The 72,089-nt window shown below is 35.9% G+C and overlaps 3 protein-coding genes across 8 annotated transcripts; 2 read left to right on the top strand and 1 right to left on the bottom strand.

The window, feature by feature from the left end:
• Positions 1 to 11,120: 11,120 nt before the first annotated feature.
• Positions 11,121 to 22,817, top strand: ACR3 (ACT domain repeat 3). 3 transcript variants are annotated; one of them, XM_010272057.3, is made up of 9 exons: positions 11,121 to 11,435; positions 13,205 to 13,319; positions 15,268 to 15,384; positions 15,567 to 15,612; positions 18,239 to 18,353; positions 18,456 to 18,523; positions 19,180 to 19,803; positions 20,153 to 20,257; positions 22,374 to 22,817. In XM_010272057.3, exons 3-9 carry the CDS (start codon positions 15,314 to 15,316, stop codon positions 22,695 to 22,697), a joined length of 1,353 nt encoding a protein of 450 aa, XP_010270359.1. In that variant the 5' UTR covers positions 11,121 to 11,435; positions 13,205 to 13,319; positions 15,268 to 15,313; the 3' UTR covers positions 22,698 to 22,817. The 3 variants fall into 3 exon arrangements, with proteins under 3 accessions (XP_010270359.1, XP_010270360.1, XP_088743069.1); XM_010272058.3 differs by having other exon boundaries at positions 15,263 to 15,384; XM_088886943.1 differs by lacking the exon at positions 13,205 to 13,319.
• Positions 22,818 to 44,291: 21,474 nt separating this feature from the next.
• On the top strand, positions 44,292 to 55,453 carry LOC104606717 (F-box protein SKP2A-like). Of its 4 annotated transcripts, none has more exons than XM_010272059.2 (5): positions 44,292 to 44,428; positions 45,358 to 45,626; positions 53,668 to 54,016; positions 54,104 to 54,245; positions 54,784 to 55,453. In XM_010272059.2, exons 2-5 carry the CDS (start codon positions 45,382 to 45,384, stop codon positions 55,152 to 55,154), a joined length of 1,107 nt encoding a protein of 368 aa, XP_010270361.1. In that variant the 5' UTR covers positions 44,292 to 44,428; positions 45,358 to 45,381; the 3' UTR covers positions 55,155 to 55,453. The 4 variants fall into 4 exon arrangements, with proteins under 4 accessions (XP_010270361.1, XP_088743668.1, XP_010270362.1 ...); XM_088887542.1 differs by having other exon boundaries at positions 44,319 to 44,428; positions 45,361 to 45,626; XM_010272060.3 differs by having other exon boundaries at positions 44,423 to 44,569.
• A 3,317-nt stretch (positions 55,454 to 58,770) lies between these two features.
• On the bottom strand, positions 58,771 to 71,563 carry LOC104606718 (DNAJ heat shock N-terminal domain-containing protein). Its single transcript, XM_010272063.3, has 10 exons — positions 71,236 to 71,563; positions 70,622 to 70,681; positions 70,234 to 70,316; positions 68,850 to 69,003; positions 64,020 to 64,149; positions 63,157 to 63,315; positions 62,887 to 63,065; positions 62,201 to 62,281; positions 61,675 to 61,815; positions 58,771 to 59,190 (listed from the first exon to the last, which is right to left on the bottom strand). Exons 1-10 carry the CDS (start codon positions 71,320 to 71,322, stop codon positions 59,110 to 59,112), a joined length of 1,155 nt encoding a protein of 384 aa, XP_010270365.1. The 5' UTR covers positions 71,323 to 71,563; the 3' UTR covers positions 58,771 to 59,109.
• Between the last annotated feature and the right edge of the window lie 526 nt (positions 71,564 to 72,089).

The following is a 72,089-nucleotide window of genomic DNA, read 5'->3' as shown; positions in this document are numbered from 1 at the left end:
ACATAACCTTGCATTAGAAGTTACCATGTTCTAATATTCTGTATATCATAATAATATCTAATAATATTGCAGTTGAATACCTATCAAAAACTATAATGAAGCAACCATAAATAAAAGATGTTATAATTCTTTCGATTATATTCTCCCTCCTTTCTTATTTCATAAGTAAAAAAATAAAATAAAAAAAAAATAAAAACTTCAACGCATTTGAAATACCCATTAACTTCTCATCTGAGATCATTATTGTGAATTCTATTTTCTTTAGATCAAATTAATTCTTCTTGAAAGTTTTGGACTGCAATCCACCTCAGAAATCTGAATTGCAGCCCCCTCCTATTAGCCCCCTATAAACCGCGTAAAGTTGGCATCAATTCATTAACAGTATTCAGTCAACCCTAGAAATCCTAGCTCCACCCTAGGGGTGGACTGAACTATAAAAAACCCCTAAATTAAATTATACCCTAGTACTACTCCTTTTGTATTAACAAAACAGCACCGCCCGCCCAGCATCCTCCACACCCCACCACAAGGATAATAGTTCTTTTTGAGGTATAAAATCAATGAAAAACAAAACTTTATTTCTTTTTCAGGTTTGTAGTTCAACCATCTGGTCTAAATGGAAAGGGGTGGCAAATAGGTTGGTTGGGTTGGGTTGGGTAAGGATTGAATACCAATCTACTTATATTGATCAATCAACCCACCATGACCCATTGTCAATTATTTTTAAAGAGTCATAAAACCACCTTAACCCTGACCCACTTGACCATTCCATATTGACCCTTAATCACCCTCACCCATAGTGACCCACCTATTCTCACATATAAAGACAAAAGTAGGTTGGGATGGCCCGTATACCCGAAATAATAATTTTTAAGAGGAACATCTCTCTCAATGTTGTCACGTGGCATAAATAGGTCGGATCAACCCATATACCCAAAAATAAGAAAATTTTGAGAGGAACATTTCTCACGACTACCACGTGGCAGAAATGGGTTGGGGGCAACCCGTATACCCGAAAATAACAATTTTTTAGAGAATAATCTCTCTCAAGAATGCCACATGAAAAAACCGAGCCAGGTCAACCCGTATACCCAAAAGTTTTTTCAAAAAATCATCTCTCTTAAGACTGCCATGTGACAGAAACGGGTTGGGTTAACCCGTATATCCGAAAAAACATTTTTGAGAGAATCATCTCTCTCAGGACTGCCGTTTAACAAAAATGGGTCAGGTCAACCCGTATACCAAAAAATGCAAAAATTGTAGATAAATGCAGAAAACTTAGAAAAAACAAAAAAAATTACGAAAATGCAGACAAATACCACAAAATTACAAAAAAATGTAGAACTTTTGCAGAAAATCATAAAAAATGCAAAAAATATCAACAAATTGTAGGAAATGCATGAAAACATCAGAAAATGCAGAAATTATGCAAAAAAACACCAAAAAATTGTAGAAATATAAAAAATACTAGAAAATTTCAAAAAATATAGAAGAATACCAAAAAAAATGTAAAAATTGTGGATGTGCTAGGAGGCCTAAGTTCGAGTCACGTTAACTGCTGTTTTGTTTTTTTTTTTAAATTTGGCGAATATAGATAGAGCTTAACTTTGACCCAATCCATCCTAACTCCCATGACCCAACCCATCCTGACCCTTGACCCAAACCAACCTAATGGGTACCCTCGACCCAATCCACTTGACCCTTTTCCACTGACCCTAATGGGTTACTCAACCTATATTGACCTGCCAATACCAATAAAATGGGTGGGTATAGGTGGGTTGGATGGGCCAAATGGATTGGGGTCAAGATTGCCAATCTTATAAATAAATGATTTATTATAATTTAAAAATAAAAAAAAATTAAAAATAAAATGATAAAAAACTATTATCCAGGTCAAACAGGTCAATGAATCGACCACTTGTGTCAGCAATTTACCGACTAAATCAACAATTTTTGACAAAGGAACGATTAAGAGGTGAAACAGAACCAGCTGAATGGTTTTTGGGCTAAATCGTCCAAATGTCCGGGTCAACAACGCTTTGAAAATTATGCTAATCAATGACTATTTTTAACGATGAATTGGTTTGAGATAAAACGCGTGTCAATATAAGGTGGGGGTGTATATGGGTGCTTTGTAGAATCCAATCTGAGGTTCAAAAAATGTATATCTTTCATCTTAGCACCCAAATTTGATAGGCTTTGCTAATCCCACTTTCCTACAAACACGTGCTTTTGAGGTTCTAGGAGAAAGAGTTCAAATTTGCTACAACTTTTAGCATGAATTGACACATGATCATGGCATCTCGTCATTGTCTGATAAGAAATGCTTGAGCAGTTGAGCCACTGAATCACAAAACAACAACGGAAAAGTACAGATTTTTGAATTGCACTGTAGACTTATAAACATTTAAAATGTTAAATACCCCAACTCTATGCATTAATGTCCACTCGTGAAGCATCAATTCTGGGTTGGCACCTATTCCCTATTCCAACTAAAAATTTTCACCCTCAGCTAAACCATTATTCTCCCAAAGAACAGTGCTTAATATTCACACCGATTCCCATGTATCTTTACAAATCTCTCCTTTCATGCTTTTCCCTGAATTTTGTAATACAATTACACAAGGTCTAATCACCGTTGCATTTCACTTCACTAACATTCCTCTAGTCCTCTTGTTTGCATTGTATCACTTAATCAACAACTTTCTATTTTATGGAGTTCAAATCCTCAAGTACGATTGTAAAATCCAAACCAAATACCATGAAAGAGATTGGAATTGCTCCTCACACAGAGCACCTCACACCTACTTTACACGTACATTTTGGCATTCATCACGAACATCTTCCATATTTATAAGTTATTATTCATAGGAGATATTCCTAATGCATGATAAATGTACCTCTAAGGCGCCCAAGTACGAGGAGGAGATAACGTCTCCATGGAACACAGGTCTTGACCCCACATCGCGGCAAATGGAGACACAAATTAGGCCATGCCACGCTGACGATGGCCTGACGTGGATAAGAACATTTCCACGAGCTTGGTAGGGTCCCCATTATCAAACTTCTCCATACAAGACTAACGTGGGTGCTACTACATCAAAAAGGCTCTCAATTTTCAATGGTCTCTCTCTAAAGCACAGTGAATAGTGCGCCTTTCTGAGTGTTGGTCCTTTCTACACCACACTTCAAAGTGGTCCAAATAGAATAGCCAGTTTCTCTTTTCTAGTAAGAACGAAGGCTACACACTATTCAAGGCAGGCAACGGCATCATACCCTTACTGAGTGGGATTTCTGTTGGCACTTTTCCATACGTCTCTGGCTGCATTTATCAGTTATCTTGTTGGGGTACATTGTCTTTTATTTCTGTCTACATTGAATGTTACCGCTAAATCCACTCAGAATGGGTAATGTGGGCTATATACTAGGACTACGCTACGCCTGCTGTTTCTTCTGTTTAAGCTAAGTTGTAATGGCAATTTTCCCCACAAAACTATGGGGTGGGTTTTCTTTGATCTGGGGATGTAAATGGATGGGGTCGGACTCCAATCAAGATATATTGGAATCCGATTTGAGATTATTCATGTCGGATCCAATTCAATCTGAAGATTCGATTGGATCTGATAAGATTTGATTTGAATTAGAATCCTATCGATAATTCAGATCTTTGGATCTTATCCGATCTGACTTTTTTTTTAAATGATAAATTATTAAAAAAATAAAATATATTAATTTTTATAAAGTAAAAACAAAAAATATAAATATTTTTAATTATTTTCATCATATATATACATGCTTTTTATAAAAAAATAAATAACATGACAAATTTATAAAAATATAATATAACAAATATATTTATAAATAAAAAATAACATATATATATATGTATTGTATATATATATTTTATATTTATAAATATATAATATATTATTGGATCAGATCTTCTCGAATCCTATTATCCGATCCGATCTGAACAGGGATAATCTAAATTCGACTCGATCAGGATCCGATCCATTTGCACCCGTACTCTGATCTCTTTCCTAAACTCTCCATAAAACTGGTGATAAATTATTGAAAGATTCATAAGTTTAATATTAATATTTAAAATACCTCTGAATTTCTGCAAAACTTTTAAAACTTTTAAGTCTAATAATCTCATTTTTAAATTATTCCCTTAAATCTAAATTTTCATAATCACATTTTTAAATTATCCCTAAAGTTGATATATTTTTTAACTAATTTGTCATGAAATGGAAAATTTAATGGACATTTTATTTTCAATGGAAGAAGGTGCTTTACCTTGAACCCGCCCTCCGCCCAGTTGCCATTCCTAATCACTTCAGTCAAGGGCCTCTTATACGAGTCATGACAAGGCACTGTCAGGTTTTGATGGGGTTAGAGCAGTTTAATTCAGAGTAGGAAGAGACATTCCTGTGCTCTATTATTCAAACCAAATTCCAATGCCATCTGCTCATTCGGTCCCCAAGCCATAAATAGCGAGAGTAGACCATTGGAGCAAATACGTGAATAGAGTTGTACAGGGCTGTCTTGGATCATATCCGGTTCCCGGTTAGATAGGAGAACCAATCCAATCTTAATGGGGTCTGACCCGATAAGACTATATTTTACTTTGACAAGCATTTTTTTTGAAAGATAAAATAATTATATTATACAGAAAGAATATTTACAAAGTCTTTAACCCTAGGGACCAGTAGGATAATCATTTAAGACAAAAAATTTCTATTTACATAACAAAAAATCTAACATTATCAGAGTTCAAAATTAAAGTCCGGGTTATAGACAAGAGCCATTGGCAGGACCAAGGGAGACCAACATTCTTATTTAAGGCCTTCACTATTTGTTGAGTATCCAAACATATACATATTTCTTCATAATTTCAATTTTGAAGCTCCATTGAAGCTTGCATGATCGCAAACAGTTCAACTTGATCAACAGAGGTAGTTTCAGTAGTTCGGCCTCCAATAATCTTTAGGCAGGACAAATTTCTAGATAAGATAATAATACCAAAACTAAATAAGGAGTCAGAAATTTTCCCTGCGTAGCATTAGATATGGAGAACTGCATTCTATGATTCTAAGGGAAAATATTAGATACTATAGGTTCATTCAAGAAATCCATGGTTTGTTGAACTGTTTGGTTAACAATATTGATGATTGTTTGCAGAAAAAAATTGTCTATTTCTGAAACATTTCTCATTTCAAGCATACCAAATATAATAGCAGGCAATAACTATCCACCCTGATATTCTTAGAAAGAATTGATAGTCAGAAACTAGATTATATAAATTATTTATACACGAGATCTAGGATCCTTGAAATATGTTATGTAAACGTAAGTTCCAAGGATTTTCAAAGAGAATAGCCTGAGATAATTGACAATTAATAAATAGGTGAGTTGAAATCTTGAAGATTCCACATCATCATTTCAAAGAACACAGAGTTTGTCTGGAATTTTCACAAAGAGTAGATCCTTTACCGGAATAAAAGCATTAACCACTCTCTAGAAAAATAATTGATAACGTGGAGGAATAGAAAGTTTCCAGATTTTAGATAAGCAGAACTTGAGATCAGAAGAAAATATTTGGAAGAAAATTTAGTTATTTCTTCTTGTATTCCTCTTTTACTGTGTATTTTCTAGATTTATGACTTGTCCAAACCCAAGAAATTTCATTGCTTGAAGGAAAGATAAGTGTTCTCAAAATTTTTAAGCTTCTTCTGTTGAGAATAGAGAACGGATTAGATTGATATTCCAATGATGTAAGGTAAAAAGATGTTAAATATTCATGTTCCTCAACCGAGAAACTAAGGGAAAGGAAATCCAAAAGAATTCGTTATTGGATTGGATCCAGGAACCTGATGCACAACGAAAGAAGAATTCTCATTTATTAGATATCCACATTCTGATGCCAGTTCAATGAACTTCAGGCAAATAGCTTTCCAATAGATAGAACCTGAGGAAGCCATTGAATAGGGTATAAGGCTCTAATGTTTGAGGTATTTTAATTTTCAAATCTGAGCCCATAACTTATGTTGTTCATCTAGATACTTCCAAGCAATTTTCTTGAGGGTATGATTTGCTAAATTTAAATTGCAATGTCTTACTTTCTCTTCTTCAATCATTATTAATGATAATTTTCAGCATACTATATAAAGTTTACAAGTATATTATGAAAAACATGTTATAAAGTGTTATAAACATTTTTTATATTGATGATGGGAATTCAACCCCCTATCGGGCCAGGTTGTTCTATATCCTATACCTAATCAATGGGTCAATGCCCCAATGGGTTACTAAAATGATGCACATGGGGTCCATTGAGACAATGTGCAGAAGGTGAGATTGGATTTGTTTCTCGTAGAACGCATCTCATACCAACCTTACAGTGCTTTGTAGGCATGTACTGAGAATATTTCTCGTGTTTGATGTTATCCATAGGAAAATGTTCCTTATACACAGCTAGAATGCACTGTGAGGTTGGTGTGAGGAGCAAATCTGAATTTGTAGAGGGCCAACCGTTTTAATCTGAACTAGCGCCTTTATAACCACCTCATTACAATCAGAAGTTAATATGCAGACTATAACTAATCCTACTAATAATTCTAACTCAACTTGCAGACCCAAACCCTATAAATAAGGTCAGGTCGGCTTGGCCAGTTGGCCTGGATCATTAACAGCCCCAGATCAACTGGCTCAAGTTGTGGCTTGGCCCCTAGATTATGAATTTGGTTTGGCTGAGCGCTATTGCTGTTCAACAAGCTGTAGAGCCAATAACAACGTTTCATGTCAATAATAAATTTATGAGTTACGTTGTAAAAGATTTAGTTCAATGTATTTTATTAAATACACTGGTTCCACGGCTGTTGAACAGCCATCATGTTTAGCTAATCCTTACTCCTATAATATTACTTGGGTTTAGGCAATTGATGAGAGGAATAAAAATACAGGTGAAGGAATTATGGGCTAAGTTTATGATACAAATCAAATTTAGGTGATGTTTGATAACACATTTTAATGTCTAACATTCTAAAAAGTAAACACTTGCTTTTTTCAAATGTTGTAGGCATTTTACGTGGTCTCACATCTAACCTTTGAACACAGGCATGGACTCACGTTTAACCGATTTCAGAAACATTTTAAAGGCGATGAAACCATTAACGTCATTTATTTAATAATAATAATAATAATAATAATAATAATTAAATGTTTAATAATATATTTTTATTTTAATAAACAATTTTTAAATAATGTTGTTATTTAATATTATTTTTGTTGTTTTCAATATTATATATCAATCAATTTCCAGAGATAAAATAATAAATTAAAAAATTTCAGATGTCGGAGAATTTCATCCAACTCAAACCGTCTTATATTTTTGGATCCTCTAAAACGTAAGAATTCATTTATATTTATTTTCAAATTTTAGAGCTAAATAATAACTTTTTTTTAACTTTTCATATATCAGATCAAATGCCTCTTATTTGACACATGCAATTAGGCTTATCTTTTCATCCTTATCTTGCATTTTTTTTTTCATGGTTTACAGATCGGTCGCTATCATTTAAGTGAAATCATTAGACATTCAATCTCTACCATTTTTATCAGTTTGGAGACGCAATCTCTTGAATAAGACTCACTTAGAGAGATCTAGATCTCTGTGACGGTTTTGTAATACTTTGGGACTTGGGAATATTTTTTTATGAATTTAACATAACTTTATAAAAGATATTCTTAATGTACGGCTCATATAAGCAGAGATTTTATTTATCCCTATCTAAGCTCTTGTGGTGGGGACATCTGTCACCCCATTCAACGCTTAGAGATCTCTTTAGTCTGTTTGTGTTATTTTACCCAATTTTCATGGATAAGTAGATAACAAAGAGAATGGGCGAGTCAGAAGATCACTGCTCACTGGTTTGGTTTTAGTGGTCTCAGCAATTTTTCCATCTTACGGTTCCCATTCACGCCCACCCTCCCCACGAAACCAAGTGCTTGTAGATAAAATAGTTGGTTTTTCTGATACAATCATGGTTAATAGGAACTTTCATTTCTGTACTAATCTACGTTCAGGTTCTATACACGTGTACAAGGGAAACTGTACAAATCGCCGTTAGCTTGATCGGTAGAACTGTCCTCATACGATGGCATACTAAATTCAATGTTTTCAAATCGCCGTTAGCTTGATCGGTAGAACTGTCCAAACCGTCATTCAGTCCGGATTTCGAATCCGATTCAGTCAACACCCCCAGATGGTAAAAAACGTTTGACTTAATCAATTATTATTTGACTCGGTCAGTTTGATCTTTGATCTATTTAACCGAGTGATAGAGTTGCGGGTTATACGTGGATACAAATTTTCGGACTATATAACTTTTGCACTATGATATTTGATATTTGATTGGAGTGATTTTTTCTTTTTTTTTAGATAATTTTTCGAGATCTATGTGTCTCAAGGTGTTATATGCGCCTTGCCCCACTATTTTCGTAAAAAAACCTCTTTTTAGGATCGAGTTGATTCAGATCGGATCAATCACAATCAGACCCCGGTTAGATTCAATTATTGAAACTTTTGACTCTGAATCGGATTTGGATTTAATTCGAATATAGTCAATCTTACCTTATTGAGGTTTAACATTCGAAAATCTTGATCCCAATCAGGCATAAGGGTTTGTGTAATTTCGGTTTGGATATTCTGTGTTTTCTTTATTACAACTTCACATATAATCAACTCGAATACATTAACTGAGCAGACATGAATCCACACTATGAGCTAAGCTTAAAAACAAAAGAATGTACACTAATACACTATAATGGTGTTGGTGTTTGGTATCAGCATAATTTTTTTCAAGAAAAATTGTCATGTCAATGCCATGTGTATATTTCAAGTAATTTCTTGTTTGGTTGGGTAAAGTAATTTCTTCACCTTGATTTATGTGAAAATTATTTTTCTAAAAGTAGTCTTTTTTTTTTTTCACATTTCAACTTTTCTACCAATTTTTTTAGAGATGCCTCTCACAACAGTTTTCATACCAAATACCGCCTATAAGATCCAACTACCATCGAAACCTGATTTGTATATCGATATAAAAGAATTTAGACCTTGTTCGGTTCGTGGGAATAGGGGTTTGAATTCGAAATTAGAATAGATTATTCTGATTTCATCTGTTTAGTTGGACAGAATCGGAATTCCATTCTCTCATTTGAGAGAATAATCATTCACTCTTCCTCCCTTGGAAATAAAATCCCATTCCTGTTTAAACCAAATGGGTTATGAGAATAGACCATTCCATTTTCGATTTCAAAAAATTTTGATTCTGATTATAAACCAAACAAACCCTTAATTAGATGTGCTCCAAATCCGACCCACTTCATACCTGATTCATAAATGCAGACCAGATTGTCGTGGAACTCATTCATAATCCATGTGTACTGCCATTATTCATGGGAATATGGGTTTGAATTCGGAATTAGAATAGATTATTCTGATTTCATCTGTTTGGTTGGACAGAATCGGAATTCCATTCTCTCATTTGAGAGAATAATCATTCACTCTTCCTCCCTTGGAAATGAAATCACATTCCTGTTTAAACCAAATGGGTTATGAGAATAGACCATTCCATTTTCAATTTCAAAAAATTTTGATTCTGATTATAAACCAAACAAACCCTTAATTAGATGTGCTCCAAATCCGACTCACTTCATACCTGATTCATAAATGCAGACCGGATTGTCGTCGAACTCATTCATAATCCATGTGTACTGCCATTATTCGTGGGAATAGGGGTTTGAATTCGGAATTAGAATAGATTATTCTGATTTCATCTGTTTGGTTGGACAGAATCGGAATTCCATTCTCTCATTTGAGAAAATAATCATTCACTCTTCCTCCCTTGGAAATGAAATCCCATTCCTGTTTAAACCAAATGGGTTATAAGAATAGACCATTCCATTTTCGATTTCAAAAAATTTTGATTCTGATTATAAACCAAACAAACCCTTAATTAGATGTGCTCCAAATCCGACCCACTTCATACCTGATTCATAAATGCAGACCGGATTGTCGTCGAACTCATTCATAATCCATGTGTACTGCCATTATGCTATAATGATAAAAACCCGGATTCCTATTCACTTTCTCTACTCGCACCTTACTCACAATACACTGCAGCCTGCACATCTCACAAAATGGGGATGTGTGGCTGCAATTCAAGATGGATAGAGAGAGTGGGTAGGAAATAGTGAATAGAAAATCCGATTTGTAATGATAAGACCTTAATTTATGTTTATTTTTTAACTCTCATTCAGTCCTCCCAAAATAGTGATCCTATTCAGTCATTTGCAACCGTGTATTATTTCAATATTTCTAACGCACAACTGTCAGTGACTGTGAATAAATTGTGAGCACCGTTTTGTGGGGACTGAATCCCATCTCCGTTTTTTTTCTAAATTAGGAAATTGCTTAAAAGGGTAAACACTCAAAATAGTATTTGTGTTCCATGCAGACCTTAATCGTCATCCAGTCCATCTTGAGGAAGACATCAAAGGATTGCACACTCACTTTGACACAACCACTGATCTGAGCCGTTGATTTGGTTGATCATGTCCGCAAGAGAAAACAGATAAGTCCACCCACCTAGCGGCAATGATTGATCAAGAATAAAAAATGGACGAGTCAGAGGCACTACTGCAAAGCATCACCTAAAGAAGTTAAGAACATGGAGACCAAGTCAACGATTCCAAGAGTGGAGACAAGTGGGATAATTAGTTGGTAGGAGGGTATTTTGGCCATTAGGATAGTCGGAATGGCACTTTATGTAAATTAAAAGGAAAATACGAGACGACAACCAGTAAGGCAGTAACCACATGCGGAGGGAATCTGATCTATGTCGCTAATGGTACTTGTTAGGTCGCGGCTTCATTGCCTAATTTTGTTTTCTATTTTCTTAAAATTTATTAACGCCCAAAAACATGTTAAATACAAGAAAGAACCAGAGGCGGGCGGGACCCACTCAACAGAAACGCATGATTTTTTTTTTTAATTTGGGTTTATTTCCCATTTTCGGTGCGAATTATTTAAAGAGCTCAGAGAGTTTAGATATCCCAGATTCCCACCTTCGTGCTTAGTCATCACTTGCTGCTCGTCTCAGTATTTTATAGCTGTTATTTCCAAAGTTTCGCTAACGAACGAGAGAGAGGGAGAGAGAGAGAGAGAGAGAGAGCATAAGCGCACGTTATCTGCAGGTGGTGTTTCTTCAGACAACAAAGATACGATTGGGCGTGAAAAGGGTTCCAGCTTCCAGGATTTATTTGAATCTCTTGTTTGTTGGACGATCCTAGTATTGTGTTTGAGGATTCACAGAGCTGATCTATCTGTTGTAAATTTGTGATCGGAGGTTCAACCAATCGATCAAACTAAGGTAAGTGTTTTCTTACTCCATTAGTTGCCTTCTGTTCTTCTCGATTTGATGTCAAAAGTATGTAACTTTGCTTCAGTGACTGCCATTTTTTGGACATTTTCAAGAGGAATTTAACCGCCGTCCATTTACAAGCATAATCTGAAGCTTACAGACTGTTATTTCCTGTCAGAAATATAAGTTTTCTTGTTATAATTTGAAATTCTTATTATTTCATGGTTTCCGGACTCCAGAGCATCTCTCGCTGCTTCGTCGGGGCGACCTTAATTGATTATAATTCTTTGCTTTTCCTATCCTTCCTTTGCTTCCCTTAGCTCAATGTTTGTTGCCTAAAAAATCGGTCAATGACTTGCCGATTGCTTTGTATTTGTGTTCTTTTTAAGCATCTTGTGTGAGATTGTCCAGACACGAACCTATTTGTATATAACTTCCAAAATTAGGGTTCCATACTTCAATTTCTGTTGGCAGACACGAGAAAATTCCTGGGAATTATGCTTTAATTTTGGTTTCACTCCTCTTCATGAAACACTAGTCATTAGATTTCTCTGTATTTTTTAATATCGTTTTTGCTGTTTTTACAAAACGGAGACTTCCGATCCTCTCAGAAAATCTTGTACCTCTTGTTGTTGTTGCTTCAGATTCTAAACACTTTCTTTAACTCGACTTTCTGAAATCACATTCTTCTTTGAAACTTGCAATATCTGGTGGAAATGCTAAAATACGCAGACTGTGTTATGTCTTGCGATTCTGACAACTTTATCACAACAGACTAAAAGCTTAGAACCCTATATGCCTTCTTGGTTCTAGAGACATCGCTGCTCGTCTTCATTGAGAACAGCGCGTCGTCCGGACCATTCAATTCAACTCACCTTTCCATTAGAATCAGACTAGCTCTTCGAAGGACGGAAAGCCTGTTATTTCTTACCGACTGTCAAGAAGAAAACGGGTTAGTTGGGACTTAGGAGTTAGGACAAAGTCCTGATCATGGGCTACACATTTGTGCAAGGGGCGTCCCGGCCCAGCCCATGAATCAGCCAGTCAAGTGGATTTGTGTTAGCGAGGTGGGCCAATAATGGATATGAATGAATAAACCCAACTTTTAGTAAATTTCATAGAAGAAAAGAACCATCCCTGGATTGCTATGCTGAGAATCAAATCGCCTCGTCGTATCTGAGAGGTTCTATTCCATCTTCATGGAGTGTTCTGCCCATCTCTTTATTAGTCACTGCTACATCTTCTCCTTTTATTCACTGTAGAGAGATGCGAAACAGGAGGTAACCTCGTTCCGCCTCGTGCCTCATCGACCTCTCTTGAGTTTAGACTGTTTTTTCCCCATATTTATCTCTGAATTCTACAGGCTTTTTAAGCATATACCGTTCAACCGGGGCAAAGAAAGCTATTCTGGTCCTCATGTTTTGCTTTCTTTCCATCTTTCTGCTCACAAAAAAGATATTCTTTTACTAGGCCACATGTAAGGTTGGTGCAATTCGTTTTCATTTTCGTGGGCTTTATGGGGAATAAGATTAAAATATATATTAATAAATATAAAATTAAGGCTCCGGACCTAGACTAGCAGCTGTACAGCCCAGGGAGATCCAGGACATTTTTACAGAGAAAGAGAGAGAGAGAGAGGAACATATTAGAAAGGATAGAGCATCTGTTTGTTGTTTTGTCTTGTTTTCTTTGTTGAAATACTAGCATGGGTTGGTTGTATTGACTTATCTAGCTAAAGCTTCTCCACTGTTTGCTGGCTTTATCTTTTTTGTGAGCAGGAGATATCATCGATCATGTAAACCGTTGCATGAATTTGGGAGCTTGGGATCAGGTGGAGTCGCGGTCTAACCCCTAATTCCTTCCTCCCAATCCCATTCCACCGCCTCTGACACGGTACTTTCTCACATTTTCTCTATGGAATATGGATCGCTGAGTTTGTTTCAACTTAAAATGGGCGAAAATAATGTTTAGGCTGAAATCTTTGAATCATAATTTGGGCCTTTTTACGGTGACAACTTTATTAATTATTATCTTGTCATTACATCAAAACAAATTTATTTTCTGTTGAAAAAGGGCGGAAATAATAGCTGAAGTATTACAGCTAGCCTGAAAAATTGTATAGCAAATGTAGTCTATGATCTATATATGTTGAGAATTTGACAATCCTGGCCATATGATCTGATCAAGTGCAGTAATTTGGATGCTCCCTAATCTTTATTAAAAAGACAATTTACCCCTATTAGGTCTCGAAGAAGAAGAGGACAAATTAGGTCAATCCACTAGGGGTATTCTGAGTCCTGAGTCAACATGTGCTGGGCCGTGGGTTTTTGCTTCTCGGTGACAGATGAGTGCTCGGATCTGTTACCCATGTGATGTTTGTAGGAATGGCAATTTTTTCCGTTTCTCTGATATATATATATATATATATATGAACACATATATCTATATATTAACATTTTTTAAAATATAGTTGAATATGTTTGAATTTTTTCATTGTAAATTTTAATTATTTGATTTTTATTTTTTAAAATAAAATAAAAAATAAAACAAAATGGTTAATATTATAAAAAATCACGGGGAATGGGGATCCCCGCGGGGATGGGGATAACCTTGTCCCCGTTAGTGAGGACGGGGATGGAGACGGGAATGGGAAGAGGCTCCCCGTCCCCGCCCCGCCCTGTTGCCATTCCTAGATGTTCTCACATCTCTACCCACGAGACATGACAACTGCACATTGGGAATATCTCCTTTGTCATTCAACGTGAGGTGTTCCCAATACATGGTATTGGTGCTCCGTGGGTATGGAACATGGGAATAACTTGTGGGTAGCAGATCCCGAATCGACAGATGGAGTCCATAGACTGCAATCCAGATTTTTCCTCACATAATGGTCCTCAGACCTCTCACATAATGTTTTGAGATGGGTATGAGGAGGAAATCCATAGAGATTAGGGTTGTGGTTGGTATCATTGTTGTTTCTACTAACAACGTTTGGGATGTATCAATAAAAATTTTTGAAAAATTATCTTGTCACATCACATAATATAGTCATTTTTACTAAAAAAGAAATAATGTGTACACTGGATTGGTGTTGACATTTATAATAGATGCATCAAATTCGTTGTTTCGTGAAGAAGTGACAATAATACCAGGCTTATCAATATATATTACTAAAAGTGGAATATAAATAATGGTCTATTTTAACCAAAATTTTTATTGATAAATCCCAAACATTTTTAGTAGAAGTAGTAATGATACCATAGACAACCTAGACTAATTGGATCATATTAAGGAGGTGTTCTTTTTTCGGATTTTGAGAGGGGGGAAAGTTGGTCAATGGGATTTTAGTTCCCATTGACCAAGAATCCCATATTCTTTTTTTCAGATTTATGTGAGGATCAGAGAAAGTTTATTTTCTTGGGTATCACTTACCCAGGTAAATAATCTTCCCACCTAGGGGTAAAGTGCCAACACTTGAATGGGACAAAAATGCCCCTTTTAATAATCGGTTTTTATGGCTAAAATGGTCATTGCCTTAATTATATGAAAAATAAAAGAACATGGGTAAATGAACTTACCCGGATAAGGTAAGTGTTTCCTAAGAAAAACTTACACAGGTAAATTATATTTACCTGGATAAGTAATTTACTGAAAAACGAACGGGGCCTAAGTGTTGGCATCATGTGACTAGGCCCTACAAATAGTTTTTCTGTTTTTTTATTTTAACGAAAGACTGGATTCTCATTGATAGAATCAAGAAATAGGAAGGGGCTACTTGTCTAAATGAATGATCTTGCTAATTTTTTATACGGTTCCTCATTCTCCACTTTACGTAGCGCAGGGAGAGACTGCCGATTTGGTGGTGTAGAGGAAAAGTTGGGGTTTGAATGGATAGAGTCTGCTGGCCATACTTCGATCCCGAGTACGAGAACCTCAGTCTCCGAATCAATCCTCCAAGGTTGTCTTTCTCTCTCCTCCTCTCTTTTTCTAAGTACGTAGGTCTCTAGAATTGCCACTACCGTCCACGATTCCCACAATTTGTCGTAGAGCTCGTACCAATCGGATAATTGGATTGATGGTGATGGAACAACAATTCTTGCTTTTGTTTGTTCTAAAACATCTCATCTCTTTCTAATGCAGGGTGTCTGTCGATAACTCCACTTGCAAGGACTCTACCCTGGTTAAGGTATACTCTCACTTCTTTATTTGCTAGACCCAGTTTGCACTCTTTTAATATTTGTATAAGGCTACCGTACCTCAAGATGCTATATGCGTTGCGTGGAACCCATAATTTTTGCACTCAACCCATCTGATCTACGTCCAAAAGAATGAAGTGTTTTTTTTTTTTTTTTTTTGGTAAACCCAAAAGAATGAAGTAGAAAAGCACGCAGTTGCACTCCTCATTAATTGGGCCCGGTTAATTTCTATGGATTTACCTATTCAATTGCGGATTTCGGTTCTTTGTATACGGGAGCTGGGCAACGCACTGGGCCTAGGCATTTTTTGGACCCAGGTCCAGACCATAAGTCGCCAGTTGCCACTTGATGCTACTGCTCTCAACAAAGAAGGTTGTAGACACAGACTCGTAGATTGGCTACGGGGCCTCCTACAAGCAAAAATTCTACAGACTGCAAGTATGGGCATCCAGCCGCTCATAAGAATATCACTCCATGAATTATTCATACATCGGAGATATTCCAGATGTGCGGTTGGATGACGTGTGTGCACAGAGGTTTTGCTTGCCAGCAAGAGAAATGGGTTTCCATAGATTGTCATGCTGAAACTGTGAATTTATTGGATGGGAACTGTGTTGACTACGACACTGTTGGCCACATTCATCCAGCGGCACATTGGAACATCTCTTGTGTTTTATATCCTAATATTCTCGATATACAGCTGGATGAACGTGGCCAGCAATGTGTTATGAGATCAGCAGAGTCATACTCCAAATGGCATGCATGCATCCTCACTAAAAAGATTGGCTAGCCATAGCCTATTGACATGATGGGATGCTTCAGAGTACACAGTTCTGTTTAATTTTTAGGCTGGCTTTGTTTCCTGTATAAGATGAACCTAGAATTTTTCACACTGAAATGTTTCAGCTATTATTTATCTTTGAGCCTTTTGCAGTGAAAGCTCTGTTTTCCAGTCCTGCTATTTTGCTAATTTGTTTTGACGCAAATAGTAAAGAAACCAAAGTTTTTTATTGTAAAAAAGCAAAAATATAATTCAAATATTTCAGCCTGAAAAATATGTGTTGAAATGTTTGGAGCCTAAAGAGAACTCTTTCCCACGGTAAAATAGTAAATACATTAGAATCATTTGGTTATAAATCAGAAATCAGAATCATCTTATGGTTTTACCAAAAAAGAAAGAAGAGCATAACATGTTTTAGGGGCCTCGGCCCTGGCCCCTGAGACGGACTTTGCGTACCGTGTCCTTGTATCAAAACATATGATAAATTCATGAGGTGCTTGGTTGAAGCCCTTCGGGTACCATGTCTTTCCAGTATTATAGATTTCCCCAATACATAATAAATCACAGCTTCTTTTGTTTTTAATTTTCTCCGTGGAGAGGAAAGGAGTAGTGTCGCTTAATATCATAAACTTTTACTTGACACGCCATTCAATTTTCATATATTTAGAAATGGTTTTCATCTAAACCCAACAAATAAATGAAGTATGGAACGGTTAAAGATTTTGGGCAGGTGATAAGCAAAGAATGACCAAACTTTGGTTTTATAAATTTTCCTTTTTACTAATTAGTGGACAATTTATGTATATATTCAGAAACCAAATATCAGGTATTTTTTAGCCTGTACTTTTGAAAATTTGAATTATATGGATATCCTACATTTTTCATGGTTAACTAAACATATATTTTTGTACTTTTGATAATTATTTTTGGCATGATTTTGAAGAAATCGGATGCGCAATTTTACAAACTACTAGGGTGGTTTTTGGCATCGAAATCATTTCTTTAAGACATCCACCATGTCAGTGCTATGTAGGCATTTTGCTCTCTCATTTTTTTTTTTATTTGGTTGAGTGCTTTCAAGATGTTTCAAGCAACATTGGATGCCTCAAGTTCTGTAATAGCTATTTTTGAAAAAACATCATTTTGATATGCTGCATCTATTTGGCACCAAAAAAGAATATGAAATATACGCAGAACCCAAAGTTATTTAACCGAATTCTAATCCGTGGCTGTTTTCTGAGAAAATGGCAATGATACCAAACGCCATGTAAGAATGGCCCAGGCGGGATCATTTTGGGCTTTAGCAGTAGAATCTATTCAAGGCTCAATTTGTAAAAGGCAAAAAGGGATTAAAAGGAAAGAGAAAACAAAGAGAGGTTGCCCACTTAAAGAGTCTCACTGGTGGTGTACCCTCGTCTCAAGTTGGGACTTCGAGTGCATTGTTTATACCAGCTCTCTACCCACAGGCTCCTCTTCTCCTCAACTCAGGTAGGGTTCGACATACTGGTCGAGATATAACAAAGCTCGTAGGCATGAAATGGAACGGGTCAGTCTGATCCCGGACGATTAACATTACTGAACAGAAATCCAGAAGAAAAGTCGAGACATGCAATGGGCTATGACTTCTGGGCATGTATGGGAAACGTAGTTCACGACTTCACTTATGCACTTACTCTAGGACAACAAACCCCCTATGGGAGACGTAGTTCACGACTTCACTTATGCACTTGTGTTAGGACACAACATACGCCCCCAAAATAAAATAAAACTTATGTAGGACAAAATGTCCCTTTAATTTCTTATTTTATGGTATAGATAATTGGGTTGGGGTGCAGGTGGACAGCGTGAACAAGCCAGGCATATTACTGGAAGTGGTGCAAGTCCTCACCGACCTTGACCTCGTCATCACCAAAGCTTACATCTCCTCTGATGGCGGGTGGTTCATGGACGGTATGTATCTTTGTGATTGTTCTTTGAAAGTTCCTTAATTTCTCCATCTCAGACACATAAATAGTAGTCAAGCAACTAATTATACTTTATCAAAACCAACAGTGTTTCACGTCACTGACCAACAAGGGAATAAGGTTACAGACACAAAGACCATTGAATATATAGAGAAGGTACGTCTCTCTCTCTCTCTCTCGGGAACGCGTGCTTCTTATGCAAGGGTTTGCGATAAACCATTTTATTATTTCCACCAATATCTTCTACAGCAAACGTCTATAAAAACTTCCAAATTATTTTCTAACCTTAAGAATAGAAAACGAACAGTCAACAGATGCATCAAGAGTGCATTCAAGTCCTTAAGTCCCCCAACATATTGTAGAAGCAGAGAAGCCAATTTCTTTGGTCATTCTACCCGAGTTTTGTTTCTGAACGAAACACTTCAATAGAAAACTGAAAATTTACAAAAAGCAGTTATATTCTCTAGTAAAGAGGACATACACGATATACTGCATCCCCTATGTGTGGAATATAGTTCATTAGGCAATCACCTACTGTTCAATTGGTAGCAACAATTGGAATGGAGAAAACTGTCCATTTCTAATTAATTTAGGTTATATATGAAGCACCCTCCCGGCCGGCTACTGTATGGGAGATGTAGTTCACTTATTGTTAGACGAATGGGTTTCAATAGGTGGCTAACTGTTGAAATTAACTCTTAATGCGCGCTCTTTGTTTTCCTTCAATTAATCTTATTCTTTTCTTTTTTGTTACTACTCCCATATTTCATTCGTTCTATTCTGATTTATGTGTCATTTATCTTCTTTTATAGGTTTTAGGACCGAAAGGCCATACTGTGGCCACAAATGGAGTGAAGACTTGGCCGGGGAAGAGGGTGGGGGTACACTCCATTGGTGATCACACAGCTATTGAACTCATTGGCAAGGATCGCCCAGGTCTTCTGTCAGAGATCTCAGCCGTTCTTGCCAATCTCCATTGTAATGTTGTTGCAGCAGAGGCCTGGACCCATAACATGCGTGTAGCTTGTGTATTTTATGTCAATGATGACACTACATGTCAGGCTGTGGATGACCCAATCCGGTTATCAGCAATGGAGGAACAACTCAAGAACATCCTACGTGGACATGAGGATGATGGGAAAGCAGCTCAAACCAGTTTCTCCATGGGGCTTACTCATATGGATCGTCGTCTCCACCAAATGATGTTCGCAGATAGGGACTATGAAGCTGGTGGAGTGACTGGAGACATAGATTATGCTCCATCTTTCCGGCCAATTATCACAGTTGATCGTTGCGAGGACAAGGGGTATTCAGTGGTGACTGTCCGGTGCAAAGACCGGTCAAAATTGATGTTCGATATTGTGTGTACACTAACAGACATGCAATATGTTGTCTTTCATGCTGCCATCTCATCTGATGGTCCCTCTGCTCTACAGGTATAAATTTGATTATTCCCTGAAAAACAATCTGACATGGGCATTATTGTTACCATTTTTTCATAAGAATTGGGTAAAGTCAGAATTTATACCTGCGGATTTAGCATGGGCATTAAGAATTTAGTAAAATACAATACTGCATGATGTTAAATCCGCAGGTATAAATTTGTCGATACTATTACTATCTGACATGAAATTTAACTAAATAATGGCTATACAAATAATTCACATTGATTCAACCCTCTACCAAACTGACAAAATACCCTTATTGCCCAAAAATACTTCATCAATACTTGTCAACAAACTCTGATACGATTTACTAATTAGGCTTTTTTTTTGGAAATTATAGGAATATTATATACGTCATATGGATGGTTGCTTACTTGACACTGAGGGAGAGAAAGAAAGGGTTGTCAAGTGTCTTGAAGCTGCAGTTCGGCGAAGAGTATGTGAGGTGAGTGAAAATCTTCATATTAAATTAAAAAATCCTTATTATTTCTCTTTGTATTCTTCTCTGTTAATAATAAAATAAATAGAGATTATTTTTAACTTGAGCTTGAATATCTGAAAAGTGAAAATAGCTTAAGGTGGTATTCTTCAATATAAAGGGAAGAAGGGCAAACATGACCTTTAGGCTCCGTCAGAGTGCAAATGCAAATATGTAGAGTGCCTTCTGGTCATGCAAATGCAAAGTTGGTTTTGTCTTACATTGACAAATCTGTTTTTCTGCATGTTAGTTGTAAAGGGTTCAAACATGAATTCTTAGATTGGAATCTATCTTTTTTTACATTAACCAACTTTAAGTATAAAGTTTGCGTCCATTTTTTTATGCAAAGTCTGCTTTCATTTTGGATGCAAACAATCTATACTATTATTAATACTATTATTAAGTGTGAATGATAGTGTGGAACTTTTGTTTGACCAAAATATCCCAATTTCTGAATTTGATAAAATGTAATTTGAACAACCACTTTTCTCTTCTTTCAAATCCCTTTTATTAAATCTTATATTTAAGATATTAATGCTATTTAACATTTATTGGTTCATATTCAAATTTCTTTCATTAAGTCTTATGTTTAAGGTATTAACTCTCATTCTTTCTTTGAATCGTATATTAATTAACCATATTAATAAAGCATGTGTTATAAAGAATATTTTTTTACTGATGATAGAAATAAAATACAAATTTAAAATCAACCCAGAAATAGAGTTGTTTTCTTATTTGGTGGAAGTCAACAATTCAACCTTTTGGATCAAATGTGTCAATCCTAAATGTTATAATTAAATAATAATAAAAATTAAAAAAGATAAAACACACAAAAATATAATAAATACAAACAAAGTGTAAAAAACATTTGGGCACATATCTAATATCATATATTCATTATATTAAACAAAAATAAGTATGAAAAACAAAAATATTTTTTATAGACATATAAATATAAAAAAATAAAAAAATGAAAACATATTATTTATTATCATCATCATCAAAAAATGCCTCATGCACGTGGCCTTGAAATTTGTGAAACCTATCTCTTTCAATACATACATGCATTTTTACACTAAATAAACCTGAACCAGAGTGCATATATGCACTGAACCACATTTGCGCTCTTCGCAAAGGGAGCCTTAATGTCATCATGACGTGCAGCACCTGCTGGGTGATCCTGTGCCCCCCTATTGTAACTATGCTAGATGTTTCAGACCTTCTACAGCAACTTCTGTGTGGCCCTACAATGATAATGTTCAGTTTATGTTATTAAGCTGTAGATTTGGCTTCTCATAATGTCAAGATTAGCATTGGGATACTTCCATATTATGACAAATTTAATTAGTATGCAAGTTTAATTACTCTTCTCTGCAAAACATCCGAGTACCTGCATATTACTTGGAATTTTGACTGACTCAACCCTGGAAGATTGCCCATTTAACAACCAACTTGGTATGGTATGGAAATCTAATGAGTGGGCTGACCTTCTGGAAGATGAGGTTGAAGCTATTTATCAAGAAAAAATCCAACTTAAACAACCTTTCTTCTTGCCTTAGATATTTCTTTCAAGCATCTTTCCATTCTAGTAATAAAAAAATTAAAGGAAAAGAAAACTAATAATGCAATTTTTAATTTTCATCATTGATCATTCTGCATGTTTTCCCCAACTCTTTGGGTGGGGCACCTAGATGAGAGGTTAGACTATTAAATTCATGAATGCCAGAGAAGCAAGTATTGGCCATTAAATGGTTGGTGGAGCCCAAGCCAATCAGACTATTTTTGACTGGCTGCTATATACTCCCAAAAGTCTTTGTATCCTATTTCAAACCAAAATTCTGGTTAAAACCTGCCTTTGGTCAAACTAAGCCAATTTGCTTCGTTAATTGTATTCTTTTTTCCAATGCATTGTCAAGGATCTCCGTTTCCTTCATGCCTTGCCATCTCACTTAACTTTAATCTTTCTTTTCCATTTTAGCACCTAGGGTAGGATAATAAGTTCAAGGTGGCTGCATATAGTTCAACCTAGGCCTTGCCATTTATGCCATTTAATACAACTCTTTTTTCCTTAAATGTAATGTAGGGTCTAAGCTTAGAGCTTTGTGCAAGGGACAGAGTAGGATTACTATCCGAAGTAACTAGGGTTCTCCGCGAGAATGGATTGTCTGTTACAAGAGCAGGGGTGACAACAGTTGGTGGGCAAGCAATGAACATATTCTATGTGAAAGATGCTTCTGGGAATCCCGTAGATATGAAGACTATTGAAGCACTTCGTAAAGAAATTGGACACACTATGATGTTCAATGTGAAGAAAGTCCCAGATGCAAGTGACAAAGAACCCGAGTCTAGAGGATGGGCCAAGTCAAGCTTCTTTTTTGGGGGCTTGTTTGAGAGGTTCATGGCTTGAAATATGTACCTTAACTCACATTAACTCATTTAATGTATAGTACTTTGAAGATGTTCAGTGCAAGATGTGGAAAGGATGATATATATTTGAATATAATATTGTAGCATAATTCTCTCTTAATTTACAATTCTCTGTGGTCAACTAAAGTAAATCTAATATGTATTGTAAGCATTATTCTTTTGTCTATAGGAGCTGATTCCTTGTATGGATCATTAAATCACAGAAAACTAGCCCGCCTTGCCACCTAAGTTTACTTCAGGTGGAGGGACGGCCATCTAAATCCAACAACAAAAAATTAAATCACAGGGGAGGACGTTAGACGTAGCCTGCCTTGCCTCAAAATCCAACAACAGAACACACAACCTTACCCTCTCAAAATCCAACAACAATACAAGGCTCAAGAAACAAAAAAATTAAAAGCCAATCAAAAATAAACAAGACCATTAACTTATACAAAGTGACGGAATCCCAAAATAGTCAGAAATAATCTTGCCTCTCTTGAAACCTCATTGATGGAATTGTAAGCATAATAGTCTCCTTCATTAATACCCTCATTAGCAAAGAAGTCGGCACATTTGTTCCCTTCTTTTAATGTATAAGAGAAAGAAAGGTGCATAACAATACATGTTTTCTCAATTTTCCGAAGGATATAAGTTAGATGCCAAGGGTGGGGAATTTTTACAAGGAGAATATCAATTAAGCATTGATTATCACTTTCATTCTCTACCTCCAAAATGTTGTGAGATAAGAAAATCTAAATGCCATCATAGAGAGCATTAAATTCAGCTCTAATCGCCATAAAAGTTGTGGAAGGAAAACACCATCCGCATTTTTATAAGACTAAGAAAGTTTACGGCAGTTTCCAGGTGACCCACCTAATACTTTCCTTCCAGTAACATCAATTATAAATCTGCTTGTTCGTTAATAAGCATAGACCTTGATTATGGTCTTAATTGGAAGAACACTTGGAGGATGCCTTGCACTCAAAGAGTTGTGACATTTGTTGTTTGTAATGTTTTCAAAACCGGGAATCGGTCACCTGATCAGTTCCGTTTTATCCCAAAACTGTTATTTGGCCAAAAATTATTGATTTAGTCAGTAAATCGCTAACCCAGGTGATCAAACTGTTGAATCGTTTGACTAGGGAATGGTTTTTGGTCGCTTTTTTTTTGGATTTTTTTAAATTTTTTATATGTTTGTCAAAGCAGGTCATCCATTTGGACCGGATGATTGGACCATTCGACTCAGGAACCAGACCCATAATAGTTTCCTGTCCGGTCCGATTTTAAAAACCTTGGTTGTTTGTCCCCCATAACCATTTGGCAGAAGTGAGAGTTGTTTCAAGGCAACGAGTTACTAATCCTGGTTCTATTTATGAGCCTTGAAGGCATGCTTGTTTTGTTTATGCTCTTCTTCAGAGGTGTGGAATATTAGAGTTCTATGTAGTATGTAATCAACCCTATTGCCCTTTTCCTGCGATGAGTAACCTTCAAAACCTCTTCCTTGATGGTTACTACTCTGCAGATCACCCTTGTGGCCTCGTGGGCTAGTATGTTCTCAGAAGTGATATCCACCCCTTCTCGTTCTACATTGAACCAAGGTTTAAAATTTCTTCATGTATCGGCCGATACGTATTATTCCAGCAAGTTTTCGGCATGGTACATGGTACCAAATTGAATGTGTCGTATCTATTCGTCGTATCGAGGTCGTATCGTGCCCATATCATACCCGTATTGTTGAGTATTAGTGCGTTTCGGAAGCCTTCTTTACTATGGTGGAAACACAAATAAAAATCCTTTCGAAAGAGGGTTTCTAAACCCATTTCAAAAGCCCTCTTTCTTTTTCCAAACCCTTCAAAAAGTTTTTTAACCTTTTTGAAGACTCAAATATTGTGAAAATTTGTCAAAACATCTATAAATTTGCAAGATTCAACAAGTTTTTCAAGGTTGTGAAAAAAGGAGTGAAACTAAATATTTTTTCAAATTTCTTTTACATTTTCAGCCAATGTTAGAAAAGATAAGGGGAAAGAAAGTGGTTTTCCCCCCTACTCCTTCGCTTCGACAAGACCCCCCTTTTAACAACTATTATGCATTTTTATTTTTCTTAATATAAAAGTTTTTTATTAAAGATAAAGAAAAAATATGAAATCCCTCCTTCCTCCTTCCTCCTCTTAAGGAAGTTTATACCTCTTGCATTATGAACTATGCTTCACGCCTCTAGGTAGTGGAATGCCTCTGTGTTTTAAAACATTGATATTTGTTTTTTTTATTTTTAGAATAAAACATGCAAAATAATTATTTGAATAAAAATAAATAATTATTTAGTTTTTAGAAAATTAGAATAAAACATGCAAAATAATTACTTGATCTATTATGTCCATAATTAGATAGTATATTTTTATTCCCAACTTTCCTTTTATTGATTATAATATGTTTTTCAGAAAACCCACTAAAATGTGTTATTTTTATGCATAAATAGCTTATTTATATCTTATATTTAGTGATATCGATGTTTATTTATGATTTATTAGAGTATTTATAGTATTTCCATGTGTTTCCATGTATATCTTAATTTTTTGGCCGTATCCATGCATATCGAAGATGTATTCTGATACATCTCTTAAATTTACTTTTCTGATACACATAGTGTTTCCTATACTTTAAACCTTGCATCGAACAAGAGCTAAAACATCTTAACTGCAACAAAGAAAGACAATTTGGCTGGAGAGAGCTCCAACAAAATAAGTTGTTGATTTGATGGGAATCATGGGCTGAGGAGCCATTTGCGTCAGAAGTTGCTGAACTAAATACTAAATGACTCGTTGGTTACTTGCTTGGTCTTTTACTGAGCATTTGCGTCAGAAGTAGGTTGTGAACTCCTTATTACTGGATGGCATGTCGGGTTGATTATTATGCTCTCAATTCAACCACTTCACCCGTAACCAAACAAAATCAGGTCTCCTACCGACACCTGGGAAATGATTAATCTCACATTGGACTTTTGCAAGGAAGGGAACAGTTTGGCTTAAAGGAAAAAGTAGGAAAAAAACGGGAATTGTAAGGTAAGGAAACTTTTATAAACCTTTGATAAGTGTTCCTACCTTTTTCTACTTTTTCCTTCAAACCAAATATAGCCTAAAGAAAGCTTATTTCCTAATTGGGTTAATTAACATAAACCCAATAACATATATGCCACGTAGATGATACATAGAGGGAAAAACTTTAATTGTTAGGGGACAACACCCTATGCGAGAGAATTTTTGGGAATGCTATTTTACTTGAGAATGGATAAATTAGTAATAATATCTTAATTTATTTTTACTAAAAACCAATGCATGGGCAGAATAGGTGCACTGCCCAGAACGTGCCCAACCTATTTTTCAAGTCTACATCAGCCTCACGCTTCACAAACCAAGGATTTTAAAAATGAACCGGTGGCCGAATCGGTCAGGGGTCCGGTTATCGGTTCGAACGGTCTGACTGTTTGATCTGAACGACTGGCCCGTTCTGACTAAAAAAATAAAAAATTGAAAAACGGTCAAAACCGTTTAAACGGTTAACTGGCCGGTTCAGCGGTTTGCTGACCAAAATCAACGGTTTTGGAGGAAAACAGAACCGGTCAGGTGACCGGTTCCCAGTTTTTCCAGTCCGATCCAGTTTTGAAAACAGTGTCATGAAAGCGTGTAACCCTACACTGAGACAATGAATTCAACGACTTTGATGTTTTATGGTCCACCTTGAATTAGAAGAAGTGGAGAGTGATGCATCAGGTGCAATACATCAAAGGCCTTATTCTCGGTTTTAAACATGTGCCATGCAATGATACTTAGCAAATGTGAATTCCATGCATCAGCCTCACAATCGTGGTTTTAAAAAATGATTAGGAAATGGAACCATTCTTGCCACCAGTTTCTGGGTTAACGGCTTTCTACAATAAAAATTAAAAGAAATAAAAAAAATGGCCAAAAATCATTAAATGGGTCTACGGGTCGATAGTTCGACCACATGGGTCAATGGGTAATTGACTGATTCAACAATTTTTTGCCAAGAACCAGATTTGGGGTAAAACAGAAATGATTGCCTGGACGGTTCCTGGGCCGAACGGTCCAACTGTCCAGAACAACAGCAGTTTGAAAACATTACTCACAATCAGGGTGTTTGGTACCATTTACATTTATTTAGTAAATGTTTATTGATAGTGCCACATAGGCGCCATCTCAGCATTTTTTCTCTTGCTCTTCTGTATACATTGAAAATGTAAAAAATGAAATTTGGATTATATGCATACCAACTGTTTATAAAAGTTATTTTTTAAAGCTTCTCGATTTTACCAGCAAATAATATACAAATGTTTATTCAATAAACATAAGAAGATGCAAATTTTAGTGAGTGATGTGACAATAGGTTTTATGCTGAAAGTTATCCGATCAAGGTGTATGGGATCCAGATGCGAAGTGAAGAATTGTGTCATAAGAACATTTTTGGGTCATCTAAAGCTATCTATATGTTGATCTAAGTTTTTTAAAGGACCCCATAGGCAGCGAATACATTCAGCTTCTCACCCTTTTATTGAGAAATAGAAAACTAATGGAGAAAAGGCCGAAGAAGCTAACAAGATTGAAGATGTTTCGATGCGAAATTTCACTGATCTATCCTACCTTTTTTTAATAGCGAACCTTTGGCTGCCTTTGTTCCCATGTCAAAGGTGTCGATAAAACAAAGTTTGGCTATAAAGGAGACATAAATAAAACTGGAATTTTACAAAATAAAAAAAAAAAAAATCAAACTACTTAACCGTGAAATAAATGGAGCTTGATGAAAAAATGAATGAATAGAGAAGATAGGCCAAAGAAGCTCTCAGAATGATTGTTAATTACTTAATGGGAGATAAAGGGAGAAAAAAAAAAAAAAAAACTTGGACAGGCTGCCTTGGGTAATGGTCGACACAACTCAAGCCCAATCAAGCTGATCATTTCAGGTTGGATTGGGCTTGACATTTCATTCTTTCTTCCTTTGTTTAGTGAACAGAAATGACTTGATTACATTTGGTGGGTTATGTAGTAAGTCAACGTCAAATGAGCTGAACAAGGCCTCACTCTTGGAAGCCTAGGATTGTGTTGTTTTAGTCCAATCCCAAGCCAATCTCTGGAAAATATCCGCTCCACCAACTGAAAGAAGGATCAAAAGAAGCATTAAGCCCAGCTTATTACTATGACTTATTGCCTAGGAATGTCAGGAGTCCGCATGGGGAAGTAGATTTTGTTTTTTCTTTCTTTTTTTCTTTTTACCTTCTTTTTGCCTCTAACCCCCATATAGCATAATTTGGATTTCTTGCCACAAGAATTCTATCTATAAGATACTACAATTGTACAGTTGTACATTGGGAATATCTCCGTGTGACTGATAATATAGTCTGAATCTCCTGCACAATCCTCGCTGAAGAGCTTTCTGTACATCAAATCAGAGAATGCCATGTCAATACTTCCTCTCGTGTTTAAATTTTACGTGAGAGTAATAGATGTTTCAAATGTCCTCCCATTCTGTTTTTAGTATATTAAGATTTTGAAACAAATAAAAAACAGGAATTCCAACTTCCAAGTCTCGTTACAGAACTGTATCACTAATTAGCCTGGAATAGGAGTTCCAACTTCTGAGAATTGAACGCGTGAAGCTGAGACATTCTTTGTAAATTTTAGTTCCTTCCACCCAAATGATTCTGTCAGCTCATAAACTCTCAAATGCCCATCTGAACCCAACTTCATGTGTTGATCATTGATGACGCCGTAGTCATAGGTATATAAATATCTGCAATGTTTGGGTCAGTAGACATTAAGTACAGGGCCAGACTTTCATTCAAGAATCTGGTGACATCTTGCACTTGAAATAGACCTCTGGAGGACCGAACTCGACAAGAGCAAATAAACCTTCGTAGTAACAACAAGTGATAGAACACGATTCCAGTTGATAATCGTGTAAAAGTCATAGAGTCATCTCAGCTTCAGGCGTTCAATTTTGAAAGTCGGGAGTTGGAATTCTTATTGGCAGTTTTTTCTGCTTAGTTTCATTTCTGTAAATTCTTATTTTTTATTTGAATGAAATAGGATGAAGAAACCTTAATCTATATTTTTTATTTGTTTTAAAATTTTAATATATTAAAAATAGAATAGGAGGACGTTTGAAACATTTCTTACTCCCACCAGCACATGGGAAATTTAAGCACGAGAGAATGCTGACATGGTACTCCCTGAATCGATGTATAGAAAGCTCTTTAGAAAGGATTGTATAGGAGATAAGGACGATAACATGCAAATAATTAAGGAAGATGTTCTCAATGTAAACTTGTACTGTCTTAAATATATATATATATATCAATGGGGCTGAAAATCGGATTAAAATTTTCAGTTACTTCAGGTGGGTTAGGTTAGGGTTTGGGCGCATTGAAAATTGAAATTTTAAAAAAAATCCAACCGGCCCCAAGTTGCACCCCATAGCAGCAATGCTAGGTCATGGAAGAAACTAAGGCGAAGACGAGGCCTTAAATTACAAAAAGGACCCCTGCAGTTTAAAAGGCTTGTCCTTTCCTCTCCTTCAAAGGAGTGAAGGACTTCATCTTCACGTGATTGCTCTTGTTCTTGCTTGTTCTTGTCTTATTGATGGTTGCCCCAGAATTATGCAAGGGATCATCTTCTTGCATACATTCTGAAGCAAAAGGCAAAAGGTAGTTTATTGTGTCATTAATGGTGAATCTATTAGTTGACATTGACAGAATTCATGGCCACGTGACAAATTTCAGCCACTAATATTGAGGCCCATTCTCTGATTTTTTTGGCCCAATCGGAGGAATTCCATGTGCGGATAATTGTGGTGGATTCTCCTTATAGTTGGGGATAGGGATATTTGAAAACTCTCTAGGTCAATGAGCCACAATGAGGTTTTTTTTTTTTTTCTTTTCACTTTTGGAGAAATAATTTCACTAATTTTGGTGTATTTATTTTAGTCGATTGAATTTCTGGAAAGTTACTTAAAAATTTTCATAGTTGATAAATTTATAACATCATGGGTAGTGGTAATGGCATTGCTCTCATGGCCAATGTTAGTGCCCAAATCGGATTTGCTTTTAATATAGCGCGCCTCACATCAACCTTGCAGCACATCGCAGCCCTGTATTATTAATATCTTTCCATGAATGATAAAATCAAATACGGGAGATATTCTCAATCCACTGTTAAAAGCACTGTCAGGTTGGTGTAAGGTACATTGTGAGGAGTAAATCCAAATTCGGTTGGTTGGTGTCATCAAAGTAATACCGTAATACCGGACAGGAAAGTCAATGGATTGAGTTTGGACCGTTTGATGAGGGTTTGGTTCCATCTAGATTGGGCTGTCTATGGGCCAGATATTGGTCCAACCCAACCCGGTCCAGTATGATTCTATTACAAATAGATCAGGTCCAATTCAATCCAGTTTATGCTTTGAATCATTCTGGACTGGTCCAATTCAATGTTTGGACTGGATCCAATTTAAACGCAGTCCATTGATACCCGCATTCTTATCTTTTGTCAATGCATCAGATATTGATCCAATCTAACCCAGTCCAATATAAATCCATTACAGATGGGTCAGGTCCAATACATTGGACAATTAAGACTGGACTATTCCAATTCAATATTTCTTATTGGTCCGTTCAACCCATTCAAATTGATTTTGATTCCGACAGAATTCAACCCAAATTCAGTCCAATTACACACCTAGATCCAGACCTAATACCAAAAGTCCTACCAAATCCAACCTGACCCGACTTAATGACAAACAGAGAACCATGAAATTGACCTTTAAACCTTATACACTGACATGTGAGCCTCATTGGTAAGGAACACTGATCTGTTCACTTGTGATTGATCATTGATCACATGGCAAGTGATACACAGCCAAGGTGAACAGCACATCTTAAGTGGTCAAAGTTACCTTATCCAACATGCAAAAAATTTTCCAAAAACAAGTGAGGCATGGCTAGGGGTGTAACCAAGTCGAGTATTGGACTATTCGAGCTTGTATCAAGATCAAAAGTATAAATATATTAAGGTGATTAACATTCATTGAAAATGTTTCTCCAAAATCATTTTCTTTCTTCAAAATCAAGGGGCTCAACAATCTGATACTACTCAGATTTTTTTAGAAGCTCAAAAGCTGGAATTCATTCAGCAAAGGAAAGTTACAAGCTAGCTCACCCAAAGAAAGTGGTAGAAAGCAAATTGTGCTAGCTTATGAGCAACAACAGTATAACTTTCTTGGCTTGTAACTAATCACACAGAGATGGAGCGAATGCGCCGTGGTGGCCGCTTCTATGTTTTTCTGGAGATCCTTGAACATCTTGATACTTCTCAGAGATAAAAGTAATGAAATGGTCTAACTTGGATTTAAATTTCTTGTATTTATGAAATTACATTGAAAATGAGATTGCTTATATGTTTTTCAGGAAAATAAATTATAGGAAACACGTTGGAAGAAGAGTAACACGGGAGAAGACAACACCCATAAAAGCATCAAGACACTACCCAAAATAGGAAAAGGGCCCTTATAAATCCACATACCATCTTATCCAAATAAATAATTGTAAATGTAAGGAAGTGCATGAAACAAGTCGATTACATATAATTCGAAAACGAAAAGAAAAGCAAAAGGGGGAGGATTTCAAATCCATCTTCATAATGGGGCAAATCCCTTGTTCTTTGTAACTTTTAAGTAACATCAGCAATTATTGATTTTGATAGAGTTTCTCAGACCGAACCAAATCCCTTCACTTAATTTCCTCCTTTCTAGTAATTGGGTCGGTTGGTTGAACAATCACCTTGCAAAAGATTTGAACATGAGAGCCATGATGCTCAAAGGGTCTCGTATATATGTTCATCACATCATTCTCTCCTTGCATCTAGGAGACCCATATGGCAGAAAAATGGGATGATGTGGACTGTAGAATAGTTTTAACTTTTTAACTGTACGTGGAAGCATGAATCAATAATAATTTAAATAAGGCTGACATGAACCATAGAATACACAGTGGGCGATTTGGATTGTCTCAGCAATCCCTGCACCAGGCCAAAGCAGCAGGAAATTTCTTTGCAGAGAAGTAGTACTATCACTCATCAGCCCACAAGCCTTTGTCTCACAGGGGTGTCAATTTGACTGGATTTAATCCAACCCGATCCAGTCCAATGTGAATCCATTATAAATGGACCAGATCTAATCCAGACCAATGAATATTTTAGATCCATCCAATTCAATATTTGGACCATCCAATCTGTTCAAATTCATTTTGATTTACATTGGTTTCAACCCAAATCTGGTCCATTGACACCTATATTCTTATCTTATATCAATGGATCAGATATTGGCTTAATCCAACACAATCCAATAAAAATTTATTTCGGATATATCAGGTCCAATCCAATCTAATAAATATTTTGGACCAAATCGATCTAATCCAATATGTCTTATTGGTCCATCCAATCTGTACAAATTGATTTTGGACTGAACGGGATACAATCCAAAACCGGTCCATTGACACCATTAGTCTCACTTGCTTTTCTCTCCACTCAGGTCTTATCACGGACCCACATCACTAGCATGGGCGCTTACTTGTCCACTAATTTTGTAGCGAAACGTCTGATTCCATTAACAAATTCCTTGCCAACATCAATAATACAGGCCCACTATGAAAGAAGAATGTACCTAGATCAGAACCAACGCATGGTTCATCAAACAGTTCTTCAGGTATTATGGCTATTGTGGTGTCTAATCTTAATCTTAAAAAAGGCAATAGTGCTTTTTTGCTTTTGCCTTTTCAGTGTAAATTGGTTCATCCTTACAATCAAACAAGATAAGAGTAAGGTATATTATTGACCTAAAATGCAAACAAAAAAGAATGAAAAGACAAACAAACATTTTCATGGGATGGGATGATAAGATAGGGTATTGATAGTGGCACACCCCCTATTTGATTTAACAGGGCATATCCCTTGTGAAAAGACCAAAAAAGCCCCCTTTTGTGAAAATAAAAGAATAGAATAAGCAAGGCTAATTTGGTCTGATAAGTAACTGAAGATGGGATATGTTTCATTGATTATTGTACATGTCAAAATAAGTTGGAATTTGGCAATAAAACATTTCCATGGGTGAGCATTTGACATCTTCCATTGAGGCGTGTAAGTGGCTACTTGTTAATGACTTAAATTGCTAAGCCAACAACTTATTGTTTTTGTTTTTTCGTGGATAAAATAATTAAATAATAAAATATTTAAGGGTACAGTTATCTAAAATCTAGCTTCAACTATTAAGGAACCCACAATCTCTTTAAAAATTTGTTCACTAAAAAACAAAGGCAAAAAGCTTTTCAATGCACTCACTTCAAAGTATGTATATGAAAAATTGTCTTTAAATTTGGGCTTAATTATCAAAGAACATCAGAAGTGGATGATAGTTTTAAGACCACTATTAGCCCAAATATTATACATAATGTATGTTAGTTTATTTTTGCAAGAGCCATTAAAACAAAGCTCTTTGATCTTTGATCCTGAGATAACAAAAGCTACTGCACTCAGAGCTGGATTACAAATGGCCTTGGACCTGAATTTGTCACATTTTTGCATTGAAAGCGACCCACAAAAGGTGATTTCCCTCCTGTTGGATGTAGCTTCAGACATCCCTTGGCGAATTAGAACTCTAATCGCTGATTGTAGGATCCTCTTGCGGAATTTTCAATTCAATCCACAGATATCTCCTTTGTTCGATCCATGTTCTGGAAACCAAGCGGCTCACTACTCCATAGCAAAATTTGCATGTACAATTGGTAGAACCATTACGTGGTCTTTGCCTCCTGATTTTTAAAGCCTATAATGGCTAATGATTTAATGCAATGATCTGTTCATGGGCTTTTTCAAAAAAAAAAAATATATATATATATATATATTATAGTATATTTTATTTTCTCATCAAAATTCTATAAAACATTCATACTTTTGTCAGTGTATTTATCTTTAGGGGGTGTTCTTTTTTTGGATTTTGAGAGGGGGAAAAGTTGGTGTATGCGATTTTGGTTCCTATTGACCAAGAATATCACGTTCATTTTTCAGATTAATGTGGGGAACATGGAAAGTTTATTTTCTTGGGTAAGTGATACCCATCTCCTAGGTGGGTAAATAACTTTCCCACCTAGGAGGAAAGTTGCTAACACTTAAATGGGACAAAAATGCCCATTTTAATAATGGATTTTTATGACAAAAATGGTCATTACCTTATTTACCTGAGAAATAAAAGAACATGCACTTACCTGGGTAAGTGTTTCTCAGGAAAAACTTACCCATGTAATTGCATTTACCCGGGTAAATAACTTACCAAAAAGTGAATGAGGCCTTAATATTTATGACATCTTAAATGTTTTGAACACATAAAAAATTGATGGAACAAGTGGCCATGGGCTCTCCCGCGAGATCCACGATTGAGAGTGCAAGTCATTTGATTTCTCCATGCACACACATACACAATACAAAATGTTTTGTACATACCATTATTTTCTTCTTCCAAATAAAATTATTTTTTATTTATATGAACACGTGTTTAATTGACTCAAGGCTATTAGAGACTCTTGGTAAGTCTGCATAAGTCAGCTTGGCTTGGATAGAGTCAAGGGTTAGTGGCAAGGAATCACAATCCCTAGACATATTTGTTTCAACTAGGGGTATAAATAGATCGAAATCAAATTGAATCAAGCAATATCCAAATACGAATCCAAGTATATCCGAATTTGATTCAATATCCAATGGATATTAAAAATTAATATTCAAATTCAAATTCAATTAAACATTCAAATATTTGATTTGATTCAAATTCAACTAATTAATTATTTTAGGTAATTAATAAATATATAAAATAAATATTTTATATATTATATATAAGAATTAAATAATTAGTTGAATTCGAAATCATATTTTCGAATACCGTTAACACACCTAGTCTCAACTAGTTGTATGTGTTAACAACAGGGCAAGTCATCATCTTCATTAGATTGGCATCTACTAACTTCTCATATAGGTCAAGACATCTTGGAGCTTCATTGGTACCAGAGCCACCTTGACCTAGCTACTACCCACAAAGAAAAAACCTAGAGAAAGAAATGGGAGAGAGAAAAGGAGAGATCGAGAAAGAGATTATTTGTTTGTTCTATTCCATTGTACAAGCTTGTAGGTGTTCTCTTTACAAAACCCTAATTCATTTTTGAGTTATTTCTCTCATTACTTCGATCTATTGATACCATACGTTATCTATTGGATTGTATTTGATTATCCTCTCATATTTTACCATCATTTGAATGAACAGATTGAAGGAATGAGATTAGTTGCAAAAAAAAAAAAACCTAAAATTATTTTATGGTTTCTTGCAATTCACTATCTCTAGATGAAAATAGAGAGGTGCTTTGAGTATTCTAGAGAATAATCTAGATGTTTTGAGTTTTTGTTTGATGCATTGTCTAGCCTACTTGAACATTTGTCGATTATTAGAACCAAACCAATCTATTTGTTTTCGTTTATGAGGGTTTGGAATTTATTGAATCTATATCTATATTAAAATGCAATGTCTCTTAAAGTCACTTATCTATTTTCTGGTTTCTTCTCAAAGGCACCTATCTTTTTTTTTAGTTTTTTTTTTGAATTTTAAAATTGAACAAAATAATTCAAGTGATCAATCACCCTTAAGGCTGTATTTGGATGCAATGTAAATCAAGAACCGATGTAAAATTTACATCGGTCCGTTTTTGTACACATTTGGTAAACAAGTATAATCATTATTGACGTAAAACTACTCCGGTTCAGTTTTTCGTGCATTTGGATGGAATGTAATTTTACGTCGATGATAGATGTAAAACCTCATCACATTTAAAGTTTTACATCGATAATCGATGTAAAAACTACATCGATTTTATCGATGTAAAACTTAAACAACTTTTTACATTGATTTCAAAATATAATGGTCATATATATTTAAGGTTCAGTGCATTTTACACTGATGACGTTTTACACCTCTTCCAAACACAGCCTAAGAGTTTTAACACTCCTCATTAAAACACCATTAACTCTCTCTCTCTCTCTCTTCTTTCCCATTAACTCTTTTAATAATCCCCCTCATTAATTATGCCATTAACTCTATCCTTAAATAACTCATGCCACTAATTCTCTCTCATCTCTATTACTCTATTAAATTGCATAAAATTCATTAACTTTATTTATATATATCCAATTCAATTTGACTATATGTATAATAGGTATATTTGCAATAAACTGTAATTATTACTAAAGATTAATCCTTAGAGGCCCCCTGGCGGCTACATCATATTTTGGCCGATTGCAAGAACCTGTTGCACAACTTTGATCATTATAGCATCTCCTTGATTCATTGTACGGGTAATATTGTGGCTCATTGTTTGGCAAAACATGCCTGTTCTATTTCAAGAACAAATACTTGGTCTCTTTCTCCCTGTACTATTGAAAGATTCATTGCAATGTAATTGCCTAAGGGCTTATAAAAAAAGTATTGAAATTGAGATATTCAAGGATAGATTATTTCACTAAATAATCTACATCCATTTAAAATTATATTCCATTTGAAAATAATAAAAATTAATTAACCATAATATAAATAATTCAGTAATTTGCTTAAATAAAACAAAAATAATTATCAATTATTATTATTGATCAAAATATTTTTATTAATATAATAAAAATAATAAGAGAAATTAAAAAACAAAATATCAATTTAAAATTAATATAAAACTAATACAAAATTATCTAACAATTATTAGTTTTATAATTGAATTTTATTAATTTAAAACCAACTTAAGTTCTTCTAAAATATAAAAATTTATATAGTTAATTAAATTTCATAAGGAATTTAAATTTAATAAAAACTTAATATACTTAAATAAATTCAAATTTTACAAATTTCAAAAGTTAATAAAAAATATTAGTTTTAAACATAGTTTAGTTATTTTAAAATCAATTTAAATTTCATTTAAAAATAAGAAAAATTATAAAAACCTCTCCTATTGTTTTGAAAAAAGGTGCAAATACATTCCTTTAGTCATCATTCCAAATAAAAAGTGTTGATGTAATGCATTAGATTTACTTCATTTCAGCATTTTTACATTTGTCAATTTAAAACCTCTAGGCATTATTCTTTAGGATTTTACTTTAAAAATACACTGTTAATTTTAGTTCATTTTCTGCATGCAACGTTTTAGAAGATATGGACCCCTCTAAGTTTTTTTTTTCATAGAAAATCAGTTAACAAGTTTCTTAGATTAAGAGTGCATTTTAATTTCAATTAGTTTATTGTTTGTCCCATGCATTAAAATGGTTAGCTTTAATTATTGCATGGTTAATTAATTTCTTAGGAAGGATTCTAATTTCCTTCAAGAAAAAGTGTATAGGCCTTGTTTTGAGTTTAAAGTCAATTCTGTTAAGAGCATTCAAGATTTAAAGCGGGCCCCTCTTTGATTTTGAACTCCATTAAATTTCACTTGTTTAATTGGCACCTTCCACATTTACACAGTCAAGTGATTGCATTAATTCTAAGCCACTTTTGCTTTAGTTTTTTTTTTTTTTTTTCAAAAGTGGTTGCATTTGGTCATCTTCCTACTATTTAGTTCATGTATTTAATCAGCATTTGCATTTTTTTACTACTTCAGCATATATCATTTGCACTAAGAGCCTGTTCGTTTCCTTTTAACTTTAAGAGGAAAATGGTTGTTCATTTTCTTTTATCTCTTATCTCTTAAAGTGCAATCATACAACTTTTTATTTTTTAATGATAACCAAAAAAAAAAACAAAAACTCTCATATATGGGGCCAAAATGGATATTTGATCATTTTTAGAATTCAGAACAACATTCTCTAAATTCAGAGTCAAAGGAAAGAAAAGTTCACCAATACCAATATACCTCTTAATGTAATTTTTGCACTTTCAGATTTCAGACTTCAGAGCAAACGAACAGGCCCTAAGTCTCCATCATCTACGAATTTATCATTTCCCCTTTCATTTCATTATAGTTAGTCTCATCCTTGTCTCACTAAACCTTCTAGAATTAATTTTTGCATTTTAGAGTTATGTTATAGGTCTTGCCAATTGTTTAATTATTCTCTATCCGCTTATTGTTTATATTTGTTCTCTTGATACATTGATGGAATTATTCGTTTCTTTTCTAATAATTTGGTGTGTGGTAATTTTCCTAGCCCAAAATTATAAAAGCATTCCTTAGAACATTGGTGAAGTAGAGACTAGTTTAACCGGGTGTGTGTGGGGTTCCTAACACCTTCCCACACCGTACCTTGGTCCCCAAACCCTAAGAATCTCATCCCCATTAGGCAACAAGTTACCAAGAAAAAACAAATTATTTCTCTTAAAAAATTCTTGGGTTTTCCTAAATTCCCATTTTCCCAAAAATTTTGGTGGTGACTCCATACTCCATAATCCATTTTGTCCCTCCCTCTGAATTGGGTAGCCATAGGTTGGGCCATTCCGATTTTGATTTCAAACCCCTTCCTATTTTGGTGAACTAAATGGGCCCTTATTTCTCATCTCATCTTTACTCCTTTTCTCTCTTTCTTCTTATATTGGACAAGTAGCTCTTTAATAAGTTGTCCCTTAGAAATAGTAAGGGTTTGTTTGGCAAAATTGAAGCTTTGATTAAATTACTTTGGAGATTTTAGGAATAGAAGCTCAATAGAAAAACATATTTTTGGCTATGAGATAGCCATTGGGTTTTATGGCATTTTCACCAAACATTGCATATAGACTATTAGGGTGACACCCATCTATCTATCTTTTTATCTATATAATAAAAAAAGGAAATAGGGGAGGTGAGAGATCCACTCACCACATAGCTCACATGTACCTCCTCTTCTCCTTTGTCACACATGTGCATATTTATTTTTAAACTAAATCATTAAAAAATAACAAGTCAAAATTAAAACCCACATGGATTTTCATTGTCTCTCATAAAATCCATATTTACTATCTAATAAGACCATTCTTAAATCCTCCCCTCCCCCCTTAATAGTCAATGTTTGTAAATTGTAACATCTCCTCTTCCCATTAAATCCCTCTTTTCCTCTTAAATCTCTTGATCCTTTCTGGATCTCTCTCATAAAGTAGGGGTGTAAATTAGATGGACTGGGTTAGGTAAAGGGCTAACTCTAAATACAAACCCTAGATTGAACCCAAACTGATGTCAAAATCCAAATTTTCCCACCCAATACATGGAGTGAACCAATCTTCTTCTTATATAAGAGTTTAAAGAAACCATTTCTCCTTTCCATGGGTTATTAGGTATTTCTCTCTTTTTTAATTAAATTAATGTAGATTTGTTTCATTGATTATTTTGGTTAAATAATAAAATGCAATAAGAAAGCACTTAACATGAGCCTTTATTTATTTTCGTCAACTTAATTTTGAAATTTTTTTTAAACTTGGTAATTGATCTCATGCTAAGCATTTTTTTTTTGGCTTTATAGGGTTATAAAATGGCGGGGGGAGGGGGGGGGGGGGTAGCATATCCCTCCAAAACTCTTAATCCCCTAACCCTAGTGGTAGTAAGATTTGATCCCAAGTCTCTGCCACAACTAGCCAAAGAAGTGAAGAAAATTAAATTTTCTACTATTTTATATGTAAAGAATTAGAAATATATAAAAACATTGGTGAATTACTATTACTTCATTTTCCCTTAAAAAAATACATTTTAAACAACAATGCAATCCTCCTTCTCTCATTTTTCACACATGTGGTTATTTATTTTCAAATTAAATGATTAAAAATAGGGAAAATTCTCTATTAGTACTTTATACTTTGGGTCTAGTGCCACTTTGGTCCCCAAACTTTAAAACACGACAATTCAATACCCAAACTTTCAAAAGGTGCCAATTTAGTACCTGTCGTTAAGTGGCATTTGAAAAAATACAAATGCCCTTTGAGTGTCATCTAATTCTCTTTATCAACCATCCAACCATTGATAAAAAGTGAATAGTCTCAAATCCGTGTCTCTTCTATTCAAGAAAGTTGGGGTCACGTCTTTGTGGGCATTTTGGTGACCACAACTTTCTTGAATAGAAGAGGCAAGGATTTGGGACTATTCATTTTTATCAACATTTGAATGGTTAATAAAGAAAATTAGATGACACTCGAAGGGAATTTGTGTCTTTTCAAATGCCACTTGATAGTTGATTAACGATAGGTACTGGATTGGTACGTTTTGAAAGCTTGGGTATTGAATTTTCACATTTTAAAGTTCGGGGACCAAAGTGGCACTAGGCCCAAAGTACAGGGTACTAATTAGGAATTCTCCCTTGAAAATATTAAAAATAAAAATAAAAACCCTCTGTAATCTCAATTGTCTTTGATAAGGTCAGTCATTACTCTCTTCAATAAGATCATTCCTCTCTCTTACTCACTAACTCTCTCTCTCTCTCTCTCTCTCTCTCTCTCTCTCACACACACACACACACACAATATTCTCAACCCTTTTTGCTCTCAATAAATTAGATGGATTGAGCCAGGTTAAGGGCCACATGATCAACTCTAAATATGGACTTTATCTTAAACCCAAATTTATGCCAAAAACCTAAATTTGCCAACAAAAATTTAAGTCATTCCCAATTCTAAATATGGATGTTAGCTAAACCAAAATTGATCACAAAAACTTAATTTGCCAACAAAAACCTAACTTTTGCCCAATTCTAAATATGGATCTTAGCTTCAACCCAAATTGATGCCAGTGATTGGACTGCATTGATTAAATTGCCTTTAAGAAGTTACCTATTCTTCATCATAAAGTTGATTTTTCAGTTCATGTAAGCATTTTTTTACTTTTTTGGATTTTTACCAAACACAACTTGACAACTTTTCTGGTTTCTTGGATCATGCAATGTTAGAACTTGCTACATGAAAGCCCTCCCAAAGACGCACTAAATTAAAACCAAAGTTGAGTTTTTTTAAAGGGTAAATTACAATGACCCCCCGTGTATGTTAGTGACAATTAACCCTTTTACTTTCATTTTGCAACAAATACCCCCATCCAACATAGTTCTATCAGTTAACTTTGAAAAAAAAAATTCTCATTCAATTGTTTAAAATTTCCAAATCTCCAAACTACCCTTTTCTTATTTACTGAACAATTTATGATTCAATTAATTTTCTAAATATAACATTAAAGTCTTCTCGGTTGCTCTAGTAGATCCTTGCATATTTGTGGTTGGATTCAATATTCAAATGAAATGCTAGAGGTTTCTTTTTGATAAATATAAATTTAAAGTTTCATTTAGTTTTTCTTGGTTTATTAGAGGAAGGAGTGGATATTTTTATATTTTAAGATGAAGAGAGACATTCATGTTAGTGAAATGAAAATAGAATTTAAGGAAACTTGTTTTTCTATGTTAGTGAAATGATTCTTGTTATTTTAGCTAGTTTTGTTTGAAGAAAATAGAGGTATTTTGGGGTTAGTTAGGGTTTAAGAGAAAAGGGTAAGAAAATGAAAATAAGAAAAATTTAGGTGTGTATTTTGGTAATTTGATGCATTTCATCATGTAACTTAACAACTAGGGGATATATGTCACAAAGTTAGGGTTGTCAATGTGTCGGTTCCGTTCTTGATATATTGACCCAATTATTGTTGCTTTAGAACCAGTTCTACCTAGTCCCAAATTGTCTTAGACCCAACTTGGGAATATGTATGTATGTATATAATTACAAAAAGGGTGTTTGGTAGTGTGAATACATCGTGGGCGGAACTTTTTTGGTCTTGTCTACAATAGAATGTGGCATTCTGTTTTGTGTGGACAGTCCTCATCCACAAAATAGCACATACAAGGACATGCCACACTCCAATTTATTATCCATAGTATTTTCTCATGAATGGACTACACTATAGGGTGGATAGTTTGTAGGAAAGATTCGGTGAAACACATTTATGTTACAATGGTTCAATTACCCTTATTTTATTTAATCTTTTAGCATATTTAATTTATATTGAAATTCTTTTTTTAAATTATTTATTACTAAAGATGATATTGTAATGACAAATATATTTATTTTATATTTATTAGTAATTATATATAAGCGTTTTATTTTACCCATTATTCTTTCCAATATTTTTGGCTTAAATTATGGTTTTTTTTTTCATTCATGATCGATTATGTAAATTATCCCACAAATTGTATGTGAAATGTACGGAATGAGTAACCTGTAGATCACCCTTGTAAGTGTAGGTAACTATTGATAGTGGTGTGGTGTGGATTGGTCCTTGCCACAGGATGTGGTGTGGACTAGTCCACACCCACCAATTTCTCATCCATATTATAAAACATCCCAAAACCTACTGGGTTTGGTCTGGTTCTAAATCCTTTGTATATCTTATCAGGTTGTTTCCGGTTTTACTTAAACCCGATCAGACCCGATCCATTGGCAGTCCTATGAAAAGTAAAAGTTCAGGGATTTTTATCACAAATGAAAGTTTAGAGGGTAATTGTCCCTAACCCCATAGTACGGGTCTAACATTAAAATATGAAGAGGATCTGGTGTGACATTTTGATAAACTAAAGGTGTTTTTGCCAATATATGTATATCTTTGATAAATTGTGGAACACCCTCACTTATACTGTATTTGGTTTGATAAAAAATAAGAAACATAAATTTGATAAAAAAATTATTGAGATCCAAACTTAGAAACAGTCAAAATACAAAATACTTGAAACCCAACTTGAATTAAGGCCCCATTCGCTTTTCGGTAAGTTACTTACCTGGATAAATGCAATTACTTAAGTAAGTTTTCTTGGGAAGCACTTACCCAGGTAAGTGTATTTACTCATGTTCTTTTTATTTTTCAAGTAAAAGAGAAAATGACCATTTTAACCATAAAAATTCATTATTGAAAAGGGCATTCTTGTCCCATTCAAGTGTTGGAAACTTTCCCCCCAAGTGGGAAAGTTATTTACCCACCTAGGAGATAGGTACTACTTACTTAGGTGAGTGATACTTAGGGAGCATTCTTTTTTTGGATTTTGAGAGGGGGGTAAGTTGGTCAATGGGATTTTGGTTCCCATTGACCAAGAATCCCATGTTCTTTTTTCAAAGAAAAATAAACTTTCCTTGGTCCCCACATAAATCTGAAAAAAGAACATAGGATTCTTTGTCAATGGGAACCAAAATCTCATTGACCAACTCCCCCCCCCCCTCTCAAAATCCAAAAAAAGAAAGCCCCCTTAGGAAAATAAACTGTCCCTAATTCCCACATTAATATGAAAAAAGACCAGATTTTCCTTTCTCAAAATCCAAAAAAAGAATGCCCCCTAAAAGTCTGTATGAACTTTATCTATCTCAGCAGTAAAACTCAGGTCCTCAACCCCCAACATGATGAAAATGAAGTGGTGGATGAGGTTCCTAAATGCTCCATTGATGAAGCTTCAATGTAATTAAAATGGAAATTAAAAAAAAAAAACAAATTTCTCAGTCTAATTTTACATCCCAAAGGAGATAGGATAGAACCTGTTGATGCTCGGCATGGCCGAGGACAACAAAGTAATTTTTCCCCTAGACTCCGAAGACTAGTCGAAAGCTTCGAGGGTTCGGGGAGCTTGTTGCCGAGGCCAAGGTATGTAGGCCGAGGTAGAGAAGGCTCCCAATACTGTAGAAGCCGAGGGTAGGTAGCTGAGGTGTTGTGAGGAAAAATGCGTCAGAGGCCCCGGGTGAGAAGCTGAGGTGGAGTCTCTGACAGTCAAGTTAGTACGGGATATGAAGAGGGGAATTAGAATATAGATTTTGATATCAGTTCCAAGTCTAGATGCAGATTGTATTCGATCCCCCTTACCTGAAGGGGGGCACCCCTATTTATACTTGAGTCGCTTGGAGGTAGGTGGAGATGAACGCCTAAGATAGGTGTCGTACGATGGCAATCGGAGAGCTCTACGGGAATGCATGGGTACTCCACGATTGATTTCATACGAGGGGGAGCAGAATAGCCCTTGCTATAGCGGATATCGTTCATAGGTCTAGCGCTAGTGTGCTAGGCCTCTATCCCCGAATGGGTTGGGTTGAGTCACCTCACATCAGAATCCAATTATTTTCCAATTGTTATACGTCTAGGCAAATAATTTATTCAAGTTAATCACCCACTTTATGCTAAGTCTAAATACATGAGAGAAGCTTGTAGAAAGGCTAAATATACTCATTGTAGGGCTCTGATCATTGATCAAAGTTCTTTCATCGAATTGTTAATCACATACATTTAACTCAAAAATCACTAAAGCAAAAAGAATGAAAGGAGAGATGCCCACTTTTCGTGGCGGTTTCGATTATCGACAAAGTAATCTTGTCTCCCACCTCTCACTCTCTCTCTATAAATAAGAAAAGAAAGAGCAAAAGCTAATTTTCTATTTTCTCTTTGATTCTCGTCCTCCGTTTAAACAAAGAGCAGAAGCCTTTGGGGTGGATCCCACACTCTATTACCCTCACTTCCGTCATTTTTCCTGACACGTGGCACGCCACTCGTCACCCTTTCCCTTCTTCCCTTCACGTCTCTCCCTTCTCTTTTTCTCCTTCTTCCCCCCTCCTCGTTTCCCTCCTCAATCACAACAACGTGTGGCAGCCGAAACAAGAAAAAAGAACCCTCGAGAAAGTCAAGCTTCCTTCGAAATCGTAAATCTCTCTCTCTCTCTCTCTTCTCTCTCTCTATATCTGCATCTTATACTTTAGCTTTCATTTTCTTGAATCAGTCTGATCATCTGTCATTTTTTTCTTCCTGCTTTTTTTCTTCCTCCTTTGACCAAATTTCTGAAGGTAATCTCTCTTGTTTCTAATCTTGAAGTCTTGTTTCCGTCCATTTCAATTGTTTCTAAGCTGAAAGTTTGAACCTTTTCTTTTTATCAGATTATTTTCTAGAATTTTAAGGGGGACTCTTGCGTCGTTTTTATGCTTGTCGACTGTTTCCATCGGAGCATGCTAAAATCAATCATAATTTATTGTTTCGCGTGCTTATGTGCTATATTTTAATGGCCTCTGGATTAAGTTCTTTTTTTTGTCCATTTTCTTTCACTGCGATTTCTTACTCGTATCATATACGACTCTGCAATTGCTAATATTTGATTTAACTGATGATTTCGGGTTTATTTTATTTTCAGTCTAGTTTTTGCCACTCGCTATCCATATTTTAGTTATTTAGTCAAACCCATTTGAGAAAATATGTCTTTTACTTATTTATTTGAAAATTTTTATGTCCGTTGATGCTTGGACTTGAATCAGTTGATGTAATCGATGTTCCCCAAAGCAGGATATTATCAAAAATCGACTTTTTTTTTCTTTACGTTTATATCTGTGATTCCCTTCTCCACCGAAAGCTCTTTCCACCGGCATGTTTAATGACGTCTGTTCAGGCTCTGTATCAGTGTATTGAACTGTTGTGGGGTCTCTCATTTATGGAATAATTATGAAACATTCGCAACTTTTCTACGTTGTTGACAGATGGGGTTTCTTGGGGGTTATCTCCCTTGTCGTTTCATTGCATTTTTCTGAATTTATGTCTTGAGTATTGAAGCTCTGCCTCTGTTTCTCTACTTTCTTTGTTGTAGAAGGCGTCGTTCTTGAGAAGTAAAATGGTTGGGCAGGGTGCAAAGGCTGAAGATTTGGAATTGTGCTTTCAGAAGCTTGTGGTGTTTGGCGGTGGAAGAGAGAAGATGGGAGGAGGAGCCGTGATGACTGGTTGGAAGGACCTTCCAATGGAGCTTTTGTTGCGGATTGTATCACTTGTTGACGACCGGACAGCCATCATAGCTTCAGGAGTGTGTACTGGGTGGAGAGATGCTATTTGCTTAGGGCTCACCCATCTCTGCCTCTCATGGTAAAATATGTTCTGTTCTTGTTGTTCTTCTGAATGGTTATTACTTTATCTGTATGTGTATTTTGTCTGATTGTGCTATGAAATGCGTATCTTACCTGTTCTTTTAAGAATTTTATTGGGAACTGAGAGTAAGATTGAATGACAAAGGCAATTTCCTTTCCCTTACTTCTGTTGTTTTTCTCCAGGAACATCCGATTTGTGGTAGTGAGGATCGTTGTCTCTGTAACTTTATTATCAGCTTCGGCTTGTGAAAGTTCTAGACTGATGTTGTAATGTAGTTTGGAATTATACATCATGTTACCTACAGGCTATAGCCTCCCCTACGCCGCCCCCCCCCCCCCCCCCAAAAAAAAAAAAATAAATAAATAAAAATAATAAAGAAATAAATAAATAAAAGCCAAAAAAAAGGAAAAAAATCTGAAGGAGCTTGCATGCCTTTATGTGCATGTGCATGTATATATTTGTTCATGTTTGTGCTTTTGATGAATATGAGACCTTGCCATTGGAAATCTATTGAACTGTTGATATCTTTTCAGGCTTTCAGCCATTACTGCAATGACTTTTATTGGGTTCCTTTTGCTAGTCTTACGGAGCCTCTGGATCATGATTATTGACCATCTTGTTTATGATTTAAGTTGTTGCATTTGGCTTGAAAAAGGAAAACATTAACCATCATGCTTATAGATAGTTCGACTGGTTGTGGGTTCTGGTAAGACGGCTGCTGCAGTAGCAGTACATATATATAGTTAAGCAACATGTTCAGGTTCCTTGTGTTGTATGTCGTAGAACAACAAATTGGGTTCCTATATGTTTAAGTCTACTAAATTGATGTCGTTATTGTTCTTACTTTGAATCTTTTAAAAAATCTTGCCTGTCCACTTTGCTTTTGGTCTTAATAATAAGGAATGCCATTTGTCTGTGGGCTTGCTGTTATTTGGGGAAAACTGCAAGATCACAGTTGGCCAATACTTTTGGTTTGCATGATTTTGTGAAGGGTATGCGTATGACATTGAAAGTTATCACTTTTCAGGGTAGTTCTACCGCTATTTTGCTTTTAAGGGTAGTTCTTCCATATCCCAAAGAAAGCTTATTTTCTGTCTGCATTTATCTCTACATTGTATTTGCATTTGATTTATGTAGTATAAGATTAAATCTTAATGCTTGCTAGGCAGACATGACTATGGAAGTACATTTCCTCTTTTTGGCAAGTGACATGCATCTTGTCCTTTTTCATTAGACTTGAGACCTGAAGAAGAAGCAGATATTACTAGATGAAGAAATGCAATTAAATAATCAATCCAAATAAGGCAAAATAAATTCTACTTGGATTGCAGAAAATTTATGAAGTAAAATGAAATAATAAACTTTAGCCTCTATTTTGGTCCTGCCACTATGATAACAAGGGTGAACAATTACAAGTCTTCTGTGCTTCTGTCACCAAACATTGGTCTATGATCTTTGCACCGTTGAAACCCAGTTGTTATAAGAAATAACGCATATAGGGAATCATATAGAAAGGTTTTCTATTTTACTTCTTTTTTCCATAAGTGGTGCCTCACTTCATTTAGGTGTGTGCTTCATCCTTGCCTTTGTTCCTTGTGCCTTAGGCTCTAGGAACCCCTTGCACTTTAAAAGTCTTGATGCTTTTGGAATCATAATTCATTACCTCGGGAAGTTCAAAATTCACATATCTTGGGATCATGACATTTTACATTTCAGTAGATATGCCATATAGATGATGCATATGATACCATTGAAAAATTGGCTGTATAACGTGATATGTTTTGGGCATCATGTTGTTTGAAATATGAGGCCTTTTTTATACAAAATCAAGCTGTATGAAATGATTATGTGGCATGTTTGATAGAGGGATACTTCATCCTGTAATTTTATGGAATATAATGATTGACTAATCTAACGTGGCTTGACAATTCTCCTTTATTTTAGGATTCCCAACATAGGATTCAAACTAAGTCTATAATTTGATAATCTTTAACCCCAAGTACAGATTATAGGAGGTAATAGGTGATTCCTTAAAACTGATAACATCCAATACAGAAACTTCCTAACCTTTCTCAATGATTATTTAAGTTGCATGAATAATTATATGGTACTATACAAGAAGTAGGAATATGTATATAAAGAGTTTTTAGGTCTGTTTTGTTCATTGCCCAAACCAAGGTTTTGTTTGTTGGATCTAAGATTCCTGATGATTTCCATTAATTACAAGGTCCTCAAAATGTTGATACCAGTGGTTAACATTGTTGACTCTTTAGAGTAAACTCAATTTTGATTTGAACTTTGATCAGCAGACATTTTTTCTACTTCAGTACCACAAAGTGAATATTTGTGTATATATAGGTAGAATTGCTGTACTTCTGGGATTATATATATAGTTTGATATTCAGATTAAATATGTTTGCGCAAGTTTCTTAGTTATCTACCTCTGCTCATTATTCACATATTTCTTTTGAAAAGTTTAGAGGCTTGAGGACAAGTCTATATAAGTGGTAGCAATGGAATAGATGAACTTGGTAAAGAAAAACTGGTAAGAATGACCTCTGTCAAGCAATTAACAGGACCAACAAAATTGGATAATGTAGACTTCTTATTGGTTTGAGCATAGAGAAAAAAAGGCATTATATGTTCGTTAGTGGACTGTTTTATTGAGATATTGATCATGGTGAAGATGAAAATATAATACCGTATAAAAAAGATGAAAACATAGTTCTTATATATTTTGCCAAATTAAATCTCCCTAGTCCTAGACTATTTATATCCATTGAGTTTATAAGAGTTGAGTTTGATGACCAATCTTGAACAATTGAAGGGAAGAAAAAAGTATATATTAAGTTCATTGAAAGGTTGATTTGTGCAGAGAAAATGAGGTTTTTATCAAATATCTTTTCTTTTTCTTTTGGGTATGTTGTTAACCTGAGACAATTACAAGTTAATAACTATCTATCATTTGTGCATGGAAACCTTCATAAGTATTTGCCAGGTATAAGTAGTTATCATTACTAAAACTTCCACTTTGGAAACAGACAATTGGGATTTACCATCTAACTCTCTGATCTAAGGAAATCAGGAATTTGAGGTCTTCTCAAATAATCTTCTTTTAGGGGAAGATAATAACTAGGAAGAGCATTATTTGTAGTTTAATGGTTCTAAAAGGAATTGCTCGGTTATTTTGCTTAACTGGTTGGTTCTCCCCTTTGGTGGATATTTGGTGTTTTTTTAATACTTTAAACTAATATTCTGAAAACAGGATGGATCTGTTTGATTGGGTTCAACCAGGTTCACTTCAATGAAAACTGGCCTGTTCTGGTAGTCTTGAGGTTGAGCAGCCGAATTAAACATGGAAAGCTGAGAGCTGAAGTCAAGTCCCTTTCTGCTTTGATTTCTAGTCTAGTTTTTGTTGTGCATTGAGGGGAGTCACCAAAACTAGGGATCTTGCGCACATATGTGGGACTTACACACAAGAGTTGAACACCACCTTTAACCCAAAAGCTTAAGCCATTGGGCCAATCCATGTATTCTCTTGCACCTCTCATTCCTTTCCAATGTGGGATGTTTCTTCCCATACACTCACATGTGCATCCCAACAGTTTTCGGAGCATTGTTTTAAAGTCTGAACCTGAAAGAGTTCTTCTTTTCTATTGGTTTTGTGACTGTTGTTTCTATTTCAGATGAATTTGGCAATGGAACTCTGAACAGTTAACGGCTTCTTTTCATGATTGTATATATAGTTAAATGAGAGAAGATCTGAGAGAGTTACTTATAGAAAAAAAAAAGAAGAGCTGAGAGCATACATGATTTAACAGAAGATACTTAACCAGAGAGAATAGAACATTATAGGATAATCTGTGTGACTGACCTCAAATCTTCATAGTCATTAGGTCCTTGGCATTTGGATGAGCTTGATTTTTTTTATTTTGGTGCCTGAGACCTATATGATGATGTGAATGTCTGACTTCTTGGACTTGCAAGTTCTGTATTCTCCCCAAAATTTTAGGTCATCCCTGCAGTACAATTGTCTGATACTAGCCTTTTTTTTCATTTTATGTGATTTCCATTTTATTTATTTATTTATATTTTTCAAGCATTTCCATTGTACTTATGGGTTTGAAGATTTTAACAATGTACGGTTGCACAACAGTTGATTGGCACCTAATTCTTTATGCAAGTATTCCTAGGTTCTAGTTTTTCTATTTCATTCAAGAAATGGGAAATTAAAATTAATGCACTAAGGGAAATTTTATAAAAAATAAATTAAAAGCAGCATTGATATATGGGACAGAGTGCTACACAATCAAGAGACATGTTGAATGAGATGGATGATTGGAAAAACTAGAAAGGACAGAATTAGAAATGAGCACATTAAGGACATAGGCACACAGCTCCAATTGGTGACAAGACAATGTAATGTTGACTGAGATGTTTTGGTCATGTGTATAAATGAATTGCACCAGTGAGTAGAAACTTGTGCAAGTAGAAGGCTCCAAAAAAGCAATTGGAAGATGAAAGAAAACATGATCTATATTGGTTAAAAATGATTTAAGGACTTGCAATTTGACAGAATACATAGCTCTTGATAGAGTAAAATGGCAGGACAAGATTCATGTACCAAATAGTTGGGATTAAGGATGAGTTGAGTTGATTTCAGCTAAATCTTTTCTTTTTAGCAGATTTATTCTTATTTCCATGTGCATACCTTTACTTGATTGATCATACATTGTCCATAGATCTGGTTTTAATTCAGAAACCTATTAGGTGCATTAAAGTTGGTCCTAGGCAGGGAATAGCTGTATTATTCCTTCCCAGCTCCAACCAAGAAGGAATGTGATATGACCCAGAAATTTGACACGCAGTTCACAGACTCACAGCAGAATCCAAACCACTAGTACATCAACAGGGAACTGATATTCATTCGGAAGAAAAGAAGATCACTTACAGTAGGTCGGTTCTTCGAGAGACCACCGTCTCTCCCAAGCACTCTCAGAATTCTGTACTCAACAAAATTCTGTCTCCTCCATCCCCCAAAGCCCCTTCTTATACACATCTTACAGCATAACTGCCTTCCATAATAAATGCCCAGCTGGCCAACTTATAAATGCCCCACACTCTTCTTATTCCCAACTGACAAGCTATAAATGCTACTTTTCTTATTCCCAACTGACAAGCTATAAATGCTACTCTTCTTATTCCCAACTGACAAGCTATAAATGCTAAAAAACTCTCCTTATTCCCTCCAGCCATAAGTTCCCACATGTTCAATTATTTCCCCCCTTGGTCGAAAGCTGACCTTTCCCTTTCCTGGCATACGTAAAATTAATTGGGGGTCTATCATTACCCGCCGCTCAAAGTCTAACCTTGTCCTCAAGGTTGAAATGAGGAAATTGGTCACGAAGTAAGTCAAAAGGCTCCCATGAATCTTCAAAATCAGGCAGGTCCTGCCAATGAATAAGCACTTCCAACTAGTAACTCCAGGCATAGTGGATGGACGCACACCGTGCACAGCAGTAGGATAATGGAGCTTTGCAACTCTTTCAGTCCCTGAATAAAATTCCTTCTTTCTTTGAAAGCTAGACCTTTTCAATCTCTTGACTGCTACCCTTGTTCCATCCGATAAAAGCCCACTATATGTGCCACCAGTCTTGGCATTTCCAACAAGACGGTTACCTTCACTGAAATTCTTTGTAATTGGCCTCAGTTCCTCATTGTTGAAGACTTTCCATGATGGGGTAACTGATGCAGATGTTGATGGATTAGATGCTCTGCGAGACCTTCTGCGCCTCTTGCTCCTCCCGTATGCAAGCAACCAAATTACAACAGCCAAAGTTGTGCAAAGGATCATCCCACTAACAGTTGCAAGGATGATAAGATACTCCTTGTGGTGGCGCAGGTGGTAGCATTTGTTCTCTATATCAAGCATACAGATGAACTCATGAGAGTTGTTGCATCTCTCACCCACAAGGGTTGGCTGGCCATTAGTCACCGATGTACAGGTATTGATTAGATTAATGCCTTTGCATGATGAATTGGAGCCATTGGAGTGAAATGGTGCCCCCGGGGAGATGGACTCATTCCAATGTGTTGCATTGTCAGACCACTTCCAACTAAAACCACCTGTAGAATTGAAGCCTCTTCCTCCAACCCAGTAGCCTCTTGCTGTATTAGTGCAGAGTTTTCCAACAAAACTTAGTTCCTTGGATGATGTCAGTGCTGCCAAGTGCCCATTATAATCCCTACATCAGGACTCTGATTCCTCCCAATAACTGGAGTTTTCTATCAGCCCAAAACACTTGCTCTTATTCGGACCGATTACTGGCAGGTCTCGTAGGGGAGCAGAGAGCACCTCGAATTGGCAACGATATTCCTTAACAGTAGAAGACTGATGTAACGAGAAGAGCTGCTCCTGTAAATTACCCTCCTGAGTCGATCGAAAACGTTCAAGGAGGAGCTCTTTGAATTCTATCCAACCACGAAAAGGTCGCCAACCATCTTCCCAGTAATACCATGCCAATGCATCGCCCTCTAAACAGACAACTGCAGCTCGCAGACGCTCCGCTAGAAACAAGCCATTAATCTCAAAATAGCGCTCCGCGCAAAAAAGCCAGCCGTCTGGATTTTCCCCATCAAAGATAAATAACTCCAACTTCCGAGGAAGTGAATCAGAAGTATGTTCCGGGACTGATATTGAAGAAGACGTCAGGAAAGCTGCACTCTTCCTTTGTTAGCCGCACGACTCGATGCAACTAAAGGGGGAGCAATGTCAGTTGTAGACAAAGGAGCAGAAGAGACCTGTTGATGAAGCAACAGATCAAAACGTCTCACCAGATCTTGAATGCCTCTCTCCAGAGATTGGACCGAGCTCTCCAGAGACGAGATCTTCGAAAGTCCAGCTGCTACCTTATCTGGATCGAGACGCTGAAAATCATTACGTAAGCCATCCATCTCCAGACGAAAATCAGAATGCAGAGAAGACAAGCGTTCTTCGAATTCCTCCACCTGCGAAGCCACTTCCTTAACTGTCACCATGGCCGAGGAAAGACGGGCTCTGATACCACTAATATGACCCAGAAATTTGACATGCAGTTCACATACTCACAGTAGAATCCAAACCACTAGTACATCAACAAGGAACTGATATTCATTCAGAAGAAAAGAAGATCACCTACAGTAGGTCGGTTCTTCGAGAGACCGCCGGCTCTCCCAAGCACTCTCAGAATTCTGTACTCAACAAAAGTCTGTCTCCTCCATCCCCCAAAGCCCCTTCTTATACACATCTTACAGCATAAATGCCTTCCATAATAAATGCCCAGCTGGCCAACTTATAAATGCTCCGCACTCTTCTTATTCCCAACTGACAAGCTATAAATGCTACTCTTTTTTATTCCCAACTGACAAGCTATAAATGCTACTCTTCTTATTCCCAACTGACAAGCTATAAATGCTAAAAAACTCTCCTTATTCCCTCCAGCCATAAGTTCCCCCATGTTCAATTATTTCCCCCCTTGGCCAAAAGCTGACCTTTCCCTTCCTGGCATACGTAAAATTAATTGTGGGGGTCTATCAGAATGCTAATTCCCAACTATCAACATCTCTTTGTGAGAACCAACTATGTTATTTAAATTGCTCCCTATGCCTGTGTATCTCAACCATTTAACTTGTGAAAGTAGAACAAAATATGGGGTTCTCCTGCTTGATATGATGGGTTCTCTTTATCCCAATTATGGTACTTATTGTCTCATAATGGTGATCACTCTTTCTTCTTTCCCGGGTAAATCAGTACCATGCAGAAAAATGGAACTGTAAGCACGGTAACTAGTCAGACGATGCCCATTGACTGTAGGATGCGGTTTCTGTATGGATTGTTAGGCTGATGGTGTTGGATGTGGTTTCTGTATGGATTGCATCTTTTGACAATTAATCCTTTACTTTTTTCTCTTTTCCATTTATTTATTTGTGGATTGTCATCAACGGTGTTCATCCTTTTGTTTAGCATATTGTTTATGTCTCTTGTAATACAACTTTACAGGTGCAAGGACAACATGAACAATCTTGTGCTTTCAGTTGCCCCCAAATTCACGAAGTTGCAGACCCTAACATTGCGCCAAAATAAACCACAACTCGAGGATAGTGCTGTTGAGACAATTGCAAACTGCTGTCATGACCTGAAGGACTTAGACCTCAGCAAAAGTTTCAAGCTTAGTGACCGCTCATTATATGCCTTAGCACATGGGTGTCCCAACCTTACCAAGCTCAACATCAGTGGTTGTTCAGCCTTCAGTGATTCTGCTCTTGTATATCTGACAGGCTTTTGCAGGAACTTAAAATACCTGAATCTTTGTGGATGTGTAAGAGCAGCAACTGACAGAGCCTTGCAGGTATGTGAAATTATTTGCACTTTACACATTGACTCTATACGCTTAAAGATGCCTTCCTTAGGGAAAAATTTCCTGCTCTCTATGCAGGCTATTGCGTATAATTGCAGTCAGTTGCAGTGTCTGAATCTTGGATGGTGCGAGGGTGTCACTGATGCTGGAGTTACTAGTCTAGCATATGGATGTCCAGATCTCAGGGCTCTGGATCTCTGTGGTTGTGTTCTTATAACAGGTATTTCATATGTAGAAATCTGCTACTGGGCCATTTCTGATAAAATGTCACAACTTAATATAGAAAATGACCACTTTGATTTTTTATTCGAAGTATCGATACACCCCGATATAGAAATGGGTCAAAAGGCCAAAAGCATTGTATATGGCGTATTGGTAACCCACCGATTTGATATATGGCCTATACCTGATGAAATTTTGAACCTTGCCAATCAAGATAATAATTTAAATGGTGCTGATCAAAAAAGAAAAATAATAATAATTCAAATGGGCTTTTCTTATTCTAGAAAATTCTTTCAACTTATAAAATCTATTTGTTCTGTTCCTGCCAGAATTTAAATTAGTAGGACTTAATACAAGTCTGTTGCCAGAATAACCCTTTGGTCTTATTTGGTCTTTTGGCTTGCTTAAACTAAAATTGACTTTGTTTAGTCGTTTCAGTTTATTAGATAATTTGAATGCTGCTAGAACCAGTTTTAGGCATCTGATCGGTATCTTATGATTCTCTTGATCTTCTTATTATCATTGCTTGGTTGCAGATGAGAGCGTGATTGCTTTAGCAAACAGGTGCCACCATCTCAGATCCCTTGGCCTGTACTACTGTCAGAACATTACAGATAGAGCTATGTATTCCCTGGCCAACAGCCGAGTAAAGGGCAAGCATAATCTGTGGAAGTCTGTGAAAAGTGGGTACAATGATGAAGGGCTCATGAATCTAAATATCAGCCAGTGTACAGCTCTCACCCCACCAGCTGTTCAGGCAGTGTGTGACTCATTCCCTGCACTTCACACCTGCCCAGGGAGGCATTCCCTCATCATAAGCGGCTGTCTCAGCCTAACATCCGTTCACTGTGCATGTGCCATCCAAGCACACCGTGCGGTGAACACCCTGCCTCATCCGGCACACTGAATCAAAGAAAGGGGAAATGTAAATACGAAGACAAGACCCATTCCATTGTAGATATATGATGGCTTTTGCTTGTAGCCTGTAGGAGTTAGTAGTGGCTTTTGCTTGTAGCCTGTAGGAGTTAGTAGTGGCTTTTGCTTGTAGCCTGTAGGAGCTTAGCTTAGCAAACTCACAAGTTGCAGTAGCAACTTTGGTTTCCATTGTCAGCTTCTGGATGTCAAAAAGATTTCAAGAAGACTACTTATGTTTATTTGCTTTGTTTATGTGCTTCTCAATGTGAATGACAAAGCTCAATTTCCAAATTCCATTGCTCATGTTCACCCCTTGAACCAGCTAGTCCAGGTGGCTCAACTTTAGGTTGGGTTGCATTTATTACTGCGAAATTGCGATTATCAAATGAACAAGAATGGAGGATTCTTAGGAAGCTTTGATCACTAAATCAATTGCCCGCACACTGGGTAAGGATCTATTAATTACAAGGGCAAGGAAAGAGCTGGAAACCAGTAATTGTTTGGCTTCTTAATGCAACTAAATCAAGTTTTATCTTGTTTACGGTTTGCCCAAGCACATATCTGTTGACATGTTCTTATACCTGGATCGGAATTGACTAGATCCGCCCCTTTTTGACCCGTTTATGGCCCTATAATTTGCCCACGGGATCTGCTGGCAACTCCTTAACGGGATTTATCCACAATAAAATGAAAATCTCACTTTGGAGCATACAAGTTGAATCAGATCCGATTCGAATCCAAATCTAATCCGAAATATTATATATTATATTATTTATATAGTTATTTATTATATATTTTAATATATTATTATATTATATAAATAATAAAATATATTATTTATATTATGTCATTAAGATTTTTTATTAAAATTGTATTTGAATAGGATATCTGATAATATATTCTAATTTGAATCATGCTCTGGCATATTCTTATTGGATTCGGACCAGTCGGATTTTCTTAACGGATCATATCAGATATACCCTTACCGAATACGATACGATTTGTTTGCATCCCTATTAAAAACTGACCTAGAACCGAAACTGTTCTAGCCATCAATTTATGGTCCATTCCAATTGAAAAATTAAAATAAAAATGGTCAAAGCTATTAAACATGTCAATGGTTCAACCACCTGGGTCAATGGGTTTTTTATCAAATCAATGGTTTTTGGTCAAGGACTGAGTTGAGAGTGAAACGGAATCAGTTGCCTGGACGGTTCCAAGGCCAAATGGTTTAACCGTCTTGTTAACGGTGGTTCAAAAACACTAATGCAATATTGCAATCTATATGTACATGCTCTAGGATCCAATTGGTAAACAACCTGCTGACCTTAAAGGTTAGACTATTGATCCATTCGATTCAGAAAATGGTTTTTGGTTTTTGGTTTTTGTTTTTTTTTGTTTTTTTTTTTTTTTCTAAAATAGAACAAGTTGATACATTTGTTAGATAGTTATGCCCTTAGCGTCAATTAGATTGATGTACTTATTGACATTTATTGTAAATGAATGAAGTACATAATTGATTTATGTTATTATGGTGTGTTTCTGTGTAATACCCTTAAATTTGACACTAATGAGACTCGTGGTAGTTTAGAATCTTCACAGCCATTGGATAGACCTGGGGAGGTTTATTCTGCAAAGGCTGACACTAATGTGCTGTCAAGAAAGTTGGGGTGGCTTGTCTCGGTTGCTAGGGTGAGACCTGAAGCAAATGTAGTGTGGGTTTGATTGAAACTCTGAACTGTACCATTTTCTAGTTATGCCTTAGACCTTGGAAACAGCTGGGCAAAACTGAAAAGTTATACATAACTCCTAAACTCGATTATGGTACTACACTAGGTGTTGAATTGGGCTGTCTTTGATATGTCAATCAATGAGATCCTTAGTGGAGGTCAAAACTTAGGTATGTTAGGACAGTCTGAGAATTCACCTGACTGGGTGATCATAGTGACAAAATCAGCCCCTTTGTCAGACAAAGTGAATGATCGGGGAATGCACTCTCTTTGATGGAAATCTAAACTACCGGCAATTGATTCCATACTTGTTGAATTTGTTTTTGCAAAATATATTTATATATATATGAGTGGAGAGTGCAACACTGTACCTTGCAGTCGAGTGAGAGATCCTCTCTTGTCGGGCAGTGTTTGATCATTATGGGTTGAGAGGTTAAGTGTAAGACCATTTAGGGTTTTTTACCTAATGGGCTAATCTCACATAAGTCCATAGTCCTTAAACCTTCATAAGGTAGTTGGACCCAATAACCATTTAGTATAAATGTTGGGCCTGTTAAAAGCCCATACTAATGGGCTCAGAGGTTCACTGTGTTGTTCAGCAATAAATTCGGCTAGGCCTTATAACAAAGGCTAGGCTGAACCCATATGGCTTTTGTAGAGATCAATGCTAAGGTCCCACACCATACAAAAAGAGCCAAACTAGTCAGCATTTAAAAGGGAAAATGAGTCATATGACTTAATGGGCCTAAAGCCCATTTCGAACTGGGGTTAAGTGATTTAATTAAATGGGGCAAATTAGGTTTATAATCTGATTAGGATCAACAAAAGGATAAGGTTAGTCTTGTCCACTTAAGAGTCCAAATCTAAATATCAGATTTGGATCAAGAAACTTTCCTAATTGGATTAAGAAGCTGATCCAAACAAGGTTATAAATAAGGGAGTGAATTTCTTAGTTGAAAGCTTTTCAACATTTTGCAATTTTCTCCCTCAGCTCTTGCCGCCCCTACCCAATTCGATCTCCATTCTTAGAATTGGTCAAGATTAGATCTTGATATTGTTTCTCGGTAGAAGAAACAATCTGAAGTCGTGCTCACACCTTACGTGATTCTTGCTGAAGAATTAGGGTTCTTGTTGAAGAACCTTCTTGTTGATCCTGCCTCACCATAAGTTGTGTCATCTTCAATGGATGCGGGTTTTGGTGACCTCTTTAGGCGTGAATACCTACGTTGGGAGTTACTTGCGTAGATTCCGTATCAGGTATATCCCTCTCCTTCTTTTGGTATCAAATCTGATCCGGTTTGTTTCAAGAACGAACCTTGAAAAATGCAATTTTTTTTTTAATTAGGGAATATAATTCCCGGATGGGAGAAAGAAATTTTTTGAAATTCCACCCAACCACCCTGCATGATTTGGCCATCCATATGATGGATCTCCCATCCCTTCAACATTTGGACCGTCTTGGTGGCCAAAGTGGTTCCAATTCGAGGTCAGCTTTTAAAACATTGAAATTGTCATATTAAGTTCTTTTCCCGTGGGTGAAGATACAATTACTTGGAATGTGAAATGGCTGATTTATGATAGTTTTGAGATGCCCATTGACTGGGCAATGGACATTCATGATGATTACAAAGTTCAGATGGTAATGGCAATCATAGCAGTGGTACTTAATTGGAGCTCGGATCATACCCACGCACAGCCCCAACAACGTCCCAACGAGGCAATGTAACATCTCCCATGAATGACAAGGGAGATGTTCCCAATATGCAGCTGCAGTGGCCTGTTGGGACATCGTTGGGATATGGTTGGTAGCAGATCTTTCTCTACCCACTTAATTGTTAAACGTTATGAGACTTGCATGATAGTAATACAATAGAAACATTTTATGCTGCAATTCCACCAGTAATTTGGATCAGAAAAAAATTGACTAGTCTGCTGATCAGTATCATTCATTTCTGTATTCCTAATACATATTCAATCGCCAGCTGTGACTAGCTTTCTGCAATCATTGTTCAGTTCTTTTAGTACATAACAAATCCTTAATGAGGTTTGTGAAAAATACACACATGCACACAAAAAATTGATATAACAATAGGAAATACAACATTTGAGGGCTTGCACCACTCCACCTTGGCTACGATCTTCAACCAGGGTGTAGCATTTGATGTTCACAAGCTTCTGCTGTCAGTCCTTGCTACAAATGGAAAGAGTATCAAAGCATTACTTGCTTTTGTACACAATCTCGTCATCGTCCACCTCAAATGCAGGATTACAGAGGCACCTGAAGAGTCTACCAATACCCTGCCAGAGAAGAGGAGCCAAGGGATGTTAAAAACGAATATATATTAAGCAACACATGCATTTAGCCAATAAACTGGATGTTCTTGTAACAGACTGAGCTCTACTCTTATCCAGTTGACTCAAATCTATTGATTTGATCTCAGTTGCTTTCTTACTAAATTTTCTTTACTTCCATTTTCTTTGCAACCAAATGCAGCATAAGTATGACATCAAGAATACAAGAAAACAAGGAAATTAAGTAGATCATTTATAGTTAATATTGCAGAACAGTGTTACCTAATAGGTTGGTTCATTTGTATTTGTTAGCATTACTGTTAAAATTTGTTCTTTGTTTGCTTGCTTCCATTTATGTAAAATTTAACATTAAGTTTTGTTTTCTTCTTTTTGGGTCAACAGAGTGATGAGTACTAAAAATCATATCATATTTTAATTTAACTTAACTTTTAAAAGTTTCAAATAAAGCTTACTTGGTATTTGACTATAACCTGTGTTCTCTTGGGTGCTGTTTGTAGTATTTAATTTTACTATCTAGAGACCAAAAGTTTGAACTAGAGTTCTATTTGATTATCAATAGGAAATTCTCATATATCACGATAAAAGTGCATAATATAGAGAGAAATATTAGGACTTCCTCTTGTTTCTTTGCTTTTAAATCACCACATCTTGCAAACCTAAACAAACTAACTTGCAAATTGGTTCATGACAGACCAGTTCTCAAATTGCTATTATTTGCAGACAATAAAGTTGAAATTAAGGCTCAGTTTGGAAGGAGTACAAATGCAAATATGTACAGTACAAATAAATACAAAATAACACAAAATTCAAGGTTTTGCACTCTACATATTTGTATTTGTACTCCTTCCAAACTGAGCCTAATCAATTATATTCTGCCACAAATTTTGTATGTGAAGTGACTTTCTAATTTACATTGGTAATTCCGGTATGATGAAAAGATAGCGCCAATGGGTATCCTGAATGAGAATCTACGCGACCTGGATATGGCAATGACACAGCTGGGCAGGGTGTTCGATATGGAATTTACAATAAAAATTGAAGTATTCAACATGATACTGCTATACAGGTAAACAGGTATCACACATGAGAATAACTAAGAAGAGAAAAACAAGTGGATGCAATATCCACTTCATATGATGTACAGGCATCATATGAATTATGAAGGTGAAAAAAGAAATACTTATTAGGTGTCATAAATGAAAATACCTAAGAAGGGAAAAACAAATGCATGCGATATCCCCTTCATATGATGTACACGATGCATCATATGAAGGTAAAAACATGTGCATGTGCTAATGGTTCAAAGTATCAATACTCTTGATACCCAAAATTTTTGAGTTTGGTCTACCAAAAATCTTTTTTTTTTTTTTTCAATTTTTTGGTTGTCAGATTTTGACAGGGGCATGCTGTTACTGTCCTTTAGCATACAAAATCATTAACATCTGCTAAACCCATTTATATAGTGTATCGCCATATCGGAGACCAAAAGATATACAATAAAATATGCCCAATACAAGGCATATCGTATCAATACTTTGCCCCTGCATGTGATACCCACTTCATATGATGTATACATTTATGGATTAACAACTACATAAGACCAAAATTTATCCTCCATATAAGCCACTGATCTAATATTCCAGAGGCTGAAATACTGGATTGTATAGTTGTCAAAATGATGCCTAGGCAACAAGATGCCCATGGAGGGCTGCCTCGCTTAATTGCCTACCTTTCTTGTACATACCACCATGAAACTCTTTTGAATTCTTTAGTTTTTTAGAGTATAATAATAACATATACATTAGACGGCAATGATGATTAAACTAAAATATTCATTTTGTGGGTGTATATTTATTATTATCTTAATTGTTAGGGTTCAATCAACATATACCTTGGTGTATGCTGTCATGAAACCTCAAGGGCTTTATTACCTGGTACAACAAGGAAGAACATAAAACTTGTCAAATCAAAAGATTCTTTATCTTCATCTTCTTCTTTTTGTCCTTCCACCTTTTCTTCCTTTCCTAGGAAAAAACAGGGGCTCAGCCCTCTACATTTTCTTCTTTCTTTTTATTTCTTTTTTTTTTTTTTCTGATGATGATTATGTGATTTTCTATGTTTTAATATGAAGCATATACATTTTTATGAAGATTTATTAATGAAAGATAGTTGCTGGTTGCTATACCCTAGGTTCATGGTTTTTATTTAAAAAGTTCCATCGCCTAGGCAACTAGATGACAAGGCACCCTCCCTGTCGCTTAGCCTCACCTCACCTTGGCACCTTGAAAGCTATGCTGGATTGACAAGATTGAGAAACAGCTGCAGAAAGCCATAACAATCACAAAGCAGTTCACAAGTGTAAAATTTATACCAACAAGAAACATAAAATGTAAACAAGTATTAGAATGCATTCATGTATGAAGTCAAAGCAAGACATGATAAATAGCTTTAATGAGATTGGTAGCATGCCTGAGTGATTAGAGGAGTTCGATATGAGAGTGTTCTTGGTGAATCCTCAACAGAAGTGCTATCAGAACTGCTTCCATCTTCATAAGCATCAGAGACATTTTTCTTTTTGGAAACTCCACCATTTTGTGAATTTTTCTCTCTCTGAAAAAAAAAATTTGCCAAAAGTGCCATTAATTTCAAAGTACCAAAGAGCATATTTTTTTAACCATCTTAGGGTAGAATTTTTTTTTCTGAATACCCAATGCCAAACTTAACTACTGTTCATCATCTGAGATAAATCGGATGCTTTTGTGTCACAGCTGTTTGAATATTAATTTTGGTTTTCATTACCTGATGATGAACCAATTTATATTTCTTGTTTGATCAATATCTTCAAAAAAAAATTTCTTGTTTGATCAACATAAATTAAATTATATTTTTATGTCAGAACCATATTATAGTTTATAAATAGAAGATCTTTGATGAGGAAAAGATGTTTTATGAAATGACAATAGCATGTTAACTGCAACAAAAACAAATGGTTTACCTGAAATATCTTCCCAAGAATTTTCAGAGCTAATGCACGAGCTTTAAGTTCTTCCTTCTTAATATTAGTTTCTTGTAACACCTGCAAATAATTCAAGTACAAACAAGGAACATTATGCCATTATATTTTATACGTTCACATTTCTTTTTAATATAAAAATACAGTTCCCTTCGAAATGCATTGATAATGCTCTGAACTAAGATGCTAAAATGTGAAGCAATAAATTTATGGGATGAATGGAAAATGGAGATCTACTTCATACATAGTTCACTTCATATATCAAATCTCATTTTGAAGGGTTAGATGCATTTACATACCAAGATCTTTTTATCCATTTTCATCTAAATTCATTCTTTAGTACATAAGTTATGAAGATAAAAATCAACAAAAACCATTTATATACCTCTGGATTTGTGCATGTTTATGAGTTTCTATCATAAACATAGTCAACCATTTGGACATAATTATAATGGTCAAGCCATAGTTCCCAAAAAGGGAACTAATCCCAAAACAAATGAAGAGAAAAGAAAAATATCCCTTAAATTGAATGGCTAACTTGTTTTTGGGGAAACTGCTCTTAACTGAGAACAAGAAATGCTTCAAATGTTTCCTTAGAGAAACTTCTATTCATGCGTTAAAGAGTTTCCTGGTTTGAGAAATTGCCAGTGAAAATTTAAGAGACTTACCATTTGGCACACATGTAAAAGAGTTACTTCAATGTCTACCACATTCAGTTTCCATAACGAGTTCATCAGTGTGTCCTTATTCAACTGCATATGTGATTCAAGGTTATTTTCTGGGCCACTACCATCCATCTTAAATTGCCGCCGCACGTCTTCTTGCAGTTGTAGTAACTGAAAAGCACCTGGAATAATTTCCTTAATATATATTAGGTAGGTTTTGTATTAAATTATTTCTGAAGAAAAAGAGAGATACATGGAAATGTCCCATGATACCTTTTGCTGCTGTGATTTGTGACTTCCAGAAATGCCCTTTATTCCGCACCCATTCAGCCAAAAATGGAACTCCTAAGTAAATTGCTTTTTTTCCTAACTGTTGAGCTGCTTGTCTTTCATATATGTAGCCAATGGTGTGTAAAATATCAGCTCCAAAAGCTGTATATTCAACACAAGAGGAAATACCTCATCAAAACTTTCACCATGCAAGGCACAAAACAACTGTAGCTCAGTAACTTGGTCTTCAGTTTATTGCATCAGCCCATAAATATTATTTTGATACAAACTATGCATTGTGATTCAATTACCAAGGTTTTTTTTTCGACCGGGGGGGAGGGGAAGATAGAGATAGAGAGAGATAAAAATCTTGCTTTAGAAGAAAATATATCTTAAACTATATAGAATACTAATGCTGTAGATTAAAGTTGAGATGTATCCCCAGTAGAGGTTGGGAAATTGGTTATGTTGGTTAATTAAGCTCCTCCACAAATAGAGCAAAGTGATACAAATTTAAGGCTCTGAAGGAGAAAAGTGAAGGCCAAGGACAGGCATTGAGGTAATGCACAAAAATAAAGGGCATACAAGCTGAGGAAAGATATGTCCTTTGATAGAGTGGAAATGTGGAATGGGAATCCTGTAGCCCAACCTAAATAGTTGTGATACAATTTTATTGAATTGAGTTAACTGGTCATTGGGTTAAAGAAGACTATATCTAATTGTCATTTCCAAAAAGAAAAATCTAAAAATCTATTATAATGAATAAACTGCCATATTCTAGAATAACAAGAATGTAAACCTATCAATTCACAACCTCAATCCTACCACTTCAGAAAGAAAGATACTTGGTGGTCTGTGTAGCAAACCTGCATCAGAAAGTCGTTTTGCTTCAGATGCAGCATGATGTATGAATCCCTCCTTGTCACCATGAACATATCGATTAAGAAAATCTTTCAGTATCCGAGCAAGCTTTTCTTCCCTCTCCTTTTGGACAGCCTTCATTAACATAGTTGTGTAAACAAAATGAACAAAAGGTTTTATGCTAAAACATGTCTAATGCAAAAGACACTCCAATCACTTGCTTAAATGCATCATAATAATTTTTTTTTTTAAGGTAAAGTATCATTGTACTGAAGAGGTTTAGTATCATCATAATAATTCCAGTGAAGTTGATTGCACTTAAACTGAATGATGACCAAGATATGTAGATCCCAATTAAAGGAGTTGAATCAGTTAGTACCACAATATTATAAACTGCATTTTAACACTTCAATCCCTTAGTTTCAGACTACTGTTAGCTGCTTGTTAGAGAATAAATACCTATAACAACTTTAGGTTGAATGGTTCCTTGAGATGCTATCAGAGCCTGCTTGACCAATTGGTCTAGTGTTAGGTCTTCATCACTCCCATTATAATCAATTAAGTTCCAACACAAGGTATGAGTGAGCCTGTGCTTGTCCACGCTTCACGACCAATGGGCTTACATGTGAGGGGGCATGTTAGAGAATAAATACCTATTCAAGGACCTTTTCTAACAGCTTAAGCTTTTAGGTTGGCTGGTTCCTTGAGATAGCTGAAGTAGATGGTTAATGGCCATGCAATCCTTATATTCAAGGATATTAGGGCTGTCCACAAAATGGCAAAAACTGACCAACCCGACCAAACCAGACTGACTCGATCCGAGATGGTTGGTTCTCAAATAAAACCGGCCAACTTTGATTTCGAAATATACATAATCTGACCAAACCAACCAAGAGAATCATCCCTCCGTCTCTTCCATATTTCAATTTCCTGCTTCCCTTTTCCCAATTACAACAAAGGTCAAAATTCAAAAAAGACTTACCTAACTTATAAATGTAAGTGTACAAGTCTCAAGGTAAAGCCCCTAGGCATAATGTGACTGACTTTTAATCTCCAAAGTCCACAGTAATCAAAATCAAGTCGGTTTCAACCTACTTGGTTGCCTCTGTAACCTCAACTGTGGAGACCAATGGCTTTAGAGAAGAAGCTCTTGAACCCAATGCAGGAAGTGGTGAATGGACAGACCCCCGTTTCTAGTCCTCAACACCTCCATCGGTGAAAGTGGAGATCATCTCACCAGAGCTACAAAGGTGTTGGAGCATCTAAATGGACATACCCCCATTTTCTCAAAGGCTAGGTACACTGCTCAGTTTGGTATAAGATGTAATAAGAAGACTACATGCTACACCACAGACAGAGGTGAGAAGGTATGCAACTTTTGGAGAGTGGGTTGAATGTCAAGGAATACGAGCTGTTGAGGAGGAATTTCAGTGATATTGGATGCTTCGGTTTCGGTATTCAGGAACATATCAATTTGGGTATCAAGTATGACCCTTCAGCAGGTATTTATGCTATGGACTTTTATGTCGTTATGGAATGAGCGAGATGTTGTGTTGCTCTCTCTCTCTCTCTCTCTCTCTCTTTCTGTGTGTGTGTCGGGGGGGGTTTCAACATTCCCTACCAAAGTCCCCTCTCTCACCCTCCTCCCTCTGCAGATCCAAACAAGATCAAGGAGATCTCGGTTCAGTTTAAACCGACCAAACTGATCATCAGGGATGGTTCTGATTACAAGTTATTTTTTGCTCCATCTAGATCAGTTTCGGTTGACATAACAATCAACCCAAGATGTTCGGTTTGGTTGACAAAATCGTGTGCAACCAAACCGAACCGATCTGTGTACAACCCTATAGGATATAAAGTCAAGCAAACAAGTAAACTGAGATTTTATTTTTATCATTAATAAGATCAAAGGGCTTTATTAATATAGAACAAAGTAGATTAGAGAATAATACATAAGCCCATGATTGGGCTAGAGATAATAAACAAACCCATCCCTTAAAGGGAGCCAAACATAAACAGTAGTAATAAAAATAAATGTCATTACAATCAAATCAATCAACTATCCCAGTAACATAAATAGTAGAAATAAAGAAAATTTCATTACAACCAAATCAATCAATTATCTCAGTAGGGATGCATCACCATAAAAAAATTTCACCTCCCACACCTTGTCTGGCTAATCCATTAGCTATGGTAATGGATGATCTTTTGATGCATCTAAATAAGGTACTAATGTTTGAGATCATGGACTTTGATTTGTGTGTGTGTGTGTGTGATAAGTATGGCTTTTGCTTCTCTTATTAAGTGACTGAATCTTCAAGGCCATTCATTTCCCCCTAAGAAATAGTCAATGACAACTTGTGACTCCAGTTTCCGCCCCATGGGACTGATGAATTGCAAACTTTGCAATCCTTAGATAAAAATCCCTTAGTTCAGCTCCTAAAGAGTCATCTGGACCAAAAGATCCTGAAAAAATCTAAAATAGGACCCCCACAACCTATGAAAAAATCCCTTCATAACTAGTGACTCCTATCTCCTATCCATAAGAAACCTGGATTCCCTATTGAACAGCCATCAAAATTGAGCTTAACATTCCTTTATTAGGTGGGACCGATTTTTGGCTATCCACTTGCCTAAAGGTGGATGAATTGGTTCTGTGGCTCCAATCTCAAACTAGGTCCTCCATGTGGTAACCTTTCAATTCCTCCCTAGTTCTTAGCAAATATGCCACACTTATTGTAATGACATCTTTTCTTTGATCAGTTGATTCTGTCCTGTAAAGTTTTCAGGATTTCTCTCCTCCTATATTGTCCATAATATAGCATCTCTCACACATCTCCACATAACTTTGCCTCTTCTTCTACTATAAAGAAAAAGGCTATGGAGAAAAATGACAGCATATGTTTTGGTTGCAGCCATCTAGCTCCAAGAGGCCCATAAAAGTGACTGCAAATCTCTGCAACAAGTTCGCAAGAAAAAAAAAAAGATGGTAGGTTTCATCATAGTTGAAAATTATACCTACAGTAATTCAGATAATGCAAGAAAAGAAGAAAAGAGAGGAAGAGAAAGAAGAAGAAAGAAGTTTCAGCAATAGGTTGTGGAAGAAGAAAAGAAGGGAAGAGAAAAGAAGAATTCGAACCTCTCTCTAGCCCCCTTTCATCACTTTTATTAATAATTCTAAGTCTGAGTACAATTACTTGGATGCCCTTAATGAGGCGGCCAGCACTAAAGAAATAATTAAAGAAAATAAAAGAAGGCCCATAACTACGAAACATAACTTTTAAATACTACTTAAAAGAAATAAAGAACACTAAGGCCCATTTGGCCCATTCTCACTACATGGGGGTAGGGATGCAACTTGGCTTGAGAGTGTTAAATTTGAATGGGATACAGTGTAAACTCTTCAGGTCAGGTGCCCAATTTGCAGACCTAAATGGAGGAAAGAGTCGGCCTTTTTCTATGATGTTATTGCATCTCACAGATGTTGACTTTTTGGTGTATGACCTCTCAAATGGAATATAGAAAGCTTAACCTTAGGTGTAGGACCTAACCAGAAAGCACATATAAGAAATGGTTAAGTGAGGTGGTGGTTTCAGATCAATTTCTTGAAAGAAAAAGAAGGAACACAAATAAAAACCAGCAGGTCATAAGATCAAATTCCCCTATTCTTTCCAAAGCTATCAAAGTAGACCTCAAAGAAAAGGTAAAAAAAAGTAAAGCTATATCCACACTCTAAAAGTCCCTATGATCTCTTCAAGACCTAGATCCCATGAAATCCCAGATGAAGACTGACAAGCAATATATTATTTTATAGCAAGAAGAAGAATGTAATCATGGAAAATCATTACCAAGTGGACTAACACCCTACCAAATGTCCTTCCAGAATGTCACTGCTCTACCACAAAGCAAGATCATACCTTGTGAATTTGAAGCACTCAAGTAGTATATAAATGATAGATTTCAAGGATATGACAAACTTGCTCATTTTGACAAGCCTATGACTCAATCACGACACCTAACTTGTGAATGATTTTAATCACAAAATCCATAAACTGCTAGTGTTGAAATCTGATCCACATTTTGACATAAATGTTATATAAGGACTAAGCAGCAGTACAAGATTCAGGATAGTACAGATCCATTTTAAGTAGAATGAACCCATCCCTTGCTAACTAAAAATAGGTAGCATTAATTCATTTCTAATCAATTGTTATATAAACTCGAACCTTGTTGATTTCAATGGGGGTGATAGAAACAAATATCTTTTATCCACTCTTGCCATACATCATGGGGCGACATGCTGTCACAAATTTCTAGCCAGAAGCATATCTGGCCACCAGAGCAATCACAACAGCTTCCTTGCATCCAATTCAAAAAAACAATAACTAAAGTAACATTGATCATTTCCCTTTGGTCAATGGATTTTCAAGTATGTTCATGTGTCTGTCTCTTAAGTTACTTTTTTTCTTTATTTTATCCAGTAAAGGATATTTACATCAAAGTTGGAAATTAGTTGTCATTTTGTGTTGAAATTGGTTAGGATGGTGAAGGATTCCTTTCTTTATATCTTAAACTGAATGGTGGTCACTGCATTTTCAAGTAGGATTTTGAATACTTCCTGAACTTTTAGAAATTTTATATTATTAGAAGAAATATGCAGCAGACATGATTTTGTTGTCATCATAAATATTCAGTACAAAGTTGATTTTATAAATAGATTGCTGCCAAATATTACTTCTATATTTGATGTCTTCTTACCGGGGGGATACACCAAATAAATTGCTGCTAAAAGCAAAAAAAAAAAAAATTAACACATGAATATGGAACATACTTGCCTTCAATCTATCATGTAGTTTTTCTGGGTTGTCACATTCAGTAGCCAATTCAGAGGATGCCATTGATGCCACAGCAAGATGTCCTACGTAATCCTCAAATAATTCACTTCCAAATAGAAGTGCAAAAACAGCAGTAGGATCTAGCATAGTTTCCCTACAAAAATGAAAATGGCAGCTCATCAACAGAATAGACCAATACAAAAAAAAAAAAAAAAAATCACACTATGGGTGCTTGAATCATAAGTGATGACTAACATAAGCAGTGAAGCAACAGTCATTGTTCCTTCTATATAATCTTCGAAAAGGGTAAAAGGATGGTGAAATTTCATAATTATGAACATTGGGCAAAAAATCTCAAAATCATATCAGATGGTGCTGCTGATGTGAATTCTAGAGAATAAAAAACTGATTGTGGAGGTTGTATATATGTAGTTTCACTGTCAACAGTACTTGTACTATTTGATTGTGCTTCACAGCCCTCAGTATAACTTATGGTTTTGTTATGAAGCATCTCTATTATTCTTGATATGTACCACATTTTGCACTTGAAATTAATGGCTTTCTTCAACTTATATTTAATATTTAACTAATTAGTAAGGTATTTTAATGTTTTAGATTTCTCTTAGCTTTCAACTGAGACTTGATATGGTACCAAGCAAGTAAGAGCTCTTTATCTTCTTCAGCAAATAAGATGGAAAAAAAAAAAAAAAACTGACTATAATCCATTTATTGGTCTATCCATTATGTCTTTCCCCTTAATCATTTCTGGTGGATAAGTTAAGACTGAAAGATATAAATCGTTTCAATTTGAAAAGAAAAAATATCATTGTAAAGTATTATCCTGCTTTTATGCATTCAATCTCTTCCCTTATATTATTCAATAAACATGAAGCAGTGTTAAATCTAGATGATCATCATAGATTCCATTTTGGAGCAATAGAGCAACAGCAACCATCTTTACGAAAATGTGAATGTGTACTAATAAAAGTAGGTTATTACCATGCAATTACAGAAAAAAATTAAATTCATGAACAAAGTTGAGTTGTTTTATGCTTAATCATAAGCAAATTATTTGTGCAGTACCCAACAAATGGTCAAAATCTATATTGTGCAGAACAGCGTAGAGAGTTGGGTCAGCTTCAGATCAATGAATTCTAATTAACAAAGACTAATCCACATAATACCAAAATTATTTTTTATTTAGATTTGAACAGGAAAGGATCCAAGTCACAACTTTATTGCCGAGCCAGTATTATATCAGTAAAAGAAGTTGTGGATATGAAAAAACCATCTAGCTTCAAGGCATCATTATCCCCATATATGCAGTGTGCATGTGTATACACTCACTGCATATGGGGATAATGATGCAATTTTTCCAGCATACCTAGATATGCAGTATTTTCCGTTCTGGTCATATGCCTCTCTTTGCACAGGATCACTCAAAACCTGATAAGCTTCTCCCAGTACCTGTTGAATAATTGAGATTCGATTATCAAAGAAGCTCCACAAGATTACATGTGAAGTAACTGAATATTGGTGGATCAATTTCAAATCCAGTCTCACATTGTTCATCAACACCAATTAAAACGGCTCTTTCCTCAAATTGCAGTAGCATATAAATTGCAAGATATTGCCAATAAATTTGGTAGAAAAGATTGTTTTGAGTGATTGTGGCTGATGCAGCATCACTTTCAAACTTGAGAAAAATGCCAAAGTAAAAAAGAGAATGATGGTATCAAAATAGGAAATGAATAAATTGGCACTAGACATACCTGAAATCTTTCAGCTGCTTGAGGATCATTTGGATTTTTGTCAGGATGAACCTGTCTTGCCTGCACATTTATTAAGCGAGCTTCAATAAGGTAGAATGAAAGGAAGACTGAGTTCTACGGGAAGTATAGGTGTAACTCTAAAGAACCAGTAATTGAATTATTGAGTTACATGGTTTATCTCCCACTTAAGTCAATTATGCACCTACTTTGCTCTATTCTGGTTATGGTTAACCAAAACAGCCAGAAAAGAAGGTAATATTTCTACGAGTCAAGAAATGCCAAGTGGAGAACACAAAAAGTTCATCAACTCTTGTGCAACATTAACAAAACAAATACTTCCAATTCAGCAGATACAAGAGAACCTCGATACTGATCGTATCCATTTATCACTGCAGTTTACTATACGCGACCAAATCTAGTAGAACTAATCAAATCAAGCTAACTTTCAATTAAGAAAAAAAAAAAAAAAAACTTGTTAAAATTCAACAAATTGAAGGATAAGTAAAGAACACAGAATTTACGAAAACCAACAGAGTATCATAGTATTAGTATTAAAGCTAACGACTTACGTAACAGATCTTCATAGTCTAGGATTAAGAATATGAAGTGCAAACCTTGAGATAGTAGGCCTTCCGGATCTCCTCCTCCGAAGCGGAAGGACTAACACCAAGAACATCGTAATACTCCGTATCCTTCACCATTGGATTGTGGCGTCCAACCTTCTCCGATAAGTTGCAGAGCTCGGAACAGAGGAGGAGGAGACAGAAGCAAAAAGAGTGAGATGAAGACGGCCATTTGAGCACCACGAGCTTTCTCTCTCTTGTCTCTCACCTTTCCAGTTCTTCACAGAATAAACAAATTCCGAAAAGCTTTTCTTTTTTCGCGGGGAAAACAGTATAATAACAGTCGCAATGCCAAGCTGCCATTGGCATGGCATGGCATGGAATGGAATGGTAGCGCTGATGCAAAATATTTGAATCGCCTTTAGAGCTGTCGGCGACCTGGATTAGCTCAGAACAAGTGTGGGCTTCCAGAGGTGGGGCCGTGTTGAACCACAGTTAGAGCGTCGAGCCTTAGTTCAGAGCCCATTTGGAGTTTTGGACTATGGGCTTCGATTACAGCCCAACAATACCGACCAGTCCTTGGTCCATAGTCAAATGTCACACAAACGACAACTGAATGACCCCACTCCACAGGCCACAGCACGGCTGCGGGCTGCAGCGAGTTTACATCCTCGTTAATAACTTGTTTATTGGAAAATATTGCATTAAATCATTCAGTCCACTCTCCCTCCAGCCACTTCAGTCGTTATCAAACGATAGTGGAGACGACGAATCCAAGATTAACGAAATAGGAAATCAGATTAACATCCCACAGCACCTTCCACACGTCTATTGGAAACATCTTCGGAAAATATTTTCAATGCATGATGTACATGTGGAGTGCCAATAATCTCCGGAATAGAAGA

The sequence above is a fragment of the Nelumbo nucifera genome, chromosome 5 (genome assembly GCF_055504915.1).
Source record: "Nelumbo nucifera cultivar China Antique chromosome 5, China Antique-T2T, whole genome shotgun sequence".
Lineage (NCBI taxonomy): Eukaryota > Viridiplantae > Streptophyta > Magnoliopsida > Proteales > Nelumbonaceae > Nelumbo > Nelumbo nucifera.
The sequence above is the reverse complement of the archived record's forward strand: the minus strand, read 5'-3'. Positions and strand labels throughout refer to the sequence as shown.

Bases quoted from the DNA above. Each gene is read 5' to 3' on its own strand.
- LOC104606718 (XM_010272063.3), bottom strand. From the start codon at position 71,322: ATGGTGAAGGATACGGAGTATTACGATGTTCTTGGTGTTAGTCCTTCC. The intron at 70,682-71,235 runs GTTTGCACTTCA...ATAAATGTGCAG, and splicing joins GGAAGGCCTACTATCTCAAG to GCAAGACAGGTTCATCCTGA. The intron at 62,282-62,886 runs GTAAGTCTCTTA...AATTATTTGCAG, and splicing joins TTTTACATGTGTGCCAAATG to GTGTTACAAGAAACTAATAT.
- ACR3 (XM_088886943.1), top strand. From the start codon at position 15,314: ATGGATAGAGTCTGCTGGCCATACTTCGATCCCGAGTACGAGAACCTC. The intron at 15,385-15,566 runs GTTGTCTTTCTC...TTTCTAATGCAG, and splicing joins CTCCGAATCAATCCTCCAAG to GGTGTCTGTCGATAACTCCA. The intron at 19,804-20,152 runs GTATAAATTTGA...TGGAAATTATAG, and splicing joins ATGGTCCCTCTGCTCTACAG to GAATATTATATACGTCATAT.
- LOC104606717 (XM_010272059.2), top strand. From the start codon at position 45,382: ATGGTTGGGCAGGGTGCAAAGGCTGAAGATTTGGAATTGTGCTTTCAG. The intron at 54,017-54,103 runs GTATGTGAAATT...CTCTCTATGCAG, and splicing joins CAACTGACAGAGCCTTGCAG to GCTATTGCGTATAATTGCAG. The intron at 54,246-54,783 runs GTATTTCATATG...GCTTGGTTGCAG, and splicing joins TGGTTGTGTTCTTATAACAG to ATGAGAGCGTGATTGCTTTA.